The sequence below is a fragment of the Heterodontus francisci genome, chromosome 4 (genome assembly GCF_036365525.1).
Source record: "Heterodontus francisci isolate sHetFra1 chromosome 4, sHetFra1.hap1, whole genome shotgun sequence".
NCBI lineage: Eukaryota > Metazoa > Chordata > Chondrichthyes > Heterodontiformes > Heterodontidae > Heterodontus > Heterodontus francisci.
This window is the reverse complement of record NC_090374.1, coordinates 6274192-6346280: the sequence shown is the minus strand read 5'-3', so window position 1 is coordinate 6346280 and position 72089 is coordinate 6274192. Positions and strand designations below refer to the sequence as shown.

The following is a 72089-nucleotide window of genomic DNA, read 5'->3' as shown; positions in this document are numbered from 1 at the left end:
GCCCTTCAAAACACTCCCACAGGGGATGCTGAGACCAAGTGGGCCCACATCAGAGACGCCATCTATGAGTCAGCTTTGACCACCTACGGCAAAAGTGCGAAGAGAAATGCAGACTGGTTTCAATCTCATAATGAAGAGCTGGAACCTGTCATAGCCGCTAAGCGCATTGCACTATTGAACTACAAGAAAGCCCCCAGCGATTTAACATCCGCAGCACTTAAAGCAGCCAGAAGTACTGCACAAAGAACAGCTAGGCGTTGCGCAAACGACTACTGGCAACACCTATGCAGTCATATTCAGCTGGCCTCAGACACCGGAAACATCAGAGGAATGTATGATGGCATGAAGAGAGCTCTTGGGCCAACCATCAAGAAGATCGCCCCCCTCAAATCTAAATCGGGGGACATAATCACTGACCAACGCAAACAGATGGACCGCTGGGTTGAGCACTACCTCGAACTGTACTCCAGGGAGAATGCTGTCACTGAGACTGCCCTCAATGCAGCCCAGCCTCTACCAGTCATGGATGAGCTGGACATACCAAAGCCTTTGACCTCGTCAGCAGACGTGGTCTCTTCAGACTACTAGAAAAGATCGGATGTCCACCAAAGCTACTAAGTATCATCACCTCATTCCATGACAATATGAAAGGCACAATTCAACATGGTGGCTCCTCATCAGAGCCCTTTCCTATCCTGAGTGTTGTTCTCGCACCCACACTTTTTGGGATTTTCTTCTCCCTGCTGCTTTCACATGCGTTCAAATCCTCTGAAGAAGGAATTTTCCTCCACACAAGATCAGGGGGCAGGTTGTTCAACCTTGCCCGTCTAAGAGCGAAGTCCAAAGTACGGAAAGTCCTCATCAGAGAACTCCTCTTTGCTGACGATGCTGCTTTAACATCTCACACTGAAGAGTGTCTGCAGAGTCTCATCGACAGGTTTGCGTCTGCCTGCAATGAATTTGGCCTAACCATCAGCCTCAAGAAAACGAACATCATGGGGCAGGACGTCAGAAATGCTCCATCCATCAATATTGGCGACCACGCTCTGGAAGTGGTTCAAGAGTTCACCTACCTAGGCTCAACTATCACCAGTAACCTGTCTCTAGATGCAGAAATCAACAAGCGCATGGGTAAGGCTTCCACTGCTATGTCCAGACTGGCCAAGAGAGTGTGGGAAAATGGCACACTGACACGGAACACAAAAGTCCGAGTGTATCAGGCCTGTGTCCTCAGTACTTTGCTCTACGGCAGCGAGGCCTGGACAACGTATGCCAGCCAAGAGCAACGTCTCAATTCATTCCATCTTCGCTGCCTTCGGAGAATACTTGGCATCAGGTGGCAGGACTATATCTCCAACACAGAAGTCCTTGAAGCGGCCAACACCCCCAGCTTATACACACTACTGAGTCAGCGGCGCTTGAGATGGCTTGGCCATGTGAGCCGCATGGAAGATGGCAGGATCCCCAAAGACACATTGTACAGCGAGCTCGCCACTGGTCTCAGACCCACCGGCCGTCCATGTCTCCGCTATAAAGACGTCTGCAAACGCGACATGAAATCGTGTGACATTGATCACAAGTCGTGGGAGTCAGTTGCCAGCATTCGCCAGAGCTGGCGGGCAGCCATAAAGACAGGGCTAAATTGTGGCGAGTCGAAGAGACTTAGTAGTTGGCAGGAAAAAAGACAGAGGCGCAAGGGGAGAGCCAACTGTGCAACAGCCCCGACAAACAAATTTCTCTGCAGCACCTGTGGAAGAGCCTGTCACTCCAGAATTGGCCTTTATAGCCACTCCAGGCGCTGCTTCACAAACCACAGACCACCTCCAGGCGCGTATCCATTGTCTCTCGAGATAAGGAGGCCCAAAAGAATACAGTTCCAGCATAACCTCCCTGCTCTTGTATTCTATACCTCAGTTAATAAAGGAAAGGATTCCATATGCCTCCTTAACCACCTGATCGACCTGTTCTGCTACCATCAGGAATATCCATGTTCCCTCACTTCCTCTACACTTCTCACTATTTTCCCATTAATTGTGTATTCCTTTGACTTGTTTGACCTCCCCAAAGGCACAGTGGTGCAGTGATTAGCACCGCAGCCTCACGGCTCCAGGGACCCGGGTTCGATTCTGGGTACTGCCTGTGTGGAGTTTGCAAGTTCTCCCTGTGTCTGCGTGGGTTTTCTCCGGGTGCTCCGGTTTCCTCCCACAAGCCAAAAGACTTGCAGGTTGGTAGGTAAATTGGCCATTATAAATTGTCACTAGTATAGGTAGGTGGTAGGGAAATATAGGGACAGGTGGGGATGTTTGGTAGGAATATGGGATTAGTGTAGGATTAGTATAAAGATGGGTGGTTGATGGTCGGCACAGACTCGGTGGGCCGAAGGGCCTGTTTCAGTGCTGTATCTCTAATCTAATCTAAACTTCTGGGGACCCAGTACTGAGCCCTGCAGAAGAGACGCATGCAATAAGGGTGCAACTGTAATTATGGGTGATTTTAATCTACATATAGATTAGGCAAACCAAATTAGCAATAATACTGTAGAGGAGGAATTCCTGGAGTGCGTACGTGATGGTTATTTGGACCAATACGTTGAGGAACCAACTAGAGAATAGGCCATCCTCGACTGAGTATTGTGAAATGACAAAGGATTAGTTAACAATGTTGTTGTGTGGGATCCCTTGGGGAGGAGTGACCATCACATGATAGAATTCTTCATTAAGATGGAGAGTGAGAGAGTTGATTCTGAGACTAGGGTCCTGAATCTAAATAAAGGAAACTATGAAGATATGAGGCGCGCGTTGGCTATGATAGACCGGGGAACGTTACTTAAAAGGTTGACAGTGGATAGGCAATGGTTAGCATTTAAACAGCACATGGATGAATTACAAAAATTGTTCATTCCTGTTGCTTCCGGTTGCTTGCCATTTCAATACTCCCCCCTGCTCTCATGCTCACATCTCTGTCCTGGGCTTGCTGCAGTGTTCCACTGAACATCAACGCAAGCTCGGGGAACAGCATCTCATTTTCCGATTAGGCACACTACAGCCTGCCGGACTGAACATTGAGTTCAATAATTTCAGAGCATTACGGGCCCCCCATTTCACTTTTATTTTTAGTTATTGTTTCTTTTTTCTTTTTTACATTTTTAACAATTTTTTTCTTTTGTTTATTTCATTTCATCTTAGTTTGTTCAGTTTGCTTACCCACTGTTTTTTTCATGTTTGTACTTGCTGCTGTTCAATCTTCAGTCCGTTAACACCCTACCTGTACTAATGCTTTGTCTTTCAACACACCATGAACATATTGTCTGCCTTTGCTCCATGACCTCTTGGTCAGCTATGTGGCCTTGTCCAATCTACACCTTCTCCTTTGTTATCTCTTGCCCCACCCCCGGCTCACTTGCTTATAACCTTTGACATTTCTAATATTTGCTCGTTCAGAAGGGTCACTGACCCGAAACGGTAACTCTGCTCCTCTTTCCACAGATGCTGCCAGACCTGCTGAGTGGTTCCAGCATTTCTTGTTTTTATTTCAGATTTCCAGCATCCGCAGTATTTTGCTTTAATTTAATTGTTCATTCCTGTCTGGTGCAAAAATAAAACACGAAGGGTGGCTCAACCGTAGTTTATAAAAGAAATTAGGGATAGTATTAGATCCAAGGAGGAGAAATATAAAATGGCCAGAACAAGCAGCAAACCTGAGGATTGGGAGCTGTTTAGAATTCAGCAAAGAGGACAAAGGGATTGATTAAGAAGGGGAAAATAGAGTATGAGAGTAAGCTTGCAGAGAACATAAAAACTGACTGTAAAAGCTTCTATAGATATGTGAAGGGAAAAAGATTAGTGAAGACAAATGTAGGTCCCTTACAGTCAGAAACGGGGGAATTTATAATGGGGAACAAAGAAATGGAAGACCAATTAAATACATACTTTGGTTCTGTTATCACAAAGGAGGACACAAATTACTTCCCAGAAATGTTGGGGAACATAGGGTCTAGTGAGAAGGAGGAACTGTACGAAATGTGTATTAGTAGAGAAATGGTGTTAGGGAAATTGATGGGATTGAAGGCCGATAAATCCCCAGGGCCTGATAATCGACATCCCAGAGTACGTAAGGAAGGGGCCCCAGAAATAGCAGATGCCTTGCTGGTCATTTTTCAAAACTTCTACAGACTGTGGAACAGTTCCAATGGATTGGAGGGTTGCTAATTTTTTTTTATTTATAGCTGCAGCACTGAAATAGGCCCTTCGGCCCACCGAGTCTGTGGCGACTAACAACCACCCATATTATACTAACCCTACAGTAATCGCATATTCCCTACCACCTACCTACACTAGGGGCAATTTACAACGGCCAATTTACCTTTGGCTGTGGGAGGAAACCGGAGCACCCGGTGGAAACCCATGTGGTCACAGGGAGAACTTGCAAACAGGCAGTACCCAGAACCGAACCCGGGTCGCTGGAGCTGTGAGGCTGCAGTGTTAACCACTGCGCCGCCCCTGTGTAACATCACTGCGTAACCCCACTATTTAAAAAAGGAGGTAGAGAGAAAACAGGGAATTATAGACCAGTTAGCCTGACATCAGTAGTGGGGAAAATGTCAGAGTCCATTAGAAAAGATGTAATAGCAGAGCACTTGGAAGCCAATGACAGGATCGGACAAAGTCAACATGGATTTACGAAAGGGAAATCATGCTTGACTAATCTACTGGAATTTTTTGAGAATGCAACTAGTTGAATAGATAAGGGAGAACCAGTGGATGTGGTGTATTTGGATTTTCAGAAGGCTTTCGATAAGGTCCCACATTAGAGATTAGCGTGCAAAATTAAAGCACATGGGATTGGGGTAAGGTACTGACATGGTTATAGAACTGGTTGGCAGACAGGAAACAAAGAGTAGGAATAAATGGGTCTTTTTCCAAGTGGCAGGCAGTGACAAGTGGGGTACCGAAGGGATAAGTGCTCGGACCCCAGCTATTCACAACATATATTAATGATATAGATGAGGGAATTAAATGTAATATATCCAAGTTTGCAGATGACACAAAGCTGGGTGGGAGTGTGAGCTGTCAGGAGGATACAGAGAAGCTCCAGTGTGATTTGTTCAGGTTGAGTGAGTGGGCAAATACATGGCAGATGCAGTATAATGTGGATAAATGTGAGGTTATCCACTTTGGTGGCAAAAACAGAAAGGCAGATTATCTGAACGGTGATAGACTGGGAAAGGGGGAGGTGCTGCAAGACCTGGGTGTCCTTGTGCACCAGTTGCTGAAAGTAAGCATGCAGGTGCAGCAGGCAGTTAAGGCGGCAAATGGTAGGTTGGCCTTCCTAGCAAGAGGATTCGAGTACAGGAGCAAGGATGTCTTGCTGCAATTATACAAGGCCTTGGTGAGACCACATCTGGAGTATTGTGTGCAGTTTTAGTCTCCTTACCTGAGGAAGGATGTTCTTGCTATGGAGGGAGTGCAGCAAAGGTTCACCAGACTGATTCCTGGGATGGCAGGACTGAAGTATGAAGAGAGATTGTGTCGGTTAGGTTTATATTCACTAGAGTTCAGAAAAATGAGAGGGGATCTCATACAAACCTACCAAATTCTAACAGGACTGGACAGACTAGATGCAGGAAAGATGTTCCCAATGGCAGGGGAGCCCAGGACTCCAGGTTACAGTCTAAGGATAAGGGGTAAGCCATTTAGGACTAGGATGAGGAGAGATTTCTTCACCCAGAGAGTGGTGAACCTGTGGAATTCTCTTTCACGGAAAGTAGTTGAGGCCAAATCATTAAATATATTCAAGAAAGAGTTAGGTACAGTTCTTAGAGCTGACGGGTTCAAGGGATAATCCCAAGGCTTTTTCTACGTATATAAAGAGCAAGAGGGTAACCAGGGAAAGGGTTGGCCCACTCAAGGACAGAGGAGGGAATCTATGTGTGGAGCCAGAGGAAATGGGTGAGGTACTAAATGAATACTTTGCATCAGTATTCACCAAAGAGAAGGACTTGGTGGATGATGAGTCTAGGGAAGGGAGTGTAGATAGTCTTGGTCATGTTGTTATCAAAAAGGAGGAGGTGCTGGGCGTCTTGCAAAGCATTAAGGTAGATAAGTCCCCAGGGCCTGATGGGATCTACCCCAGAATACTGAGGGAGGCAAGGGAAGAAATTACTGGGGCCTTGACAGAAATCTTTGCATCCTCATTGGCTACAGGTGAGGTCCCAGAGAATAGCCAATGTTGTTCCTTTGTTTAAGAAGGGTAGCAAGGATAATCCAGGAAATTATCGGCCGGTGAGCCTTACGTCAGTGCTAGGGAAATTATTCCAGAGGATTCTTCGGGACAGGATTTACTCCCATTTGGAAACAAATGAACGTATTAGCGAGAGGCAGCATGGTTTTGTGAAGGGGAGGTCGTGTCTCACTAACTTGATTGAGTTTTTTGAGGAAGTGACGAAGAAGATTGATGAAGGAAGGGCAGTGGATGATGTCTATATGGACTTCCGTAAGGCCTTTGACAAGGTCCCTCATGGCAGACTGGTACAAAAGGTGAAGTCACACCGGATCAGAGGTGAGCTGGCAAGATGGATACAGAACTAGCTCGGTCATAGAAGACAGAGAGTAGCAGTGGAAGGGTGCTTTTCTGAATGGAGGGCTGTGACTAGTGGTGTTCCGCAGGGATCAGTGCTGGGACCTTTGCTGTTTGTAGTATATATAAATGATTTGGAGGAAAATGTAGCTGGTCTGATTAGTAAGTTTGCGGACGACACAAAGGTTGGTGGAGTTGCGGATTGTGATGAGGATTGTCAGAGGATACAGCAGGATATAGATCAGTTGGAGACTTGGGCGGAGAAATGGCAGATGGAGTTTAATCTGGACAAATGTGAGGTAATGCATTTCGGAAGGTCGAATGCAGGTGCGAAGTATACAGTAAAAAGCAGAACCCTTCGGAGTATTGACAGGCAGAGAGATCTGGGTGTACAGGTCCACAGGTCACTGAAAGTGGCAATGTAGGTGGATAAGGTAGTCAAGAAGGCATATGGCATGCTTGCCTTCATCGGTTGGGGCATAGAGTATAAAAATTGGCAAGTCATACTGCAGTTGTACAGAACTTTTAGTCAGGCTACACTTAGAATATTGCGTGCAATTCTGGTCGCCACACTACCAGAAGGAGGTGGAGGCTTTGGAGAAGGTACAAAAGAGGTTTACCAGGATGTTGCCTGGTCTGGAGGGCATTAGCTATGAGGAGAGGTTGGATAAACTTGGATTGTTTTCACTGGAACGACAGAGGTGGAGGGTTGACATGATAGAGGTTTACAAAGTTATGAGCGGCATGGACAGAGTGGATAGTCAGAAGCTTTTTCCCAGGGTGGAAGAGTCAGTTACTAGGGGACATAGGTTTAAGGTGCGAGGGGCAAAGTTTAGAGGGGATGTGCGAGGCAAGTTCATTACACAGAGGGTGGTGAGTGCCTGGAACTTTCTGCCGGGGGAGGTGGTGGAAGCAGGTACGATAGCGACGTTTAAGAGGCATCTTGAGAAATACATGAATAGGATGGGAATAGAGGGATATGGTCCCCGGAAGTGCAGAAGGTTTTAGTTTAGGCAGGCAGAAAGATCGGTGTCGGCTTGGAGGGCCGAATGGCCAGTTCCTGTGCTGTACTGTTCTTTGTTCTTTGATACGGGGAGAAAGGGGGAACGGGTTACTGGGTTTGGATGATCAGCCATGATCATATTGAATGGTGGAGCAGGCTCGAACGGCCGAATGGCCTACTCCTGTTCCTATTCTATGCTTCTAAAACGCCACTGGAAACAGCCCTCCAGTCACAAAAACGTCATCAACCATTACCCTTTGTTTCCTGCCACTGAGCCGATTTTGTATCCAGCTTGCTACATTCCCCTGGATTGCTTGGACCTTTTTTTTTAACCATTCTGCCATGTGGGACCTTGTCAAAAGCCTTGCGAAAATCCATCAACTGCATTACCCTCATCAATCCTTCTCGTTTCTTCTTCAAAAAATTCGATCAAGTTGGTCAAACAAGATCTTCCCTTAACAAATCCATGCTGACTATCCTTGATTAACCTGTGCCTTTCTAAGTGACAGTTTATCCTGTCTTTCAGAATAGATTCCAATAATTTGCCCACAACCGAGGTTAGACTGACTGGTCTGTAATTATTCGGTCTATCTCTCGCTCCCTTTTTAAACAAGGGTACAACGTTAGCAATTCTCCAATCCTCTGGCACCACATCTGTATCCAGTGAGGACTGGAAAATGATGGTCAGACCGTCTGCTATTACCTCCCTGGCCTCTTTTAACAGCCTGTGGTACATTACATCCAGCCCTGGTGATTTATCAACTTTCAAGGATGCTAATTCCATGAATACCTCTTCTCTCCCTATGTTTATCACATCCAATACTTCACACTCTTCCTCCTTAACTACAATATCTGCATCGTCCCCCTCTTTTGTGAAGACAGACGCAAAGTATTCATTAAGAACCAAACCAACCTCTTCCGTCCCTTCAGATAGGTTACCTTTTTGGTCTTTTAATGGGCCCTACTCTCTCCTTAGTTATCCTCTTACTGTTAATATATTGATAAAACATCTTTGGGTTAACCTTGCTTTTGCTTGCCAATATTCCTTCATGCCCTCTCTTAGCTTTTCTAATTTCCTTGTTGATTTCACCCCTCCACTTTCTATACTCGTCCGGCTTTCATTGAGTTCTCGGTATCGGACATAAGCTTTCCTTTTTTGCCTTATCTTACCCTGTAAGCTCCTTGGCATCCATGGGGCTCCAGATTTAGCCATCTCACCCTTTTTCTTTGTGGGATCATGTTTACTCTGAACCCCTTGAATCTCCCCTTTGAATGCCTCCCACTGTTTCCAGTCCACTTTCACCAAATCAGTCCTCAGTTTAGTAAAATTGGCCTTGCCCAATTGAGAATTCTAACTCCTGCTCTATCTTTGTCCTTTTCCATAATCATGTTAAAACTAACTGAATTATGATCACTACCACCAAAATGCACTCCTGCTGCCACTCCTTCCATCTTCATTTCTTAAAACTAATTCCAGAACTGTGCCCTCTCTTGTCGGACTTGCTAAATACTGGCCAAAAAAGTTCTCCTGAATGCACCTCAAGAATTCTGTTCCCTCCATTCCTTTTACACTGAAGTTAATAAAAACAGAAAGTGCTGGAAATACTCAGCAGATCTGGCAGCATCTGTGGAGAGAGAAGCAGAGTTAATGTTTCAGGTCAGTGACCTTCTGATGAAAGTTCTGATGAAATGTCTTAAATCGGAGACCCCTTAATGTGAAAGTGTGTCCCCGAGTTTTAGATTCCCCCGTGAGGGGAAACATTCTCTCAGCATCTACCCGTCAGTTCACTTCAGAATCTTATATATTCTCAATCTTCTCAACTCCAATGAGTATCAGACCAACCTTTCCTCATCAGACAAACCCTTCATCAGGCTAGTGAACCTTCTCTGAACTGCATCCAATACAAGTATATCCCTCCTTAAATAAGGTGACCAAAACTGTACGCAGTACTTTAGGTGTGGTCTCACCAATGCCCTGTACAGCTGTAGCAACACCTCCCTACTTTTATACTCCATCCCCCTTGCAATAATTGCCAACATTCCATTTGCCTTCCTTAATTACATACTGTACCTGCATGCTAACTTTTTGTGAGACAGGTACAAGGACACCTCGGTCCCTCTGTACTGCAGCATTCTGCAGTCTCTCTCCATTTAAATAATATTCTGCTTTTCTATTCTACCGACCAAAGTGGAAAACCTTATATTTTCCCACATTATACTCCTTCTGCCAAATTTGTGGCCATTCACTTAACCTATCTATAGCCCTTTGCAGACTCTTTGCATCTTCCTCACGACTTGCTTTCCTACCTATCTTTGTATCATCCGCAAATCTGGCTACAATACACTCGGTCCCTTCAACAAATCATGAATATAGATTGTAAATAGTTGAGGGCTCAGCGCTGATCCCTGTGGCACTCCACTAGTTACAGTTTGCCATCCTGAAAATGACCATTTATCCTGACTCTCTGGTTCCTGTTAATTCGCCAATCCTCTATCCATGCTAATATGTCACTCCCAACACCATGAGCTCTTATCTTGTGTAGTAACCTTTTATGTGGCACCTTGTTGAATGCCTTTTGGAAATCCAAATACACTACATTAGAATTAGAATTAGAACATTACAGCGCAGTACAGGCCCTTTGGCCCTCGATGTTGCGCCGACCTGTGAAACCATCTGACCTACACTATTCCATTTTCATCCATATGTCTATCCAATGACCACTTAAATGCCCTTAAAGTTGGCGAATCTACTACTGCTGCAGGCAGGGCGTTCCACGCCCCTACTACTCTCTGAGTAAAGAAACTACCTCTGACATCTGTCCTATATCTATCACCCCTCAACTTAAAGCTATGTCCCCTCGTGTTTGCCATCACCATCCGAGGAAAAAGACTCTCACTATCCACCCTATCTAACCCTCTGATTATCTTATATGTCTCTATTAAGTCACCTCTCCTCCTCCTTCTCTCCAACGAAAACAACCTCAAGTCCCTCAGCCTTTCCTCGTAAGACCTTCCCTCCATACCAGGCAACATCCTAGTAAATCTCCTCTGCACCCTTTCCATAGCTTCCACATCCTTCCTATAATGCGGTGACCAGAACTGCACGCAATACTCCAGGTGCGGTCTCACCACAGTTTTGTACAGCTGCAGCATGACATCGTGGCTCCAAAACTCGATCCCCCTACTAATAAAAGCTAACACACCATATGCCTTCTTAACAGCCCTATTAACCTGGGTAGCAACCTTCAGGGATTTATGTACCTGGGCACCAAGATCTCTCTGTTCATCTACACTACCAAGAATCTTCCCATTAGCCCAGTACTCTGCATTCCTGTTACTCCTTCCAAAGTGAATCACCTCGCACTTTTCCGCATTAAACTCCATTTGCCATCTCTCAGCCCAGCTCTGCAGCCTATCTATGTCCCTCTGTACCCTACAACATCCTTCGGCACTATCCACAACTCCACCGACCTGAGTGTCATCCGCAAATTTACTAACCCATCCTTCTACACCCTCTTCCAGGTCATTTATAAAAATGACAAACAGCAGTGGCCCCAAAACAGATCCTTGTGGTACACCACTAGTAACTAAACTCCAGGATGAACATTTGCCATCAACCACCACCCTCTGTCTTCTTTCAGCTAGCCAATTTCTGATCCAAAGCTCTAAATCACCTTCAACCCCATACTTCCGTATTTTCTGCAATAGCCTACCATGGGGAACCTTATCAAACGCCTTACTGAAATCCATATACACCACATCCACTGCTTTACCCTCATCCACCTGTTTGGTCACCTTCTCGAAAAACTCAATAAGGTTTGTGAGGCACGACCTACCCTTCACAAAACCGTGCTGACTATCTCGAATGAACTTATTCCTTTCAAGATGATTATAAATCCTATCTCTTATAACCTTTTCCAACATTTTACCCACAACCGAAGTAAGGCTCACAGGTCTATAATTACCAGGGCTGTCTCTACTCCCCTTCTTGAACAAGGGGACAACATTTGCTATCCTCCAGGAGGATGCAAGGAGGCTTCAAGAGGACCTGGACAGGCTAAGTGAATGGGCAAGAAGATGCTAGATGGAATACAAGTTTGAATTGTCCACTTTGGTAGAAAAAACAGAAATGCAGAGTATTTCTTAAATGGTGGGAGGTTGGGAAGTGTTGATATCCAAAGGGACATGGGTTTCCTTGTTCATGAGCCACTAAAAGCTAGCATGCGGGTGCAGCAAGCAATTAGGAAGGTAAATGGTATGTTGGCCTTCATCACAAGGGGTTTTAAGTACAGGAGTAAAGGAGTCTTTCTGCAGTTGTCTAGAGCCTTGGTGAGATCGCACCTGGAGTATTGTGTCCAGTTTTGGTCTCCTCATCTAAGGAAGGATCTACTTGCCAGAGAGGCAAAGGTTGTTCACCAGTCTAATTCCTGGGATGGCAGGATTGTCTTATGAGGAGAGATTTCAGAAACTGGGCCTGTATTCTCTAGAGTTTTGAAGAATGAGAGGTGATCTCATTGAAATTTACAAAATTCTTGCAGTGCGTGACAGGGTAGATGTGGATAGGATGTTTTCCTGGCTGGTGGGTCTATAACAAGGGGACAAAGTCTCAGAATAAGGGGTAGGCCATTTAAGACTGAGATGAGGAGGAATTTCTTCACTCGGAGGGTGGTGAATCTTCGGAACTCTCTACCTTAGAGGGCTGTGGAAGCTCAATCATTTAAGACAGAAATCAATGGATGTCTGGCTACCAATGACGTCAAGGGATATTGGGATAGTGCGGGAAAGTGTTTTTGAGGTAGATCAGCCATGATCTAATTGAATGGCGAAGCAAGCTTGACGGGCTGAATGGCCTACTCCTGCTATGTTCCTAATCTGAAATTCTGGTTCCTTCTGACACGCCCAAACCTGCTGAGCATTTCCAGCATTTTCTGCTCTTATTTCTAATTTTAAAGTTATGACTCCTTGTTCTGGACTTCCCCCCCACAAGAGAGAAATTGTTGCTCTATATTACTCTCTGCTGCCCCTTGCTCAAATTCCTCTGCCCTACCTTCTCTCCACTCGCCCTCAATTGCCTTGCCCTCCATTGTCCACTTCACCCTCAGGCCCTCCTAGCTCCCTCATTCCCCCATCGCCCTCAGTCCCTCTGCCCTCAACCAACACCCCTCTGCTCTCCCATGCCCCCTCGCCCTCACACACCTCAATTCCCCCCGCTCTCCCTTCTTGTCCCCACCTTGGGCTTCCCTCATGCCCCCTCTGCCCTACCGTGCCACCACCAGTTGCCCTCATTCTGGGTGACTGAGGATGAGGAGTTTAGGTGAAAAGTGGATCCAGAATAGAGAAGTTGCTCTTTCAGCTGGTGAAAGCACTGGGGGTAACACAGCCTCCAGCAATGCTGTGCTTCAAACTGTTTAAAATCAGTGAAGAGAAGTTCTTGAACCTCACCCACTCTTTCCACTGGACTTCCTCCTCCTCCCTCCGCCGCTCCGTTTCCAAGGTAACACTCGGCGACAGCCTTGCCGCATGAGGCGGGGCTAAACTATGATTGATGTACCGACCAGCCACTCAGCAGCGGGATGTGTCTGAGTGATGTGGCGTCCTGGCCAATGGGCGCGGAGCTATGGGCGGGACAGATCCTGGTCAGCGGCGCGAGGAACGGAGGGTGAGTGAAGTCCGACGTTGAGTGATGGCTGAGGGTGAGGGGAGGCGGGGGACAGAGGGGAGGCGGGGGTCAGAGTGAGGGCTGCGGGAGGAGGGGATGAGGGGAGGCGGGGGACAGAGTGAGGGCTGAGGGGAGGTGTGGGTGAGGGGAGGCGGGATGAGGGTGAGGGGAGGTTCAGTGAGGGCTGAGGGGAGGCAGGGGTCAGAGTGAGGCCTGAGGGTGAGGGGAGGCAGGGGACAGAGTGAGGACTGAGGGGAGGTGTGGGTGAGGGGAGGCGGGGCTCAGAGTGAGGGGTGAGGGGAGGCAGGGGTCAGAGTGAGGGGTGAGGGGAGGTGGGGGTCAGGGTGAGGGCTGAGGGGAGGCGGGGGTGAGGGCTGAGGGGAGGCGGGGGTCAGGCTGAGGGCTGAGGGGAGGCGGGGATCAGGCTGAGGGGAGGCGGGCGTCAGAGTGAGGGCTGAGGGGAGGCGGGTGTCAGAGTGAGGGCTGAGGGGAGGCGGCGGTCAGAGTGAGGGCTGAGGGGAGGCGGCGGTCAGAGTGAGGGCTGAGGGGAGGCGGCGGTCAGAGTGAGGGCTGAGGGGAGGCGGGGGTCAGGGTGAGGGCTGAGGGGAGGCGGGGGTCGGGCTGAGGGGAGGCGGGGGTCGGGCTGAGGGGAGGCGGGGATCAGGCTGAGGGGAGGCGGGCGTCAGAGTGAGGGCTGAGGGGAGGCGGGGGTCAGAGTGAGGGCTGAGGGGAGGCGGGGGTCAGAGTGAGGGCTGAGGGGAGGCGGGGGTCAGAGTGAGGGCTGAGGGGAGTTAGGGGTGAGGATGAGGGGAGGGGAGGCGGGGTTCAGAGTGAAGGCTGAGGTGAGGGTGAGGGGAGGCGGGGGTCAGAGTGAGGGTGAGGGGCGGCAGGGGTCAGGGTGAGGGTGAGGGGAGGCGGGGGTCAGAGTGAGGGCTGAGGGGAGGCGGGGGTCAGAGTGAGGGCTGAGGGGAGGCGGGGGTCAGAGTGAGGGCTGAGGGGAGTTAGGGGTGAGGATGAGGGGAGGGGAGGCGGGGTTCAGAGTGAGGGCTGAGGTGAGGGTGAGGGGAGGCGGGGTCAGAGTGAGGGTGAGGGACGGCAGGGGTCAGAGTGAGGGGAGGTGAGGGTGAGGGGAGGCGGGGGTCAGAGTGAGGGCTGAGGGGAGGCGGGGGTCAAAGTGAGGGCTGAGGGGAGGCGGGGGTCAGAGTGAGGGCTGAGGGGAGTTGGGGGTAAATTGGAGAAGTAACGTCCTATGGATGAAGGGGAACCAGTGGATGTACTGTACTTAGATTTCCAGAAGGCATTTGATAAGGTGCCACATCAAAGGTTATTGTGGAAAATAAAAGCTCATAGTGGAGGGGGTAACATATTGGCATGGATAGAAGATTGGTTATCTAACTGTAAACAGATAGTAGGCATAAATAGGTCATGTTCTGGTTGTAACGAATGGTGTGCCACAGGGATCAATGCTGGGGCCTCAATTTATATAAATGACTTAGATGAAGGGACCAAAGGTATGGTTGCTAAATTTACTGATGACAGAACGTTAGTTGGTAGGAAAGTAAGTTGTGACGAGGACATAAAGAGGCTGCAGAGGGATATACTTAGGTTAAGTGAGTGGGCAAAGACCTGGCAAATGGAGTATAGTGTGGGAAAATGTGAAATTGTCAATTTTGGCAGGAAGAATAAAAAGAAGCCTATTATCTAAATAGTGAGAGATTGCAGAGCTCTAATGCGGGGGAATCTGGGTGCCCTTGTGCATGAATCACAAAAGATATGCAGGTACAGCACGTAATTAGGAAAGCTAATAGAATGTTATCATTTATCGTGAGGGGAATTGAATACAAAAGTAGGGAGGTTATTCCTCAGCTATACAGGGCATTGGTGAGACCACATCTGGAGTACTGTGTACAGTACTGGTCTCCTTATTTAAGAAAGGATGTAAATGCACTGGAGGCAGTACAGAGAAGGTTTACGAGACTAATACCTGGAATGGGTGGGCTGTCTTTTGAGGAAAGATTGGACAGGCTAGTCTTGTATCCGCTGGAGTTTAGAAGAGTAAGAGGCAACTTGATTGAAACATTAGATGCTGGGGGTTCTTGACAGGGTGGATGTGGAAAGGATGTTTCCTCTTGTGGGAGAATGTAGAACTAGGGGTCACTGTTTAAAAATAACTGGCCGCCGATTTAAGACAGAGATGAGGAGAAATTTTTTCTCTGAGGGTCGTGAGTCTTTGGAACTCTCTCAAAAGGTGGTGGAAGCAGAGCCTTTAAATATTTTTAATGTAGAAGTAGATAGATTCTTGATAAGCAAGGGGATGAAAGGTTATTTGGGGATGGGCTGGAATGTGGTGTTGAGGTTACAATCAGATCAGCCATGATCATATTGAATGGGGGAACAGGCTCGAGGGGCCGAGTGGCCTATTCCAGCTCCTAATTCATATGTTCGTATGACCACAACCAGAATCACAGAATAATACAGCACAGAAGAGGCCCATCGAGTCTGCACCAATGCATTAAAGACACCTGACCTGTCTACCTAATCTCATTTGCCAGCACTTGGCCCAAATCCTTGTGCTCCAGAACTAGCTGCGCCCCTAGCCAAGCTGTTCCAGTACAGCTATCTTTCTTTGTGCTAGGTATGACTCCAAGCAGCGGAGAGTTTACCCCTGATTCCCTCAAGATCACATTCCAGCCCATCCCCAAATAACCTTTCATCCCCTTGCTTATCAAGAAGCTATCTACCAAAAATGGAGTCAGCCAGGGCTCCTTGATGCCATACTCGATCAAATGTGGCCCTGATGTCAAGGACAGTCAATCTCGACTCGCCTCTGAGTTCAGCTCTTTTGTCCTTGTTTGGACCAAGGCTGTAATGAGGTCTGGAACTGAGTAGCCCTGGCGGAACTCAAACTGAGCATCAGTGAACAAGCTATTGCTGAGTGCTACTTGTTGGCACTGTCGACGACCCTTTCCATCACTTTGCTGATGATTAGACTGATGGGGCAGTAATTGGTCAGACTGGATTTGTCCTCTTTTTGTGTATAGGACATACTTGGACAATTTTCCACATTGCCGGGTAGATGTCGGTGTTGTAGCTGTACTGGAACAGCATGGCTAGGGGCGCAACTAGTTCTGGAGCACAAGTCTTCAGTACTATTGCTGGAATGTTGTCAGGGCCCATAGCCTTTGCAGTGTCGATTGTTGTAAAAACCCATCTGGTTCACTGATGTCCTTTAGGGAAGGAAAGCTGCTGTCCTTACCTGGTCTGGCCTACATGTGACTCCAGACCCACAGCAATGTGGTTGACCCTTACATGCCCTCTGAAATGGCCTAGCAAGCCACTCAGTTGTATCTAACCACTACGAAGTCAATAAAAACAGCATTGTGGCTGTATCTACCCCACATGGACTGCAGCGGTTCAAGAAGGCAGCTCACCACCGCCTTCTCAAGGGCAATTAGGGATGGGCAATAAATGCAGGCCTGGCCAGCGACGCCCGCGTCCCATGAATGAATAAAAAAAAAATCCAGTGCCTTCAGCTGTTTCTTGATATCACTTGGAGTGAATCGGATTGGCTGAAGACCGGCATCTGTGTTGCTGGGGTCCTTAGGAGGAGGCCGAAATGGATCATCCACTCGGCACTTCTGGCTGAAGATGGATGCAAATGCTTCAGCCTTGTCTTTTGCACTGACGTGCTGAGATCCCCCATCATGAGGATGGGGATGTTTGTAGAGCCTCCTCCTCTTGTTAGTTGCTTAATTGCCACCAGAATTCACAACTGAATGTGGCAGGACTACAGCACTTAGTTCTGATCTGTTGGTTGTGGGATCGCTTAGCCCTATCGCATGCTGCTTCCACTATTTGACACCCATGTAGTCCTGTGTTGTAGCTTCTGCTATTGAGCATGCATGTTGTTCTGTGTTGTAGTTTCACCAGGTTAGCACCTCATTTTTAGGTATGCCTGGTGGTGCTCCTGGCATGCCCGCCTGCACTCCTCATTGAGCCGAGGTTGATCCCTTGACGTGATGGCAATGGCAGAGTGAGTGATATGTCGAACCATGAGATTACGGAATGTGATTTAATACAATTCTGCTGGTGCTGATGATGGCCCACAGCACCTCATCGATGCCCAGTTCTCAGCTGCTAGATCTGCTCTTAATCTGTCCCATTTAGTACGGTGGTAGTGCCACACAACATGACGGATGGTATCCTCAGTGTGAAGACAGGGCTTCGTCTCCACAAGGACTGTCCGATGGTCACTCCTAGCAATACTGTCATGGACAGATGCATCTGCAACAGATAGATTGGTGAGGACAGGATGATGTAGGTTTTTCTCCCTTGTTGGTTCTCTCACCACCTACTGCCTCTATGTATGAAGCCCATGAGTCCTTCAGGACTCAGCCAGCTCAGTCAGTAGTGGTGCTACTGAACCACACCTGGTGTTGGACATTGTAATTTCCCCACCCAGAGTACATCCTGTGTCCTTGCTACCCTCAGTGCTTCTTCCAAGTGGTGTTCAACATGGAGGAATATTGATTCATCAGCTGAGGAAGGGCACTTTAGGTGTATCTACACCCCAAGGACTGCAGTGGTTCACGAAGGCCGCTCACCACCACCTTCTCAAGGGCAATTAGGGATGGGCAATAAATACTAGCCTAACCAGCGATGCCCACATCCCATGAATGAATAAAAAAAAATCAGCAGGAGGTTTCCTTGTCCATGTTTGATCTGATGCCATGAGACTTCATAGGATCCGGAGTCAATAAGGAGGACTCATGGGCTTCATATGTAGAGGCATTGAGTACAAAAGCAGGGAAGTTATGCTGAACCTTTATAAAATTCTGGTTCGGCCCCAACTGGAGTATTGTATCCAGTTCTGGTCACCACACTTCAGGAAGGGTGTGAGGGTCCTTGAGAGCGTGCAGAGATTTACCAGATGGTTCCAGGGATGGGAGATTTTATTTCCCAGGTTAGGTGGGAAAAGCTAGGTTTTCTCTCCTTATAATAAAGGAGATTGAGGGGAGATTTAATAGAAGTGTACAAGATTATGACAGGCTTAGGTAAGTTAGACAAGAAAAAAACTGTTCCCATTAACAATTGGCACAAGGACTAGGGGACACAGATTGAAAGTTTTGGGCAAAAGATGCAGGGGAATATGAGGAAGCACTTTTTTTAATTACCTTTGGCAATGACCTGGAACTTGCTGCCCACAGGGTGGTGGAAGCAGAGATGATCAATGACTTCAAGAGGAAGTTGGATGGCCACCTGAGAGAAATAGATTTTCAGGGCTATGGGGATCGAGCGGGGGAGTGAGACTGACTGCATAGCTCTCTCAAGAGCTGGCATGGACTCAATGGGCCGAATGGCCTCCCTCTGTGTCGTAAATGACTCTATGACTCAAGGATGTTGATGGAGGATTCTAGGGCATTGGCTGTAAGGTATGACTTGGTGAGTATAACTATGTCAGGCTGTTGCTTGACCAGTCTGTGCACAGCTCTCACTATCTTGGCATAAGTCCCAGTTAGTGAGGAGGACTTTGCAGGGTCAACAGGGCAGGGTGTGCCTTTGTCATCTCCAGTGCCTGGATCGATGATGGGTTGTCTGTCTGGTTTTGCTCTTTGACTTTTCTGTAGTGGTTTGATACAACTGAGTGGCTTGCTAGGCCATTTCAAAGGGTGGTTAAGAGTCAACCACATTACTATGGGTCGGGAGTCACATGTAGGCCAGACCAGGTAAAGCTGGCAGATTTCCTTCCCTAAAGAACATTAGTGAACCCATTGGTCTCTGCACTTGAGAGGTGCAAAGAAAGTTCACTGGATTGATTCCTGGACTGACTGAGGAGAGATTGTGTAGAAATGGGCCTATATTTTTTGGAGTTTAGAAGATTGTATTGAAACATACAAGATTCTGAAGGGGTTTAACAGTGGAGGTGTTGAGAGGCTGTATTCCCTGGAGATTCTAGAACTAAGGGGCATAGTTTCAAGAAAAGGATCGCTCATATTGGACTGAGATGGGGCGAACTTTCTTCGCTCAGAGTTGTGAATCTTTGGATTTCCTTACCCTAGAGGGATGTCAAAGCTCAATTGTTGATTCTATTCAAAGATGGGATCAGTAGATTTTTTGATCTCGCAAGAATCAAGTAATATGGGGATTTGGTGGGAAAGTGGAGTTGAGGTTCAGGATCAGTCATGATCTTATTGAACGGCGAAGAAGGCTCGAGGGACGTATGGCCTAGTTCTTATGTCGGTGCTGCACAGATTAGATACAGACCCCACTGTCCTGTCAGTGTGCCATAATTCCATCCTCTGTGCATCCTGGCAGCAGAAAGAGCTTATTCTATTTGCTACATCAGAAGTACGGTGTCGACAGTGTTGATAGCTTTCTCTGTGAGAGGTTCCATTCTCTTGCGGCATTACCTTACAGGGCCTCTCTAATTGCTCTCCAGCTTGTGACTCTGCATTTGTTTTGTTGAACTTTTATCTGCTCGCTCCTTCAGGGATTTATGAATCTTTGTTTGCTTTGTCTTGCCCTAATAAGAGCAGGGGCAGGGGCAGAAACCTGATTGGAAGGATTCAAACCACGAGTTCCCGGAAAGGTGGGCACGGATTTGGGAGATGACAACACGTTCAGGACTTTGGAGAGGAAAGGGAGGTTGGAGATAAGTGGTCGTTTGCAAGGATGTAGGGATTGAGGGTTTTCTTCTGAGGGCAAGGGGTGATGACAGCAAATTTAAAAGGGGAGGGGAACACTAACTGAGGAAAGAGAACAGTTTCAGAGTAAAGGGGTAATATGGCTGCTGACTGTACTGGTGAAGGTTAATGTAGTTCTGTGTGTATGGTGTTTCACCCTCTGTTGCACCCAGCCTGTGTTCCTCGCTGTCAAGGTGGGGTGAGCCAGTCTACAGCTTCAGTCTTTGATGTTGCTCCTGGTTTGATTCAAAGCAACTGTACATCTGTCGTGGGTATTTGTGGCTCTGCTCTATGTAGAAAACACAAGGCTAAATTACTGAGACTTGATTTCAGCTCATCCGAGAGGAGATGGCGGGGACAGCGCGACACGACCGGGAAATGGCGATGAATGCAAAGAAGCAGCTTCAACAGTGCTCGGACCCAGTTGAGAAGCTGCGACTACAGTGCCTGTCTCGGGGATCTGCAGGGATCAAAGGTCTTGGCAGGTACAGACAGCTCAGTTTCTGCAGCTACACATCATAATGCGGTGGCGGCTGTGCCTCTCTCATTGTCTCCCACTGCGGTACAAGTTACAGACACCTCACCCTGATGAGTCTGGACATTTTGTGCTGGCTAGCTATTTGACAGCAGAAAGCCTCACAACTGTCACCATTTTCCTCCTCAGTGTGGAGCATGGGACCTGGGGCAGGGATGGTGGCTTCCTCTTTTGGCTCTGGGTGCTGTAGCTCACCCTTTAGCTTTCTCCCTGCCCTGTGAGCTGGAATACTCAGGGTCTACTGTGCGGTTGAAACCCTGCAGACTGTCAGAGACACGCTAGGTAAAACCCACAGACTAGCAGCATAGCATTTCCCAATAGCTGTGTGTTTTAACCTGTCTTCTGTCCCTCCGAGCTGGCCCTCAGGGTCATGCTGTGCAAACTGGTGGTGTGTGTACGCTGTGGTTCAGCAAATAAGGTTGTCATAGTGACGAACAAAAGCTGTAATGTTTGACTTTCCTAAGGCACTCGGTTGATATGGAATTGCTCAGATTGCAGGCACCTTCCCCATGCTGCTCAGTGTCTCACACAGTGTAGACGTTAGAACTAAGCCCCTGTTGATTGATTTCCAATACTCAGATAGTAACCTCAATGCACGGGACTGACACTTAACACCCATTATCCTTACTCTCTCACACTCACATCATTGCACAGCATCAATAGGCTAAGCTTTACACTGTCACAAACAGGCTTCTCACTCTAAGTGAACCTGGGTGAATTTGCAGTTCCTGTATATACGGAACCAAAGGAAGTTGAGATAAAAGAAACTGACAGTAAAATGAAAGCAAAGTACTGCAGATGCTGTAAATCTGAAATAAAAGCAGAAAGTGCTGGAAATACCCAGCAGGTTAGGTAGCATCTGTGGAGGGAAAATCATTTCTGTAGCACCTGTTTTTCTTTCAATGGATGCTGCCAGATATGCTAGTATTTCCAGCACCTTCTGTTTATATTTCAGATTTCCAGCATCTGTAGTATTTTGCCTTTGCTTTTTTAACAGCTGCCTTAACTTGTCCTGCCCAATGGATTTTTCTGTGTGATGTAGGGTGTTCCGTATCATGGATGATGACAACAATCGGTCACTCGACTTTAAAGAGTTTGCAAAGGGTCTGAATGATTACGGTGTGCTGATGGAGAAGGAGGATGTGGAAGCATGTTTCAAATGTTTTGACAAGGATGCAAGTGGAACCATTGACTTTGATGAGTTCCTCATGGCACTGCGGGTGAGTGACGAGTATTGGCAGTGGTATTCCTTGAGCGGCCTGTAATGTTTGTGACTCTTGCAGGCAACTGAGTCCCTTTGACTTGTTGCACTGAGACAGTGGGTGGAATTTTATGCGCTCCCTCGCGGCGGGTTTGGAGGCGGTGAGAACATAAAATCGGGTGGGATGGTGGTGGGGGGGGGAATCCCGCCACCATCCAGCCTCCATCAAAATTTAGTCTCCACCCTGCAAGACCCCTCCTGCTTTGACCTACCTTAAGCCCTGTTCCAGCGCCAATCCTCGGTGTCTGGTCGCTACAGCTACAGAAGCAGCCACTGCCTGTAAATGGCCGACAGCTCTGCAAGGCCAGGGCTTCCGGCAGCAGGGTCCTAAATTGTACTGAAGCCACTGCTGTCCAGTTAAGTGACGGATTGGCACTAAATTTGGCGGACCTTCTGTAGAAGAGGGTCGCGGGGATCTCGGAATTGGTTTCCCTCAACGTTGAGACCCCCGCAGCTAGCACAAAATTCCACCAGTGTCTCAACTTGCATTTCTGTAGCACCTTTGATGTTGTAAAACAGCAACAACTTGTACAAAAACACAAGAAATAGGAGCAGAAGTAGACCATATAGCCCATCGAGCCTGCTCCGCCATTCAGTACGATCATGGCTGATCTTGGGTATCAATTCCACTTTCCTGCCTGCTCCCCATATCCCTTGATTCCCTGCAAGACCAAAAATCTATCTATCCCAGCCTTAAATGTATTCAGTGATGGAGGATCCACAACCCTCTGGGATAGAGAATTCCAAAGATTCACAACCCTTTGAGTGTAGTAATTTCTCCTCATCTCAGTCCTGAATGATCGGCCCCTTATCCTGAGACTGTGTCCCCATGTTCTAGATCCCCTGACCAGTGGGAACAATCTCTCAGCTTCTAAGCCCTGTCAGAATCTTGTATGTCTCAATTAGATCACCTCTGATTCTTCTAAACTCCAGAGAATATAGGCCCAATTTACTCAGCCTCTCATCATAGGACAACCCCCTCACCACAGGGACCAATTTAGTAAATCTTTGCTGCACTGCCTCCAGTGCAAGTATATCCTTTCGTAAATGTGGAGACCAAAACTGCACACAGTATTCCAGGTGCGGTCTCACCAAAGCCCTGTATATAATTTTAGTAAGACTTCTTTATCCCTGTCCTCCAATCTCCTTGCAATAAAGGCCAACATGCCATTTGCCTTCCGAATAGCCTGCTGCACCTGCATGTTAACTTTGTGCGTTCCTTGTACGAGTACTCCCAACACTTAGCAGTTTCACACCTTTTAAAAAATATTTTGCTTTTCTATTTTTGCAACCAAAGTGAACAACCTCACACTTCCCTAAATTATACTCCATTTACCATCTTGTTGCCCACTCACTTAACCTGTCTATATCTCTTTGCAGCCTCTCTACATCCTCCCCGCAGCTTACCTTTCCACCGAACTTTGTATCATCAGCAAACTTAGATACATCACTCTGTCCCTTCATCCAAGTCATTAATATAGAGTGTAAATAGCTGAGCCCCCAGCACTGATCCTTGTGGCACCCCAGTATTCACTGCCTGCCAACTTGAAAATGCCCCATTTATGCCCACTCACTGCTTCCTGTCTGTTAACCAATCCTCTATCCATGCTAATATATTACCCCTAGCACCATGAGCCCTTATCTTGCCTATTAATCTTTTATGTGGCACCTTATCGAATGCCTTTTGAAAATCAAGGTATGCTACATCAACTGATTTCCCTTTATCTACCCCACTCGCTACATCCTCAAAAAACTCTAATAAATTTGTCAAACAGGATCTCCCTTTAGTAAAACCATGCTGACTTGTTCTAAACATACTATGCTTTTCCAAGTGCAATGTTAAAACTTCTTTCATAATGGTTTCCAGCATCTTTCCAATGACTGATGATAGGCTAACTGGCCTGCAGTTCCCTGTTTTCTCTATACCTCCTTTCTTGAAAAGTATTTATATAAGCACTTTTAATGCAGTAAGATGTCCCAAAGCACTTAACTGGTGTGTTATCAAATAAAATTCAACGCCGAGCCACAAAAGGAGCTATTAGGGCAGATGACTGAAAGCTTAGTCAAAGAGGTAGCTTTTAACAGGTGTCTTAAAGGAGGGGAGAAGTGTACAGAGGGAATTCGAGAGCTGAGGACTCGGGCAGCTGAAGGCACGGCCACCAGTCATAGAGTCGTACAGCATAGAAACAGGCCCTTCGGCCCACCGCGTCCATGCCCACCATAATGCTATCTATACTAATCCCACCTGCCTGCATTAATTCCATATCCCTCTATGTCTTGCTCATTCAAGTACCTCTTAAATGTTGCTACTGTTCCTGCCTCCACCACCTCCTCAGGCAGCTCATTCCAGATACCCACTATTCTTTGTGTGAAAAATGTACCCCTTTGATCCCCTTTAAACCTCCTCCCTCTCACCTTAAATCTATGCCCTCTAGTTTTAGTCACCCCGACCATGGGAAACAGACTCTGGCTATCTACCCTATCTATGCCTGTCATAATTCTATATACCTCTATCATGTCCCCTCTCAGCCTCCTTCGCTCCAGGGAAAACAGACCCAGCCGATCCAATCTCTCTTTATAACTCAAGCCCTCCAAACCAGGCAACATCCTTGTGAATCTTTTCTGCACCCTCTCTAGCTTAATCACATCTTTCCTGTAGTGCGGCGACCAGAACTGCACACAGTATCTTTAGCAAACAGGGTTAAAGAAAATCCCAAAGCCTTTTATTCATATATAAGGAGAAAGAGGGTAACTAGAGAAAGGATTGGCCCACTAAAGGACAAAGGAGGAATGTTATGCTTGGAGTCAGAGAAAATGGGTGAGATTCTAAACGAGTACTTTGCATCGGTATTCACCGAGGAGAGGGACATGACGGATGTTGAGGTTAGGAACAGATGTTTGATTACTCTAGGTCAAGTCGGCATAAGGAGGGAGGAAGTGTTGGGTATTCTAAAGGGCATTAAGGTGGACAAGTCCCCAGGTCCCGATGGGATCTATCCCAGGTTACTGAGGGAAGCGAGAGAGGAAATAGCTGGGGCCTTAACAGATATCTTTGCAGCATCTTTAAACACGGGTGAGGTCGCGGAGGACTGGAGAATTGCTAATGTTGTCCCCTTGTTTAAGAAGGGTAGCAGGGATAATCCAGGTAATTATAGACCGGTGAGCCTGACGTCAGTGGTAGGGAAGCTGCTGGAGAAGATACTGAGGGATAGGATCTATTCCCATTTGGAAGAAAATGGGCTTATCAGTGATAGGCAACATGGTTTTGTGCAGGGAAGGTCATGTCTTACCAACTTAATAGAATTCTTTGAGGAAGTGACAAAGTTGATTGATGAGGGAAGGGCTGTAGATGTCATATACATGGACTTCAGTAAGGCGTTTGATAAGGTTCCCCATGGCAGGCTGATGGAGAAAGTGAAGGCGCATGGGGTCCAAGGTGTACTAGCTAGATGGATAAAGAACTGGCTGGGCAACAGGAGACAGAGAGTAGCAGTAGAAGGGAGTTTCTCAAAATGGAGACGTGTGACCAGTGGTGTTCCACAGGGATGCGTGCTGGGACCACTGTTGTTTGTGATATACATTAATGATTTGGAGGAAAGTATAGGTGGTCTGATTAGCAAGTTTGCAGACGACACTAAGATTGGTGGAGTAGCAGATAGTGAAGGGGACTGTCGGGGAATACAGCAGAATATAGATAGATTGGAGAGTTGGGCAGAGAAATGGCAGATGGAGTTCAATCAGGGCAAATGCGAGGTCTTGCATTTTGGAAGATCCAATTCAAGAGTGAACTATACAGTAAATGGAAAAGTCCTGGGGAAAATTGATGTCCAGAGAGATTTGGGTGTTCAGGTCCATTGTTCCCTGAAGGTGGCAACGCAGGTAAATAGAGTGGTCAAGAAGGCATACGGCATGCTTTCCTTCATCGGACGGGGTGTTGAGTACAAGAGTTGGCAGGTCATGTTACAGTTGTATAGGACTTTGGTTCGGCCACATTTGGAATACTGCGTGCAGTTCTGGTCGCCACATTACCAAAAGGATGTGGATGCTTTGGAGAGGGTGCAGAGGAGGTTCGCCAGGATGTTGCCTGGTATGGAGGGCGCTAGCTATGAAGAGAGGTTGAGTAGATTAGGATTATTTTCATTAGAAAGACGGAGGTTGAGGGGGGACCTGATTGAGGTGTACAAAATCATGAGAGGTATAGACAGGGTGGATAGCAAGAGGCTTTTTCCCAGAGTGGGGGATTCAATTACTCGAGGACACGAGTTCAAAGTGAAAGGGGCAAAGTTTAGGGGGGATATGCGTGGAAAGTTCTTTACGCAGAGGGTGGTGGGTGCCTGGAACGCGTTGCCAGCGGAGGTGGTAGATGCGGGCACGATGGCGTCTTTTAAGATGTATCTAGACAAATACATGAATGGGCAGGAAGAAAAGAGATACTGACCCTTAGAAAATAGGCGACATGTTTAGATAGAGGATCTGGATCGGCGCAGGCTTGGAGGGCCGAAGGGCCTGTTCCTGTGCTGTAATTTTCTTTGTTCTTTGTTCGTACTCCAAATGCGGTCTAACCAACGTTATCTACAACTGTAACATGATGTCCCAACTCTTGTACTCAGTGCCTTGGCCAATGAAGGCAAGCATGCCATACGCCTTCTTCACCACCCTGTCTACCTGTGTTGCCACCTGCAGGGAACTATGTACTTGCACCCCAAGGTCTCTCTGCTCAACAACACTCCCCAGGGTCCTGCCATTCACTGTATATGTCCTGCCCTGGTTTAACTTCCCAAAATGTATCACTTCGCACTTGTCTGCGCTAAATTCCATTTTCCAATCCCTTGCCCACTTTTCCAGTTGATCTATATCCAGGGGGATATCCAGGGGAGGCGGTGGCGTAGTGGTATTGTCACTGGACTAGTAACCCAGAGACCCAGGGTATTGCTCCGGGGACATGGGTTCAAATCCCACCACAGCAGAAGGTGGAATTTGAATTCGATCAATAAATCTGGAATTAAAAGCCTGTCTAATGATGGCCATGAAACCATCGTCGATCGTTGCAAAAACCCATCTGGCTCACCAATGTCCCCCAGGGAAGGAAATCCGCTGTCCCTACCCGGCAGTGGTGGAGCAATTAAATTGGGGAAACTCAAAATGCCAGAATTAAATGAGCACAGGTATAGAATCATAGAATGATTGCAGCACAGAAGGAGGCCATTTGGCCTGTCAAGTCTGTGCTACCTCTGTTAGAGAAACTCAGCTCGTCCCTTTCCCTGTATCCCTGCAATTTTTTCTGTTCAGGTGCTTATCCAACTCGCTGTTGAAAGGCTTGATTGAATCTGTCTCCAGCACCCTCTGAGGCAGTGCATTCCAGATCCTAACCACTTGCTGCCATTGGTTCTTTTACCAAACACTTTAAATCGGTGTCCTCTGGTTCTCTTCAACTACCCTGGCTAGGCCACTCACAATTTTGAACACATTTATCAAATCTCCTCGCAACCTTTTTAAAGAGAGTAACCCAATTCTCCAATCTACCCATGACTGAAGTCCATCATCCCTGGATCCATTCTCATAAATCTTTTCTGCAACCTCTCTAAGGCCTTCACATCCTTCTTAAAGCATGGTGGCCAGAATTGGACAGACTATTCCAGTTGAGGCCAAACTAGTGTTTTGTAAAGGTTCATCATAACTTTCTTGCTTTTGTACTCTTATGCCTCTGTTTATAAAGCCCAGGATCCCATATGCCTTTTTAACCACATTCTCAACCTGCTCTACCACCATCAATGATTTGTGCACATATACCCCCAGGTCGCTCTGCTCCTGCACCCCCTTTAGAATTGTACCCTTTATTTTATATTGCCTCCCCTCGTGCTTCCTACCCAAATAAATCGCTTCACACTTCTCTGCATTAAATTTCATCTGCTACATCTCCATTCATTCCACCACCTGTCTATGTCCTCTTGAGGTTTATCACTATCAAGAACGAACAAAGAACAGTACAGCACAGGAACAGGCCATCCGGCCCTCCAAGCCTGCGCTGATCTTGATGCCTGCCTAAACTAACACCTTCTGCACTTCCGGGGCCCATATCCCTCTATTCCCTATCCTCCTCATGGTTCACAATACTTCCAAGTTTTCTCTCATCTGCAAATTTTGAAAATGTGCCCTGCACACCCAAGTCTAGGTTATTAATATATATTAAGAAAAGCAGTGGTTCTAATACTGACCTCTTGGGAACCCCACAATATGGCCTTCAGTCCGAAAAACAACCATTCATCACTAATATAAAAACAAAGAGTGCTGGAAATATTCAGATCTGGCAACATCTGTGGAGAGAGAAGCAAAGTTAAGGTTTCAGGTCTGTGACTTTTCATCAGTACTAGGTGAAACAGATTAAATGGAGAGAGATTGCAGAACCTGGTGGTACAGAGGGACTAAGGTGTCCTCGTATATGAATCACAAAAAAGTTAGCATGCAAGTACAGCAAGTACTTAGGATGGCAAATGGAATATTGGCATTAATTGCAAGGGAGATGGCGTATAAAAGTGGAGAAGTCTTGCTAGAACTGTCCAGGGCACTGGTGAGACCACCTCTACAGTCTTGTGTACAGTTTTGGTCTCCTCACTTGCATTGGAAGCAGTTCAGAGAACATATGAACATACTAATTAGGAGAAGTAGTAAGCCACTTGGCTCCGCCATTCAATAAGCTCCTGGCTGAACTGATTACTCCACATTTCCACCTACCCCCTTGCTTATCAAGAATATATCTAACTCTGCCTTAATATTCAAAGACTCTGCTTCCACTGCCTTTTGAGGAAGAGAATTCCAAAGACTCACGACCCTCTGAGAGAAAACAATTTCTCCTCATCTCTGTCTTAAATGGGCAACCCCTTATTTTTAAACAGTGACCCCTAGATTCTCCCACAAGGGGAAACATCCTTTCCACATCCACCCTGTTAAGACTCCTCAGGATCTTACATGTTTCAATCAAGTCCCCTTACTCTTCTAAACTCCAGCGGATACAAGCCTAGCCTGTCCAATCTTTCCTCATAAGACAGTCCGCCCGTTCCAGGTATTAGTCTCGTAAACCTTCTCTGTACTGCCTCCAACACACTTACATCATTCCTTAAATAAGGAGACCAGTACACAGTACTCCAGATGTGGTCTCACCAATGCCCTGTATAGCTGAAGCATAACCTCCCTACTTTTGTATTCAATTCCCCTCGCGATAAACAATAACATTCTGTTAGCTTTCCTAATTACTTGCTGCACCTGCATACTAACCTTTTGTGATTCATGCACTGGGACACCCAGATCCCTCTGCATCTCAGAGCTCTGCAATCTCTCACCATTTAGATAATATGCTTTTTTATTCTTCCTGCCAAAGTGGACAATTTCACATTTTCCCACATTATTCTCCATTTGCCAGATCTTTGCCCACTCACTTAACCTATCTATATCCCTTTGTAGTCCCCTTATGTCCTCTTCACAAGTTACTTTCCTACCTATCTTTATGTCATCAGCAAATTTAGCAACGATACCTTTGGTCCCTTCATCTAAGTCATTTATATAAATTGTAAAAAGTTGAGGCCCCAGCACGCATCCCTGCGGCACACCACTCGTTACATCTTGCCAACCAGAAAATAACCCATTTATGCCGACTCTCTGTTTCCTGTTAGCTAACCAATCTTTTATCCATTTCAATATGTTACCCCCTCCACCATGAGCTTTTATTTTCCACAATAATTTTTGACACCTTATCAGATGTCTTCTGGAAATCCAAGTACAATACATCCACCAGTTCGCCTTTATCCACAGCACATGTAACTCCCACAAAGAACTCCAATAAATTGGTTAAAAGTTATTTCCCTTTCACAAATCCATGTTGACTGCCTGATTACCTTGAATTGTTCTAAATGCCCTGCTATAATTTCTTTAATAATAGCTTCTCGCATTTTCTCTAAGACAGATGTTAAGCTAACTAGCCTGTAGTTTCCTGCTTTCTGTCTCCCTCCCTTTTTGAATAAAGGAATTGGATTCGCAACTTTCCAATCTAACGGAACCTTCCCTGAATCTAGGGAATTTTGAAAAATTAAATCTAACGCATCAACTATCTCACTAGCCACTTCTTTTAACATCCTGGGATGAACTCGATCAGGACCCGGGGACCTGGCAGCCCGCGGCTCCAACAATTTGTTCAGTACCACTTCCCTGGTGATTGTAATTTTCTTGAGTTCCTCCCTCCCTTCCATTTCCTGATTTATAGCTAATACTGGGATGTTACTTGTATCCTCAATAGTGAAGATCGGTGCAAAATATCTGTTCAATTCATCTGCCATCTCCTTATTATCCATTATTAATTTGCCGACTCACTTTCTATAGGACCAGCGCTCACTTTGTTAACTAGTGAAGATTCACTAGTTTGATTCCTGGGATGAAGGGGTTGTCTTATGAGGAAAGGTTCAGCAGGTTGGGCCTATACTCATTGCAGTTTAGAAGAATGAGAGGTGATCTTATTGAAACATATAAGATTCTGAAGGGGCTTGACAGAGTAGATGCTGAGAGGATGTTTCCCCCATGGGGGAGTTTAGAACTGGGAGCACAGTTTCAAAATAAGGGGTCACCCTTTTAAGATGGAGATGAGGAGGAATTTCTTCTCTCAGGGTCATTAATCTTTGGACTTCTCTTCCCCAGAGAGCAGTGGAGGCTGGGTCATTAAATATATTCAAGACTGAGTTAGACAGATTTTTGATCTACGAGGGAGTCAAGGGTTGTGGGGGCGGTGGGGGGAGGTGTGGTGCAGACAGGAAAGTGGAGATAAGGCCATAATCAGATAAGCCATAATATTAAATGATGGAGCAGGCTCGAGGGCCCGAATGGCCGACTCCTGCTCCTGTTTCTACATATCCTGCAAAAAGGCAGGCATAGTTAAGACCCATGGGGACCCGTAGCAACCCAAATACACCTTTTATTTGGATTTAAAGGAGAAGTTGTTCAATGTGAGAACAGTTGAGCCAGGTAGAGGGGGGTGGTGGTGGATGGAGGCTGATTGGGTTTTCATTCAAGGACGAAGTGGAGAGCCCTCAGTCCGTCCTGGTGAAGGATAAAGGTGTAGAAAGATTAGGCATCCATGTTGGATAGGAGACAGTTAGGCCAGAGAACTGGAAATTATTAAAGTGACAGAGGGCATCGGAAGAGTCACAGATGTAGGGCGGAAGAGACTGGACAGGGAGAAAAAATCAGTTCAGTGGGGCAGGGACTGGCTGAAATGTTAGATCTACCATCGAAATTCTATTTGTGGATCTTGGGAAGGAGTAGAAGCAAGGTGTTCGGGGTTGGGGGAGCTATGAGGTTGAAGGCTGTGGAGGGAAAATCCCCAGAGGAGATGAGGTCAGTCTTGGAAACAATGGCTTGATGTTCGCTGGTGAGGTCCTGGTCTAGGGGGAGGTAGGAGGAAGTGTTGGAGAGTTAGCATTTGACCTCTACAAGGTAGAGGTAATTTTGCCAGACAACAGCAGCACCACCGTTGTCAGAGGTTTGATGATGATAGGATTGGACCTGAGAGAGCGGAGTGCAGCAAGTTCAAAGGGAGACAGGTTAGAACGAGTGAGTGAGGGGGGCAGATGGCCAATGAAAAGATCGAGAGAGTAAGAGGCCAGAGGGAGGGGTCCAGGTGGAGGGAGAATACTGGAGACGAGTAAAAGGGTTTGCTGTATGGGGGAAGACTTCTGGCCAAAGAAGTTGGTGTGGAGGGGGAGGCGACAGAAGGAGAACTTGAAATTCATTGGGGTGGGGGTGTAAGGGGATGAAGCTGAAGCTTTGGCTAAGGGCAGATTGTTCAGTGTCAGAAGGGGGAAAACCCCTTTTACCCATCTCCGGTGAGTCCCACAGCTACCTCGACTACAGATCCTCACACCTTGCTTTCTGTAAGGACTCCATTCCATTCTCCCAGTTTCTCTGTCTCTGTCGCATCTGTTCTGATGATGCAGTGCTCCATACCGGTGCTTCTGATTTGTCTTCCATTTTCCTTAACTGAGGACTTCCCCACCATGGTTGACAGGGCCCTAGACTGTGTCCGTCCCATTTTCCGCACTTCTGCTCTCATCCCTTCCCCTCCCTCTCAGAACCACAATAAGGTTCACCTTGACCTCACCTTCCACCCAACCAGCATCGGTGTTCAACAAATCCTCTGCTGCCATTTCTGCCACCTCCAGTGTGATGCCACCACCAAACACATCTTCCCCTCCTCTTTCAGTATTCCAAAGGGATCATTCCATTCCTCAGTAGCACCCAACACCCCCTCTCCTTCCCATGGCACCTTTACATGCAAGCACAGGAGAAGCAACACTTGCCCTTTTACTTCTCTGACTGTCCAAGGCTTCAAACACACTTTCCAGGTGAAACAGTGATTTATGTGTACTTCTCTCAAGTTAGTATATTGTATTCACTGCTGACAATATGATCCATTTTACACTGGTCCAAATGCTGGTTGGGTGACTGCTTTGTGGAACACCTCCGTTCAGTCTGCAAGCATGACCCCAAGCATCCGGTTTTCTGTCATTTTAATTCTTCACCCTGCTCTAACACTGACCTCTTTGTCCTCGGTTTCCTGCAGTGTTCTAAAGAAGCTCAACATAAGCTCGAGGAACAGCACCTCGTCTTTCAATTAGGCACGTTACAGCCTTCCAGACTCAACATTGAGTTCAACAATGTGGGTTTGTTTTTCTGTATCTTCAAACTCTTTCCCTTGGAGAATAGTGTGGAGCATTGGAAGGATTCACACACTGATTAACAACCTGATAGGCTGTGTTGTGAACTCTCCTTCTGTGGCCATCAGGTCCTAGAGTTGGACTCGTGCCTGGAGCCTTCTGGCTCAGAGGCAGAGCTGGTACCAAGTAAGCCACAAAACACAGAGCTCAAGCTGCTCCACCTGATGGCACTTCCTGCGCATGTAGCTGTCCAGGGCATGAAAAGCAGCCTGGAGTTCAGATGTGCATCTGAAGGAACTGAGGTGCCCTGCCATGCCTTTATTTATTGGTCTACTAATTAAATTTATTTGAAATAAAACTTAAGACTTTAAAAACAAACAAGATTTAAGACCCCTAATAAATTATTCTAGTTCCTTATCTTAGATCCTTACCTCAATACTTACCCTCAATAGTGATCTTTGTTCCCTTAGGTTTTGCCGCACCTTCCTCTCTGCACTGGCTCTGACTTCACTCTTTACCTCACTCTTCCAATTTTTACCTGTGCTCCTTCTGGCCACAAGCCTGCTCTGCTGCTGTGCCTTTTATCCTGCTCTGCTCTTGCTGAGCTCCAACTCCTTCTGGTCTCCTTATGGGGTTGTAGGGCTAGAGGAGATTACAGAGATAGGGAGGCCATGGAGGGATTTGAAAACAAGGATAAGATTTTCAAAATCGAGGCAAAACTTAACTGGGAGTCAGTGTAGGTCATTTAGCACAGGGGTGACGGGTGAATGGGTCTTGTTGTGAGTTCTGGATAAGATCAAGTTTACACAGTCGAGTGAGGAGGTTACAAAGATTTATGTAAAAGCAAAATACTGCGGATGCTGGAAGTCTGAAACAAAAACAAGAAATGCTGGAATCACTCAGCAGGTCTGGCAGCATCTGTGGAAAGAGAAGCAGAGTTAACGTTTCGGGTCAGTGACCCTTCTTCAGAACTCGAAGAAGGGTCAGTGACCCGAAACGTTAACTCTGCTTCTCTTTCCACAGATGCTGCCAGACCTGCTGAGTGATTCCAGCATTTCTTGTTTTTGTGACAAAGATTTAGGTGATGGTTTCAGCAGCATGTAGCTGAGGTGGGGTATATTACAGGTGGAAGTAGGTGATTTTGGTAATGGTGCAGATATGTAGTCATTCACAACAACCGTGAGTATGCTGTCCCAAGGATTTGGGGATTGGGTACACATGTGTCCTGAAAGAGGCATAGAGTAATTTACAGCATAGGAGGAGGCCATTTGGCCCATTAAGTCCACGTGGGCTCTCCACATCTACGCAGTCAGTCCAACTCCCCGGCTCGATCCCCTGTAGCCTTGCAAGTCTGTGTTACTTGGTATTACACAGAGTGCAGGAGTCACACTGTTCCAGAACAAGTGATGCGGATTCATCTATCTTCCTTGTGTCCCTCTCTGTCTCTTTGCCTGCTCAGCCTCCAATGTCCAACGCAAGGAAAGAGATCATTGCACAGGCCTTCCGTAAACTGGACAAGACAGGGGATGGTGTGATAACCATTGAGGATCTACGAGGAGTGTACAATGTCCAGCACCACCCCAAATATCAAAATGGGGAGTGGACGGAGGAGCAGGTCTTCAGGATCTTCCTGGATAACTTTGACTCGCCCAATGATAAGGATGGAATTGTGAGTGAGTGAGGGAGAGAGGGAGCTGGTCGCTCAATAGCTGGAGCCCGTTTTGTCAGGGGATTACAGGCTGTGCGATCTTACTGTGGTGTGTTGGTAGTTGCTGTGCATAGTCTAGGAAATTGGTCCTGCTCCCACCACCCAGCCCCCCATGCCTGTGACGACGTGTATTTCCACCCATTGCTGGGAGACAGCGACCGAAGCCCAATGATGGCGGCACACTCATCCCCCAGCCCCGGTCTCCATCTATCCCTCCCCCACCCTCTCACTAATGGTAGGCTGGAGGTCAGATACCCAACCCAGTGGTGGTGACTGTTGCTTCAACAGTCTAGCATTAATATTTACATTAACGGTATTAATGTATAAATTGATGTGAGCTGACAAATACTTCTTTAACAGAGACGTTAACCCGTTTAACTGTTAACCTTTTCTTACAAATTTAGCTGTGCAATATTATCAAAGCTTCAGCTAACACTGCAAAGTTATAAAACTGGGTGCCTCTAATGGAGGAGAGTGTGTGAACATGCAAGGGTGTGTAGATCTGTCATAGCATTGTTCACAGTGAAATGTGACAAAGCACCGGCTGTACACACGACCTTAAGCATCTTACTAGACGGTGACTGCTGCTGGTGTTATTGGGGCCAAGTGTTGTCATCAGCTGAAGCGGGGGATAATTGGCAGTCGCGATATGCAATGCCACCACTGGTGGGAAAGTGTAATTACAACATGACACATTTACATGGGAAGTTACCATTATAAATCAACACAGGAATATTAATGTAAGAACATAAATAGGAGCAGGAGACAACCATTTGAGCCCTGGAGTCTGCTCCACCATTTGATAAGATCATGGCTGATCTGATTGTGGCCTTAACTCCACTTTCCTGCTGCCCTCCAATAACCCTCGACTCTCTTGTTGATCAAAAATCAGTCTAACTAAGCCTTGAATATATTCAATAACCCAGCCTCTACTACTCTCTGGGAAGCGAATTCCAAAGATTAATGGCCCTCTGAGAGAAGAAATTACTCCTCATCTCCGTCTTGACTGTGCTCCCTAGTTCTCGATTTCACCAAGAGGCGGGGCAACATCCTCTCAGCATCTACCCTGTCATGTCCTCTCAGAATCTTAGAGTCATAGAGAGATACAGCACTGAAATAGGCCCTTCAGCTCACCGAGTCTGTGCTGACCAACAACCACCCATTTATACTAATTCTACATTAATCCCACATTCCCCACCATTCTCCTACCACCTACCTATACTAGGGGCAATTTACAATGGCCAATTTACCTATCAACCTGTAAGTCTTTGGCTGTGGGAGGAAACCAGAGCACCCAGTGGAAACCCACGCGGTCACAGGGAGAACTTGCAAACTCCGCACAGGCAGTACCCAGAACCGAACCCGGGTCGCTGGAGCCGTCAGGCTGCGGTGCTAACCACTGTGCCGCCCATATCTTATATGTTTCAAGATCACCTCTCATTCTTCTAAACTCCAATGAGTATAGGCCCAACCTGCTGAACCTTTCCTCATAAGGCAACCCCTTCATCCCAGGAATCAGTGTTGTGAACCTTCTCTGAACTGCAATGCAATTATGTCCCTCCTTAAATAACGAGACCAACACTGTACACAGTACTCTAGGTGCGGTCTCATCAATGCCCTGTCCAGTTCTAGCAAGACATCCCCACTTTTATACTCCAGAATGGAAATATTAAAACAGAGCAAAGTGTATGACTATAACACAGGGACCTGGGCATCCTGTTCAATCATTGCTTGGACCCTAACCTCACTTCAGCTGAATACCACACTTGGCTCTGATTCCCTGTGTCCAACATCACGTGTGGTCCCCTTGTGCAGAGAAAAGATCTGAATGGTAAGTAACTGTGGCTGTGGATACCACGCTGGATTGGTCGTTACTGGGTTCCATCTGCAGTGGATCGTTCTGAGTGTAATTGTTTGCACCAGATCCAGAGTTATTAGATGTGATTTGACCAGCCATTTTAAACCCATTGTATAAGCAGAGTGCCCTAGAAGGCGCAGTGGGTAGGCATTCATCCAACTCGCAGTCACCATGTTAGAGGTTGGGGATTATATCCCACTCACTCTGGTTTGAGTCTAGATCTATGAGGATTCTAACCCTGGAACTGCCGTTATAAGGGGCGTGGGTTGTACCTCAAGCCCTGCAGCAGTTACATTATACAGGGGAGGTAAATTTCCATACTTGTGAGCAGTTGTATGTTCAATTTCTAATGATGGTGGGTAGATGGATTTGGGGAATATGGGGAGAAGGTGGGTAGGTGGGATTGAGGGATATGGGGTGATGGTGGGTAGGTAGGTGATTAAGTCCCTCATAAGAGACTTTTGGTTAAAGTTAAAGCTCATGGAACTGAAGACAAATTATTAACCTGGTTTGGAAATTGGCTGAGCAGCTGGGGACAGAGAGTAGGGATAATTGGCAGGATGTGACTAGTGGTGTCCCACATGGATCTGTGTTGGGGGCTCAACTACTCTCCATATTTATTAACAACTTAGATTATGGGATGGAAAGCAATACATCCAAAATTTGCTGATGATGCAAAGATAGGCTGCATTGTAAGCAGTGTAGATGGAAACATAAAATTAAATAACGATATTGATAGAATAAAAGAATGGGCAAAGCTGTGGCAAATGGATTTCAATGTAGCCAAATATGAAGTTATCCACTTGGAAGCTAAAAAGAATAGAACAGGGTACTTTCTAAATGATGAAAAGCTAGAACCAGTGGAGGTCCCAAGAGACTTAGGATCCAGGTACACAGAACATTGAAATGTCATGAACAGGTACAGAAAACAATCAAAAAGACTAATGGAATGCTGGCCTTTATATATCGAGGACGAGAATTCAAGGGGGTAGAAGTCATGCTTCAGTTTTACAAAACCCTGGTTAGACCACACCTGGAGTTACTGTGAGCAGTTCTGGGCACCACACCTTAGGAAGGAGATATTGGCCTTGTAGAGAGTGCAGCGTAGATTTACCAGAATGATACCTGGGCTCTAAGTGTTGAATTGTAAGGAGGAATTACACAAACTAGGGTTGTATTTCCTGGAATTTAGAAGGCTAAGGGGTGATTTGATCCAAGTTTTCAAGATATGGGCGGCGCAGTGGTTTGCACCGCAGCCTCACAGCTCCAGCGACCTGGGTTCGGTTCTGGGTACTGCCTGTGTGGAGTTTGCAAGTTCTCCCTGTGACTGCATGGGTTTCCGCCGGGTGCTCCAGTTTCCTCCTACAGCCACAAAGACTTGCAGGTTGATAGGTAAATTGGCCATTGTAAATTGCCCCTAGTGTAGGTGGGTGGTAGGAGAATGGTGGGGAATATGGGATTAATGTAGGATTAGTATAAATGGGTGGTTGATGGTCAGCACAGACTCAGTGGGCCGAAGGGCCTGTTTCAGTGCTGTATCTCTCTATGACTCTATATTAAGGGAACAGATAGGGTAGATCGAGAGAAACTATTTCCACTGGTTGGGAGGGTCTGGGACTCGGAGGCAGAGTCTAAAAATTAGAGCCAAATCTTTCAGGAGTGAAATTAGGAAACACTTCCATACACAAAGGGTTGTCGAAGTTTGGAACTCTTCCACAAACAGCAATTGATGCTGGATCAAGTGTTCATTTTAAATCTGAGATTGATGAGTTTTTGTTATACAAAGTTATTAAGGGATATTGGCAAAGACGGGTATATGTAGCTAGGTTGCAGATCAACCATGATTTCATTGAATGGCGGAACAGTCTCAAGGGGCTGAATGGCCGCCTCCTGTACCTATGGGTGGGATTGAGGGATATAGGAAGTAGGTGGGTCGTTTGGGATTGAGGGATATGGGGAGAAGGTGGCATCCAGGACAAAGCAGCCCACTTGATTGGCACCCATCCACCACCGACTCTCAGTGGCAGCAGTGCGTACCATCTACAAGATGCTCTGCAGTAACTCACCAAGGCTCCTTTGACAGCCAAACCCGTGAACTCTACCAACTAGAAGGACAAAGGCAGCAGGTGCATGGGAACACCATCATGTGCAAGTTTCCCTCCAAGCCACACACTATCCTGATTTGGAACTATATCACAGTTCCTTCACTGTCGCTGGGTCAAAATCCTGGAACTCCCTTCCTAACAGCACTGTGGGTGTACCTACCCCACATGGACTGCAGTGATTCAAGAAGGCAGCTCACCACCACCTTCTCTAGGGCAATTAGGGATGGGCAATAAATGCTGGCCTGTCCAGCGACACCCACATCCCATGAAAGAATAAAAAAAATACAAAGTGCTGGAAATATTCAGCAGGTCTGACAGCATCTGGAGGGAGAAACAGAGTTTACATTTCAGGTCAATGACCTTTCATCAGAACTGAGTTCTCTAAAAAGAGAACGAATAGCTTGTTCGGGGTTTGATTGAGGCTTTAGTCTTTGGCACTTCCAGTTCAGTATGTGGGACTGGGTGTGATGTTCGGTCTTAATCAGTATGAGGAACCTCATACTGATTATCAGCTGAAGTCACCACTAAGCCACAGACCTGAAGATGTGGTTCATTCTGTGCTCAGATACTTGCTGTGGGCTGAATCATGGTGGGATCTACCTCAGTGGTGATGCTCCCCATGGGTGCATAGTGTGTTGCTCCTCGCTGCCTGGTCAGTGCATGCAAATGGTCCCTTGGCCGAGATACTGGAGGAACCTAATGTCTGGGCAGCCTTTCCCAGCACAAGTTAGCCCCTTCAAGAAAGGGAGCAATATAAGCAGAAGACATGTTCCAGTGGCCTTTGATCCAGCTATGTCTATCACTCCAGCAACAGCGGCACACCTACTCCAGAGCAACTGGAATTAACGTGTGATTCCCTCCGTGGGTGGGGCGGTGGGGAGCACCAGGGTTGGTTCAGACTCCACTCTCCGGACTTGTAATGCTTTGCACTGTAGTTGTCAGTTTTGGGTTTGTGCAATGTGGACAGCTGTGATAAATCATGTTTGGTGTGACTATAGGTGACGATGGAGGAGTTTATAAATTACTACGCGGGTGTCAGTGCCTCCATAGACACGGACGTCTACTTCATCATCATGATGAAAAATGCCTGGAAACTGTGATGGGCGCTCGTGTGCTTGGTGGTAAACTGTTGCTGCTCTCACTCGCATAGGAGAGATGTGTTAACACGGATCATATTGCACTCTGGTGAGAATAATCTGGCACCAAATATAATATCTCCCCACAGACAGCTTCAGCTAGACAGTGAGACTGAGAATCAGAGTGTCCCAGACGGTGAGAATCATTGAGTCCCAGACAGACGGTGCGATGGGGAGGGGGGAATCAGTCCCAGACAGGCAGAGTGAGACGGAGGTGGGAGAATTACTCCCAGGCAGACAGTGAGATGGAGGAGGGGGAATTAGTCCCAGACAGATAGTGAGATGGAGGTGGGAAAATCAGTCACAGACAGACAGACGGAGGAGGGAGAATCAGTCCCAGACAGTGAGACGGAGGAGGGAGAATCAGTCCCAGACAGATAGTGAGACGGAGGAGGGAGAATCAGTCCCAGACAGATAGTGAGACGGAGGAGGGAGAATCAGTCCCAGACAGACAGTGAGATGGAGGAGGGAGAATCAGTCCCAGACAGACAGAGTGAGATGGAGGAGGGAGAATCAGTCCCAGACAGATAGTGAGACGGAGGTGGGAAAATCAGTCCCAGACAGACAGAGACGGAGGGAGAATCAGTCCCAGACAGACAGAGTGAGATGGAGGAGGGAGAATCAGTCCCAGACGGACAGTGAAACGGAGGAGGAGGAATCAGTCCCAGACAGGCAGTGAGACGGAGGAGGGAGGACCAGTCCCAAACGGACAGAGGGAGGAGGGAGGATTAGTCCCAGACGGGTAGAGGGAGATGGGAGAATCAGTCCCAGACAGACAGTGAAACAGAGGAGGGGGAGTCAGTCCCAGACGGGTAGAGGGAGATGGGAGAATCAGTCCCAGACAGACAGTGAGACGGAGGAGGGGGAATCAGTCCCAGACAGAAAATCTGCAAGCCTTCCAATCATCTGATCTCCCTCAGCCTCTGGAAACAGCTGTACTGAATTGGGTCAGTGGGTGTAAACTGTTGGATTATTTTCACCAGAATGCTGCCTCCGCTGCAGCTCCTTTAAATCTGCTCCTGTGTCTGCTGCTCTGTGTTTTGTGCATTTATGTCTGTGTTTCGGCAGTCTCTGCATTTGTATCTATGTCTATGTTGAACAGGTAAGTTTCTGCAAAGTAAATCCTCTGTAATTGGGTTCTCAGCTCATGGTGTCTCTGTCATAGATTGCTCAGTGCCGTCCCCAAGATACAGTGCAGACTGTACAAAGCCAGTCAGGAGGAGGGACAATCAGCGAGTGTTAATTTGCCAAGAGCAACCAGGAGCACACCGCTTCATTATTCTCGTGGTCCCTCCCTTGTGGCCCCCATTGCAGCTCTCCCTTCTCCTGGCCTCCTCCCTCATAGCTTCCGCCTTGTGACCTACCCCCCTTGTGGTCCTTTGCCCTCGCAGCCCCCCACTTTGCGGAGGGCCACCTTTGCTGTCATACCTTTCGCAGCCCCCTCACTGCCAGCACCCTCCCTCTTCCCCCTCACCGTGCTCCCCTCCACTCTGCGATTGTCCTTCCCCAGTCACTGGTGGTGTTGAATGAGAATTGTGTGTCTTTCTGAGCCTCTCTCCCTCTGCTCTGTAATTTCCACTAACCCATGTGTTTACAGAACCTCACAGCAAAAAAATTACTTGCACGGTATGTGATTTGTTAAAGGTGCTTTGCCATCCCAGCACGCTGACCCACCCTGCACTGAGGCCAATTCTGATCTGGAGTTGATCTCTGTGAGCCTCTCACTGGAATTATACATATAGTTTATGTAAAATGATGCATCATTAAACCAAGCTGACATCCTGTGCCCATGTCCAGCACTCAAAGCAGCCACACCCTGTAGATTCCTAATTGTTGTGTAATCGTTTCCTGATCTTTGTACCTGTCGTTCATGAAATAACCCCATGCTAGGTCGCCTTATAGGGTTCAAGGGGCATCGACCACCCATGATGCTGATCAACCCCAGGAGCTCTTTCCAAGTGATAGCTCAGCACCTTTAACATTGTAACGGAAGAGTGAATGATGCCAATGATGGATTGCAGGGACCTCACACTGATTCATGGGGTGATGTGTTGAACTTGACTGAATCCATCATTGTGATTCACTGATACCTCAGCATGTCTCCTTTCAATTCTCAGCCAATCAGGGTGCATCCCCTTATGAGGTATCATTGAATGTTTTGTTTCAATGCCAATGATTGGCGTTTGAAATTATTCCTAACCCAGGATTAACTGTCATAGTTCTGTCTGATTCTTCCTAACTGCACTGTTACACATGCATGTACCAGCACCAGACAGATACTCAACACCAGCACTGAGAGATACTAATGCACATATTCCCTCAGAAACACTATACCATTGAGACCAACGCACTCACACACTCTCGCACACAGGCATTCACACGTACAAATACTCAATACCGGCATCAAGGGACACACGTTCTCTCTCACTCTCACTCTCACTCGCTCTCATGCTCTTGCTCTCTCTCTCTCTTTCTCTTGTTCTCTCTCTTTCTCTTGCTTTCTCTCTTTCTCTTGCTCTCTCTCATTCTCTCTTTCGCTCTCACTTTCTCTGTCTCTCTCACTTTTTCTCTCACTCACTGTTTCTTTTGCACTTGCCCGCGTGCGCTCTCTTGCTCTCTCTCCCTCTTTTGCGCACTCTCTCACATGCTCTTGCTCTCTCTCACTCACTGAGTGTGTGTTCTCTAATGGTGTTGATGAGTGTGTGTGTGTTTTCCAATTGATGCCAGCTCCTTTTGTCTCTCTTGTCTGCAGGTCACCAAAGTTGAATTTTTAAATTACTACTCAGGAGTAAGTGCCTCTATTGACAATGATGCCTATTTCATCCTAATGATGAAGAGCTCTTGGCGATTATGATGAACCCTAATTTTTAGATTTTACTATTCGGAGAAGTGCTGACTGTGAACAAAGCAGATAAAGATTGGATAACCTCATCCAGTTTCCGAGATTCTGACTGGGAATGACTTGTATTTACTGTCATTAATTTGAGGCTAATTTTTTTCCCTCTTTTTGTAATCACTGATGTGTAATGTTTGTGTGTTCCTGCATTCAGTGACTCTATTGCTTATGCGACTGCAGATTCTAGTCCCGGAAACAATCTGGTGCTGGTGGTTTGCAGACCTCAGGATGGATGGAATCTTAATTAATCTGTTCTGAATAACTTCTCCTGCCCCAGTGTTCCGTGGCTGAAAGGTGAAGTGAGCGTTTTGCATTACCACGTCTGTAGGAGACTGAGGGGAAAAGCTCAGCTCCCTCCCTTTGATAAGTGTCCTGTGGCAGAGAGTCCCAGTTCAGCCGAGAGACTGTGTCCTATCACTCTGACAGTGCCAATTCCTGGAGTTGCAGCTGAAGTAACCAACCTGTGCTGGTGTCTCCAGTCCAAGCGTCAGAGCTGAAGCCTGGCTTCACTGCGTATCAGCACATCAAGTCCCTCAGTGGACAATGATGCAGATTAGCTTACTGGCAAGAGAGTAAATGGAATCTACAAGATCAGCCAGTACAGTGCATTGCAACAATGGCCTGTCCCTCAATGTGCCCCACAGGAGTTATGCTAAAGTCTCACTAATCACTGGTTGGGTCTCAGTGGGAGTATTCTGTCCAATTCCGGGCATAACATTTTAGGAATGCTGCCAAAACTTCAGAGAGAGTGCAGAAGAGATTTAGGAGAATGTACTAGGGATGAGGGACCAATTTTGTGGAGAGACTGGAGAAGTTGGGATTGTTCTCCTTGGAGCAGAGAAGGTTAAGGGGAGATTTAATTGACGTTCAAAATTATGAGGGGTTTTGATTGCACAAATAATGAGAAACTGCTTCCACTAGTAAGAAGGTCGGTAATCCGGTGGACACAGATTTAAGGTAGAGAGATTTACTCTGTATCTAACTTGTGCTGTACCTGCCCTGGGAGTGTTTGATGGGACACCTTTTTGAGCATCTTCCTGGTTTTTTTGGTCAGAAGGCACTCAAAGTCCCAGGTTTAACTTTTTAATACATTAGATACTGATCCTGTTTTCACTCTGGGTTCACTGCTGAACTTGTATCTTTCTTTAGTTTCTCTCCTCTCTCCCCTCATGCGCTCTCCCAGCTCATCTTACCCATGAGACCCATATCCTATTCCCTCGACCCTATTTCCACCAAACCTCTGACCACCCAATTCCTTTCCTGCTCACCATGTTAGCTGATATTGGTAATGGTTCTCTCTCCTCAGGTGCTGTCCCCCTCCTTCAAATCTGCCATCTTCACCCCTCTCTTCAAAAAAACAATCCTTGTACCCTCTGTCCTTGCAAACTACAGCCCCATCTCCAACCTCCCTTTCCTTTCCAAAGAAATTGAACGTGTTGTTGCCTCCCAAATCTGCGCCCACCTTTCCTGGAACTTCATGTTTGAATCCCTCCAATCAGGTTTCCACCCTTGCCACTGTACCAAAACGGCTCTTATCAAAGTCACAAATGATGTCCTATGTGACTGTGACAATGGTAAACTATCCCTCCTCATCCTTCTCAACCTGTCTGTAGCCTTTGACACGGTTGACCACACCATCCTCCTCCAGCACCTCTCTATTGTCATCCATCTGGGTGGGCAGATGTCATCTGGTTCCATTCTTCCTTATCCAGTCATAGCCAGAGAATCACTTCCAGTGTCTTCTCTTCCTGCTCCTGCATGCTTACCTCTGGTGTCCCTAAGGATCATTCCTTGGCTGTGTCCGATTTCTCATCCTTGTTTTCACATCCCTGTATGCCTTCGACCCTCCCTATCTCTGTCATATCCTCCAGCCCTACAACCTTGCAAGAACTCTTTGCTCTCCTAACCTCTTGAGCATCCCCAATTTTAATCTCTCCACCATTGGCGACCATGCATTCAGCTGTCTGGGCCCTAAGCTCTGGGATTCCCTCCCTAAATCTCTTGACCTCTCTCTCCTCCTTTAAGACACTCCTTAAAACCTACCTCTTTGATCAAGCTTTTAGTCACCTGCCCTAATATCATCTTATGTGGCTTGGTGTCAAATTTGTTTTAAGAAATATTCCAAAATTTTCAATGTTCACCATTGTTCATTTACTGTCATCCTTCTAATGTCCCAATCTACTATGTACGCCACTCCCAAATTCAGTGAAATTCTATCATATTATGATGATCATTCTTTCCCAGAGGATCACTTACTCTGACGTTACACATTTGCCCTGTCTCATTACTCAAAACATGATCTAAAATAGCCCCTTCCCTGGTTGGATCACGACATATTGTTCTAAGAAACTCCCAAATGCATTCCTTGAACTCTTCCTCCAAACTACTTTTGTCAATTTGATTTGTCCCGTCTGTAATGAAAATTACATCCCTCCACGAATATTGCATAGCCATTGTTACAAGCTCCTCTTTCTTGATTAGCTATACTCTTGGACGGAGTTTTATTAAGAGAGGCTATGAACTACTTCCACCAGTATTTTCTGACCTTTGTTATTTCTTTTCTCCATCCATACAGGTTCTACTTTCTGCTATTCCGAGGCAAAATCTTTTCTCACTACTATCCTTATGTCAACGTTTATTATCAGGGCTATTTGATAAAATAGGAAGATAGGGAATAGGAGCAGGAGTAGGCCATTCGACCCCTTGAGCCTGCTCTGCCTTTTAACTGCATCATGGCTGATCTACCTCAACATCATTTTCCTGCACTATCCCCATATCCCTTTAATATCTAAAAATCTATCAATCTTTGTCTTGAACATACTCAATGACTAAGGGTCAACAGCTGTCTGGGGTAGAGAATTTCAAAGATTCACCATCCTCTGAGTGAAAAAATTCCTCCTTATCTCAGTCCTAAATGGCCAACCCTTTATTCTGAGACTGTGTCCCCTGGTTCTACACACCCCAGCCAGGGGAAACATCCTTTCTGTATCAACCCTGTCGAGCCCTATAAGAATTTTGTATGCTTCAATGAGATCACCTCTCATTCTTCTAAACTGCAAAGAAAACAGGCCCAGCCTCCTGAATCTCTCGGAATCAGAATTGTTACAGCGCAGAAGGCGGTCATTCGGCCCATCGTGTTGTCACCGGCTCTCCGAAAGAGCAATTCATCTAATGCCATTCCCCTCCGTTCACCCCGTAACTCTGCACATTCTTCCTTTTCAGATAACATTCTAATGTCCTTTTGAATACTTCAATTGAATCTGCCTCCACCACACTCTCAGGCAGTGCATTTCAGATCCTAACCACTCGCAGTCTGAAAATGTTTTTCCTCATGTCGCTTTTGCTTCTTTTGCCAATCACTTTAAATCTGTGCCCTCTCGTTCTCGATCTTTCACAAGTGGGAACTCTCTGTCTACTCCTGTCCAGACCCCCTCATGATTTTGAATTCCTCTATCGAATCTTCTCTCAGCTTTCTCTTTTCCAAGGAAAACAGTCCGAACATCTTCAAATATCTTCATAACTGAAGTTCCCTATCACAGAATCACAGAATAATATAGCGCAGGAGAGGCCCTTCGGCCCTTATTGCTGGAACCATTCTCGTGAATCTTTTCTGTACTCTCTCCAATGCCATCACATCTTTGCTAAAGTGCGGCGCCCAGAACTGGACGCAATACACCAGCTGAGACCAAACTAGTGTCTTATGCAAATTCAACATAATCTCCTTGCTCTTGTACGCTATGCCCATATTAATAAAGCCTAGGATACTGTATGCTTTATTAACTGCTCTCTCAAGCTGTCCTGCCACCTTCAATGACTTATGCACATATACCCCCATCCGCGATGCTGAGAAGTCGTGGATAGCACATTTAGCGAGGTGGTCACACTGCAGGTAATGGCTGCACAGGCAGAAAAGGGATGGGTGACCACCAGGCGGAGTAGTAGCCGCAGGCAGGTAGTGCAGGAGTCTCCTGTGGCCATCCCCCTCTCAAACAGATATACCGCTTTGGGTACTGTTGCGAGGAGATGGCCTCCCAGGGGAAGCAGCAACAGCCAAGTTTGTGACACCACGGATGGCTCTGCTGCACAGCAGGGAAGGGAAAGGAGTGGAAGAGCTATAGTGATAGGGGATTCTATTGTAAAGCTTACAGATAGGCGTTTCTGTGGCCGCAAATGTGACTCCAGGATGGTACGTTGCCTCCCTGGTGCTAGGGTCAAGGATGTCATGGAGCAATGAAGAGTGCAGGAGGGCATGCCAGGAGCAGCACCAGACATACCTCAAAATGAGGTGTCACCCTGGTGAAGCTACAACACAGGACTATCTGCGTGCCAAACTGCGTAAGCAGCATGTGATAGAGCTAAGCAATCCCATAACCAACGGATCAGATCTAAGCTCCGCAGTCCTGCCACATCCAGCCGTGAATGATGGTGGGCAATTAAACAACTAACTGGAGAAGGTGGCTCCACAGATATCCCCATCCTCAATGATGGGGGAGCCCAGCACGTCAGTGCAAAAGATAAGGCTGAAGCATTTGCAACAATCTTCAGCCAGAAGTTGATGATCTTTCTCGGCCTCCTCTTGAAGTCCCCAGCATCACAGATGCCAGACTTCAGCCAATTCGATTCACTCCGCGTGATATCAAGAAACGACTGAAGGCACTGGATACTGCAAAAACTATGGGCCCTGACAATATTCCAGCAACAGTACTGAAGACCTGTTCTCCAGAACTTGCCTCGCCCCTAGCCAAGCTGTTCCAGTACAGCGACAACACTGGCATCCACCCTGCAATGTGGAAAATTGCCCAGGTATGTCCTGTACACAAAAAGCAGGACAAGTCCAGCCCGGCCAATTACCGTCCCATCAGCCTACTCTCAATCATCAGTAAAGTGATGGAAGGTATCATCAACAGTGCCATCAAGCGGCACTTGCTTAGCAACAACCTGCTCAGTGATGCTCAGTTTGGGTTCCGCCAGGGCCACTCAGCTCCAGACCTCATTACAGTCTTGGTTCAAACATGGACAAAAGAGCTGAACTCAGAGGTGAGGTGAGAGTGACTGCCCTTGACATCAAGGCAGCATTGACTGAGTATGGCATCAAGGAGCCCTAGCAAAACTGAGGTCAATGGGAATCAGGGGGAAAACACTCCGCTGGCTGGAGTCATACCGAGCGCAAAGGAAGATGGTTGTGGTTGTTGGAGGTCAATCATCTGAGCTCCAGGACATCACTGCAGGAGTTCCTCAGGGTAGTGTCCTAGGCCCAACCATCTTCAGCTGCTTCATCAACGACCTTCCTTCAATCATAAGGTCAGAAGTGGGGATGTTCGCTGATGATTGCACAATGTTCAGCACCATTCGTGACTCCTCAGATACTGAAGCAGTCCAAATTGAATTGCAGCAAGACCTGGACAATATCCAGGCTTGGGCTGAGAAGTGGCAAGTAACATTCACGCCACACAAGTGCCAGGCAATGACCATCTCCAACAAGAGAGAATCTAACCATCTCCCCTGACATTCAACGACATTACCATCGCTGAATCCCCCACTATCAACATGCTAAGGGCTACTATTGACCAGAAACTGAACTGGAATAGCCATATAAATACCGTGGCTACAAGAGCAGGTCAGAGGCTAGGAATCCTGCAGCGAGTAACTCACCTCCTGACTTCCCAAAGCCTGTCCACCATCTACAAGGCACAAGTCAGGAGTGTGATAGAATACTCTCCACTTTCCTGGATGTGTGCAGCTCCAACAGCACTCAAGAAGCTCGACACCATCCAGGACAAAGTAGCCCGCTTGATTGGCACCCCATCTACAAACATTCACTCCCTCCATCACCGACGCACAGTGGCAGCAGTGTGTACCATCTGCAAGATGCAATGCACCAAGGTTCCTTAGACAGCACCTTCCAAATCCACGACCTCTACCAACAAGAAGGACAAGGGCAGCAAATACATGGGAACACCACCACCTGCAAGTTCTCCTCCAAGTCACACACCATCCTGATTTCGAACTATATCGCCATTCCTTCACTGTCGCTGGGTCAAAATCCTGGAACTCTCTTCCTAATAGCACTGTGGGTATACCTACCCCAAATGGACTGCAGCGGTTCAAGAAGGCATCTCACCACCTTCTCAAGGGCAATTAGGGATGGGCAATAAATGTTGGCCTGGCCAGTGACGCCCACATCCCATGAATGAATAAAAAAAAGAGGATTGGATCAGGAAAAAAACGAGGCTTATGGCAGATCCGGAGTGCTGAAAACAGCGGAGGCACTGGAGGGGTGTAGAAAGTGTCGGGGGTACTTAAAACTGTAATTAGGAGAGCGAAGAGGGGACACGAAAAAACATTGGAGGGCAAGATAAAGGAAAATCTTAAGGCGTTTTATAAGTATGTTACGGGCAAGAGCAAAACCAGGGAAAGAGTGGGGCCCATTTGGGACCAAAGTGGCAATCTGTGTCTGGAGCCGGAGGACATAGGTGAGGTTTTAAATGATTACTTTGCATCTGTGTTCACTATGGAGAAGGACGATGCAGGTGTAGAGATCAGGGAGGGGGTTTGTGATATGTTTGAACATATTAGCATTGAAAGGGAGGAAGTATTAGCTCTTTTAGCGGGCTTAAAAGTGGATAAATCCCCAGGCCCAGATGAGATGTATCCCAGGCTGTTATGTGAGGCAAGGGAGGAGATAGCAGGGGCTCTGACACAAATTTTCAAATCCTCTCTGGCCACAGGAGAGGACTGGAGGACAGCAAATGTGGTACTATTATTCAAGAAGGGTAGCGGGGATAAGCCAGGTAATTACAGGCTGGTGAGTCTAACATCAGTGGTTGGGAAAATATTGGAAAAAGTTCTGAGGGACGGGATTAATCTCCACTTGGAGAGGCAGGGATTAATCAAGGATAATCAGCATGGCTTTGTCAGGGAGAGATCATGTCTAACTAACTTGATTGAATTTTTTGAGGAGGTGACTAGATGTGTAGATGAGGGTAAAGCAGTTGATGTAGTCTACATGGGATTCAGTAAGACTTTTGATAAGGTCCTGCATGGGAGATTGGTTAAGAACATAAGAGCTCATGGGATCCAGGCCAATTTGGCAAAGTGGATCCAAAATTGGCTTAGTGGCAGGAGGCAGAGGGTGATGGTCGAGGGGTGTTTTTGCAAGTGGAAGCCTGTGACCAGTGGTGTACCGCAGGGATCGGTGCTGGGATCCTTGCTGTTTGTAGTGTACATTAATGATTTAGATTTGAATATAGAAGGTATGATAAGTAAGTTTGCAGATGACACGAAAATTGGTAGTGTTGTAAATAGTGAAGAGGAAAGCCTTAGATTACAGGATGATATAGATGTGTGAGGTGATGCATTTTGGGAGGACTAACAAGGCAAGGCAATATACAATGGATGGTAGGACCTGAGGAAGTACAGAAGGTCAGAGAGATCTTGGTGTACTTGTCCATAGATCACTGAAGGCAGCAACACAGGCAGATAAGGTGTTTAGGAAGGCATGTGGGATACTTGCCTTTATCAGCCGAGGCATAGAATATAGGAGCAGGGAGGTTATGATGGAGCTGTATAAAACGCTAGTTAGGCCACAGCTGGAGTACTGTGTACAGTTCTGGGCACCACACTATAGGAAGGATGTGATTGCACTGGAGAGGGTGCAGAGGAGATTCACCAGGATGTTGCCTGGGCTGCAGCATTTCAGCTATGAAGAGAGTCTGGATAGGCTAGGGTTGTTCTCCTTAGAGCAGAGAAGGCTGAGGGGGGACATGATTGAGGTATACAAAATTATGAGGGGCATTGATAGGTTAGATAGGAAGAAACTTTTTCCCTGAGGAAATAACCAGGGGGCATAGATTTAAGGTAAGGGGCAGGAGGTTTAGAGGGGTTTTGAGGAAAATTATTTTCACCCAGCGGCTGGTTGTAATCTGGAACGCACTGCCTGAAGAGGTGGTAGAGGCAGGAACCCTCACAACATTTAAGAAGCATTTAGATGAGCACTTGAACCGCCATAGCATACAAGGCTATGGGCCAAGTGCTGGAAAATGGCATCAGAATAGTTAGGTGCTTGATGGCTGGCACGGACACAATGGGCCGAAGGGCCTGTTTCTATGCTGTATAACTCTGACTCTATGACCCTCTGCTCCTGCACCCCCTTTAGAATTGTACTCTTTATTTTATATTCTCTCTCCATTTTCTTCCTACCAAAATGAATCACTTCACATTTCTCCGTATTGAACTTCATCTGCTCCTTGTCCATCCATTCCATCAACTTGTCTATGTCCTTTTGAAGTTCTACACTATCCTCCTCAGAGTTCACATTGCTTCCAGGTTTTGTTCGCAGATTTTGAAATTGTGCCCTGTACACCAAGGTCTAGGTTATTAAGATATATCAGGCAGAGCAAGGGTCCCAACACTGATCCTGGGGAACTCCACTATAAACCTTCCTCCAGCCTGAAAACATCCATTAACCACTACTCTCTGTTTCCTGTCACTCAGCTAATTCCGTATCCATGTTGCTACTGTCCCTTTTATTCCATGAGCTATAATTTTGCTTACAAATCTGTTGTGTGGCAATTTATCAAATGCCTTTTGGAAGTCCCTCCTCATAGGACAATCACGCCCTATCAGGAATTAGTCTGGTGAACCTTTGTCGCACTCCCTCTATGGCAAGTATATCCTTCCTTTGGTAAGGAGACCAAAACTGTACACAACACTCCAGGTGCAGTCTAACTAAGGTTCTATACATTTGCAGCAAGACATCTTTACTCCTGTGTTCAATCCTCTTGCAATAAAGTCCAATATACCAATTACTTGCTGCACCTGCATGTTAGCTTACAGTAACTCATGAACAAGGACACCCAGGTCCCTTTGGATATCAACACTTCCCAATCTCTCACCATTTAAGAAATTCCATCTGCCATGTTCTTGCTTACTCACTTAGTCTGTCTAAATCCCCTTGAAGTCTCTTTGCATCATCCTCACAATTCACGTTCCCACCTAGTTTTGTGTCATCAGCGACTTGAGTGAAGTGTCTTGGGATGTTTTATTACATTAAAGTGCTATATAAATGCAGGTTGTTTTTGTAACCTGGGGTCCTGCTACAGAGTGACACGTTCCCCAGTAGAGAATGAGTCTGTCGTGTAGGCTATGAATGGGAGCTAGGTAATTCTGGCAGTACAGTACGTGACCTGGACATGTGGATATCATCATGCAGAAACCCCTACAGCTCTCATTCTCTGGAGTGCAGACAGTGAAAGAGAGAGCCTGTGCGGGGAGGGAGCAGCTGCATAAATAACAAAGTTCACTCAGCAACTCAGTCTCAGGCTCACTGAGTGTTTGTAGCCTTTGCCCCAGTTATCTGCCTCAGTGAGCCTGGACTGTCCCATTTAACAGAAATCCCTGGTTCCTGAAATTTCTTGGTGTTTCCTTCCCATTGTTGGATGTGAGGCTGGAGCAGGGAGATCGGCCACACACACACACATTGCCCTGTACAGAAAGCAAAACACTGTGGATGCTGAAAGTCTGAAATAAAAACAGAAAATGTTAAAAATACTCAGCAGATCTGGGATCATCTGTGGAGAAAGAAACAGTTAATGTTTCAGATCTGTGACCTTTCATCAGAACTGAAAATATTTAGAGATGTAACAAGTTTTAAGCAAGTGCAGAGGTGGGTGAAGGGGGAAAGAACAAAAGGGAAGGTCTGTGATGAGGTGGGAGGCAAGAGAGGTGAAATGATGAAATGCGAAGCAAAAGGAGACAGTAATGGGACAAGTGAAGAAACAAACATAGGTGTGAAGAGATGCAAATAACATCAGCCGAAGCATTAGCAGCACATGTCAGAGTACTGAGTTTAACTATTACCATCTCTTTACGTCTTGTGTCATTATCCTTTTTGTCATTTATCTCTCCTGCCTCCCACCTTATCTGGACCTTCCCTTATGTTCTTCCCCTCCCCCTTTCCCTGCCTCCATAAGAGCATCAAACCTATTACTTCTAACTTTTCCAGTTGTGATGAAAGGCCATCGAACTGAAAGTTAATTCAGTTTCTTCCTGCATAACTGCTGCCTGACCTGCTGAGTATTTCTAGAATTCTCTACTCACCCCTGTACTGGTACATGTGCCTCACATTACAAGTTCAAATTGATGGATTTAAGGCAGTCTGAGAAATGGTATGGTATGCAGCACCAAACTGACTCAGGAAACAGCGATATCAGACCTCTGGTCAAAATGTCATTGGATGCCAGAATTAATGTTATGTGTAACACACTGGGTGTTGTGACTCAGCTTTCTTCCAGCACTTTCTACCAGGGAGAGGCAGTGTCAGAGTGGTAATGTCACTGAATTAGTAATCCAGAGGCCCAGGCTACTGTTCTGGCCGCTGGTGGAATTTTAATTTAATCGACTAATAAAAATCTGCAATTGAAAGCTAGTCTCAGTGATGGTGTCATGAAACTATCATCGATTGTTGTAAAAACCCATCTAGTTCACTTATGTCCTTTAGGGAAGGAAATCTGCTGTCCTTACCTGGTTTGGTCAACTTGTGACTCCAGATCCAGAGCAATGTTGTTGACTCTTAACTGCCCTCTGAAATGGCCACTCAGTTTTCAAGGGCAATTAGGGATGAGCAACAAGTGCTGGCCTTGCCAGAAACACCCACATCCTATGAAAAAAATTAAAAATAAATTTCTAGAGGCACCAAAACACAGGGGGGCTAAGCCAGGACTAATTTCATCATTCAGCCTTTGCTACAGACTCAGCCACTGTGGAGATTCAGAATTCGTGTCATCCTTTGCTTTGCACAAATCTTCTCTTCCTTCAATTGTTATAGGCTATGGTAAAATGAACATTAAAGTGCCTTTTGATTACATGCTATGCCAACTGTGTTCTGTCACTATCAAATTTTATTTGGTAATGACCTTATGTGGGGTGATAATGGGATTTGACTCTTAATGAGATTTAGAGATCATGAAATGATACAGCACGGAAGGAAGCAATTCAGTCCATTGTGTCTGTGCTGGCTCTTTGAAGAAGCTAACCAATTAATCCCATTTCCTTACTCTTTCTCCATAGCCCTGTGAATTTTTCCACTTCAAGGAACTTAAGTAACAGAAAGGGCAGATGAGGCTAATTTAGTGGACGTAATATATTTGGATTTCTGAAAAACCCTTCGGTAAGGTGCTGCGTGGTAGACTCATGATTGAGATCAGAACATGTGGAGTTCGAGAGCAAGGAGCACAATGGATAGCAAGCTGTCTACAAATAGAAGACAAAGTATGAGGTTGAATGTAGTTACTCAGATTGGAAAAAGGTAGGAAGTGGTTTTCTTCAGGACTCAGTGCAAGGATAACTTGTTCACCATTCACATAAACAATTTGGAATCGGAAATACAATTTCAAAATTTCTGGAGAATGCCAAATTGCGGATATAGTTAATACAGAGGAGGACTGCAACAAAACACAGGAATACATTAATAAACTTACAGAAAGGGAGTGTAATCGGCAAATAAACTTCAATATAGAAAAATGTGAACAAGTCCAGGTGGGAAAAATAAGGAGACCACATGCTGCTTGGAAAATACGAGTCTTAAGGGTGGCACAGTGGTTAGCACCGCAGCCTCACAGCTCCAATGACCTGGGTTCAGTTCTGGGTACTGCCTGTGTGGAGTTTGCAAGTTCTCCCTGTGTCTGTGTGGGTTTCCGCTGGGTGCTCCGGTTTCCTCCCACAGCCAAAGACTTGCAGGTTGATAGGTAAATTGGCCATTATGAATTGTCCCTAGTGTAGGTAGGTGGTAGGAGAATGGTGGGGATGTGGTAGAGAATATGGGGTTCATGTAGGATTAGTATAAATGGGTGGTTGTTGTTCGGCACAGACTCAGTAGGCCGAAGGGACTGTTTCAGTGCTGTATCTCTAAATAAATAAATAATTTAAGTGGGATAGAGGAGCAAAGGGATCTGCACAAATCACTAAATGTAGCAACACAGGTTAATAACATAAAAAAGCAAACAGGTGTTCATTTTAGAAAGGTAGAATTGAAAAGTAGCGAAGTTGTGGATTAAAGATAGGCAGCAAAGGCAACTCAACATTCCTGGTTGCAGGGTTTTCAGACAGGATAGAGAGGAGGATAATAAAAGGAGTGGGGGGAGGTGTTGCAATATTGATTAAACAATCACAGTCGTGAGGAGGATCTTGGATATGTCGGAAGGAGCATTAAATAAGGCCATATGGGTTGAACTGAGGCACCAAAAAGGGGCAATCATACTGCCGGGAGTATACTTTAGACCCCCAAACAATCAGAGGGAGATCGAAAAGCAAATACGTAGGCAATTGCAGAGGCAGAAACAATAAGGCAGTAATAGTAGGAGATTTCAAATACTCTGCTGGGATAAAATCAGTGTAAAGTGTATAGAAGACGCAGAATTCTTAAAATACATTCAGGAGAACGTTCTTAGCCAGTACGTAGCAAGCCTGGAATGCAGAGATTAAAACCCATCGCCTTCTGTTCTCTAACCATCTTCAAACCATCTTCTTAAACCCCTCTCCCTTGTCTCCTCACCTCCAACAAGTGCGAGGAGCTCATGGACTTGTCACTTAGCTTCAAACATCCTCCAAGGGTCCCCCTGCTCTTGCTTTGAACTAGCATGTTTCTCTAGTTTCTCTCCTATCTCCCCTCATGCCGTCTCCAAGCTCAGATTGCTCATGACACAAACCTCCTGCTCTCTTGACACTAATCCAGCTAAACCGCTGATCACCCAACTTCTGTTCCTGGCTCTCATGTTAGCTGATATTGGTAATGGGTCTATTTCCTCAGGTACTTTCCCCCTCTCCAAATCTGCTGTCGTCACCCCCACTTCTCAAACAAATAACAAATCATGACCCCTCCGTCCTCGTAAACTATTACCCAACGAGACAGGTGGCAGGGATAAGAAAGCAGTGGCAGAGAGCGAGAGCACAGTGAGACCAGCAGCAGGGATAAGAAAGCAGCGACAGAGAGTGAGAGCACAGTGAGACCAGCAGCAGGGATAAGAAAGCAGCGACAGACAGCATAGCGGGACAAGCGGCAGGGATAAAAGAGCTCGGGGGTTCAGAGCAAACTGGCTTGCTGAAAAAAAATCAAAGTGTGATATCACAGAAAAGCAGGTAAGTGATTTAGTTGATGAGTATTCCTCTTTTCCTCGCAAAACAAGGGCATTCGTTCAAATTTTGAGCTGGGAAATTAAAAATTTTAATCTAGATAAGTATAACAGTAATTATTAACACAGAACAGGTCTAGATGCATTAATTAAATTAATGGTTACAACAAGCCACTAGCTAGATTATAAAAGAGGGAATAGAGATTATTTTTTAGATCAGGATGGGCACTGTGACCTGTTGCTTGCAATTCCTGTGCATTTGGGAACTCCAGGACACTTCACGTGTCTTGGGTGACCATGTGTGCAGGAAGTGTCTCCAGCTGCTTCAGCTTGAGCTCAGGATTTCTGAGTTTGAGGGGCAGCTGGAGTCACTGCAGAGCATCAGGGAGCAGGAGACTTTCCTTGACCATACTTTCCAGGAGGTGGTCAATCCACAGGCAGTGAGAGTTCAGGATAGTAGATGGGTAGCCATCTAGAAGAGTAGGAAGAGGCAGGAGGTACAGGGGTCTACGGGGTGTGTGCCACTCTCAACAGTTACTCAGCTTTGGAAAATGCTGGGAGTGACAACACCTTGAAGGAGTGCAATCCAGACCATGGCATCAATGAGCAAGGGACTGTACAGGAGGGAGCAGCAAAAAATAGAATTCTTTTGGGCCTCCTTATCTCGAGAGACAATGGATACGCGCCTGGAGGTGGTCAGTGGTTTGTGAAGCAGCGCCTGGAGTGGCTATAAAGGCCAATTCTGGAGTGACAGGCTCTTCCACAGGTGCTGCAGAGAAATTTGTTTGTTGGGGCTGTTGCACAGTTGGCTCTCCCCTTGCGCCTCTGTCTTTTTTCCTGCCAACTACTAAGTCTCTTCGACTCGCCACAATTTAGCCCTGTCTTTATGGCTGCCCGCCAGCTCTGGCGAATGCTGGCAACTGACTCCCACGACTTGTGATCAATGTCACACGATTTCATGTCGCGTTTGCAGACGTCTTTATAACGGAGACATGGACGGCCGGTGGGTCTGATACCAGTGGCGAGCTCGCTGTACAATGTGTCTTTGGGGATCCTGCCATCTTCCATGCGGCTCACATGGCCAAGCCATCTCAAGCGCCGCTGACTCAGTAGTGTGTATAAGCTGGGGATGTTGGCCGCTTCAAGGACTTCTGTGTTGGAGATATAGTCCTGCCACCTGATGCCAAGTATTCTCCGAAGGCAGCGAAGATGGAATGAATTGAGACGTCGCTCTTGGCTGGCATACGTTGTCCAGGCCTCGCTGCCGTAGAGCAAGGTACTGAGGACACAGGCCTGATACACTCGGACTTTTGTGTTCCGTGTCAGTGCGCCATTTTCCCACACTCTCTTGGCCAGTCTGAACATAGCAGTGGAAGCCTTACCCATGCGCTTGTTGATTTCTGCATCTAGAGACAGGTTACTGGTGATAGTTGAGCCTAGGTAGGTGAACTCTTGAACCACTTCCAGAGCGTGGTCGCCAATATTGATGGATGGAGCATTTCTGACATCCTGCCCCATGATGTTCGTTTTCTTGAGGCTGATGGTTAGGCCAAATTATAGAATACAGTTATCCATAGTCAGTGGGTCAGACAGGCATTTCTGTAACCGTCATTGTGAGTCCCGCATGGTGTGTTGCCTCCCTGGTGCCACGGTAAAGGACATCACAGAGAGGGTGCAGAATATTCTGCAGGGGGAAGGGAGTGAGCCAGAAGTTGTGATACACATTGGTACCAACACATAGCAAGGGCAGGTATTGAAGTCCTACTGTTAGATTTTCAGGAGCTAGGGAAGAAGTTAAAAAGTAGGACCTCAAAGGTTGTAATCTCTGGATTAATCCCAATGCCACACGCTAACAAGAGTAGAAATAAGAATATAGGAAGGATCAATGCATGGCTTGAAGCATGGTGCAGGAGGGAGAGCTTCAGATTCTTGGGGCATTGGGACAAGTTCTGGGGCAGAAGGTACCTATTCAAAAGGGACAGGACGCACCTCAACAGGACTGGGACTAATATCCTCACGGGGAGGTTCACTAGTGTGGTTGGGTAGGATTTAAACCAAATTGGCAAGGGAATGGGCACCAGCATACAGAAGTAGAAAAGAGGAATAAATTGCATAATGTGAGAGTGTTGGATAGTACCAGAGAAGGGTTTAGTACCATAATGGAGAGGAACAGGTTAAGAAGGACTACATGGAAGACAAAGACAGGTTTACAATGCATATATGTATGATAGAATGGTTACACAACTGAAGGAGGCTATTCAGCCCATCATGTCTGTGCCGGCTCTCTACAAGAGCAACTCACCTCGTTCCATTCCCCAGCCTGTTTCCCATAGCCCTGCAAATTCTTTTGAAGGCCTCGATTGAATCTGCCTCCACCACAGTCTCAGGCAGAGCAATCCAGATCCTAACCACTCGCTGCGTAAAAAAGCTTTTCCTCATGTCACCTCTGGTTCTTTTGCCAATTACCTTAAATTGGTGTCCTCTGGTTCTGGATCCTTCAGCCAATGGGAACAGTTTCTCCCTATCTACTCTGTCCAGACCCCTCATGATTATGAATACCTCTATCAAATTCCCTCCGTAATATTACCTGTTTCTTTGATATGTGAACTATTGTAAGATTCACAGGACTACAAGCAATATTCAAAGAATATGTGGGTTTTTATTTTATATATATGTTTAACACTCTCTAAAACGTAGTGGGGGGTTTGCTTATTCATCCTGATCTGGTTATTGTAAACCTCTTCCCAGAGCTGAGCTCATCTTGATGACTCCTCTGAGACTCCAGTAACTCAGAACTCTGGTCAGCATGTTCTTCCTCTCTGCTCGTAGCCTTTGTACATTCATCTTCGCACTTTGTCTTTGAATGGGTCCACAATGCCACAGGGTGTTCACATGTAATGTTGTCGTACATCTCTCTAAGTTGACATCGGTTCTGTCTGAAAATCTGGATCCCGTGTGATCTGGGCTGTTCGCATATAGGAACACAGGAGCAGGAGTATCAAGCCCATCAAGCTTGCTCCGCATTCAATACGATGATGGCCGATCACCCACTTCAATGCCTTTTTCTCACACCATCCTCATATCCCTTTATGTCATTGGTATTTAGAAATCTGTCAATCTCTGCTTTAAACATACTCAATGACTGAGCTTCCACCACCCTCTGGGGTAGAGAATTCCAAAGATTCACAACCCTCTGAGTAAAGACATTTCTCCTCATCTCTGTCCTAAGTGGCTTCTCCCTTATTTTGAAACTGCATTCCCTGATTCTAGACTCCCAACCAGGGGAAACATCTTACCTGCATCTACCCTGTCTATCCCTTTAAGTATTTTGTAGGTTTCAATGAGATCACCTCTCATTCTTCGAAACGCTAGAGAAAATTGGCACAGTTACCCCAATCTCTCTTCATAGGATAGTCCAGCCATCCCGGGAACAAGTCTGGTGAACCTTCATTGCACTTCCTCTATGGCAAGGTAAGGAGACCAAAACTGCACACAGTACTCCAGGTGCTGTCTAAGCAAGGTTCTGTACAATTGAAACAAGACTTCACTACTCCTGTACTCAAATCCTCTTGCAATAAAGGTGAACATACCATTAGCCTTCTTAATTGCTTGCTGCACCTGCATGTCAGCTTTCAGTGACTTATTGACAAGGACACACAGGTCCCTTTGTACATTTACACTTTCTAAACTCTTAGCATTTAAGAAATACTCTGCACATCTATTCCTCCTACCAAAGTGGATAACCTCACATTTTTCCACATTATATTCCATCTGCCACGTTCTTGCCCACTCACTAAGTCTGTCCAAATCCCCTTGAAGCCACTTTGCAGTTTCCTCACAACATACTTTCCCACCTAGTTTTGTGTCATCTGCGAACTTGGAAATACTACATTTGGTCCCCACATCCAAATCATTGATACATATGTGAACATCTGGGGCCCAAGCACTGATCCGTGCAGTACCCCACTAGTCACAACCTGAAAACGCGAGAATGACACGTTTATTCCTACCCTCTGCTTTCTGTCTGTTAACCAATCCTTAATCCACGCCAGTATATTACCTCCTATCCCATGTGCTTTAATTTTGCTAACCAACCTCCTGTGGGGGACTTTATCAAAAGCCTTCTGAAAATCCAAGTATACCACATCCACCGACTCCCCTTTGTCAATTCTGTTAGTAACATCCTCAAAAAACTCCAACAGGTTCATCAAACATGATTTCCCATTCATAAATCCATGTTGACTATACCCAATCAGATCATTATTATCCAAGTGTCCACTTATCACATCCTTTAGAATAGATTCTAGCATTTTCAAAACGACTGATATAAGGCTAACAGGTCTGTAATTCCCTGTTTTCTCTCTCCCTCCCTTCATAAATGGTATGACATTTGTGACCTTCTAATCTGCAGGAACCATTCCAGAATCTATAGAATTTTGGAAGATGATCACCAATGCATCCACTATCTCTATAGCTACCTCTTTCAACGCTCTGGGATGTAGAATATCAGGTCCCGGGGACTTATCAACATTCAGCCCCATTAATTTCACCAATACTTCTTACTAATACTAATTTCCTTCAATTCCTCATGCTCTCTAATCCCTTAGATCTCTAATCCTGGAGATTTCTTGTATCTTCCTCAGTGAAGACAGCTGCAAAGTAATCATTCAGCTTTTCTACCATTTCTCTATTCCCCATTATAAATTCTCCTGACTTTTCCTGTAATGGACCCACATTTGTCTTAGTCAAACATTTTCTTTTTACATACCTATAGAAGCTTTTACAGGCCGTTTTTATATTTTTTGCTAGCTTATATTCATATTCTATTCTCCCTTTCTTTATCAGTTTCTTCATCCTCCTTTGCTGTATTCGAAAATCCTCCCAATCCTCAGGTTGTTTACTACTTCTGGCAACTTTGTAGGCCTTTTCTTTCAATCTTATACAATCTTTAACTTCTTTGTTATCCACGGTTGACTGCCTTTACTTTGGGGGGTTTTGTGCATTGAAGGATTGTATATTTGCTGTAAATTATGTAATACTTCTTTAAAGACTATCCATTGCCTATGTACTGTCATACTTTTAAATGTATTTTCCCAATCTACCTCAATGAATTTGGCGCTCATAATTTAGATTAGATTAGAGATACAGCACTGAAACAGGCCCTTCGGCCCACCGAGTCTGTGCCGAACATCAACCACCCATTTATACTAATCCTACATTAATCCCATATTCCTACCAAACATCCCCACCTGTCCCTATATTTCCCTACCACCTACCTATACTAGTGACAATTTATAATGGCCAATTTACCTATCAACCTGCAAGTCTTTTGGCTTGTGGGAGGAAACCGGAGCACCCGGAGAAAACCCACGCAGACACAGGGAGAACTTGCAAACTCCACACAGGCAGTACCCGGAATTGAACCCGGGTCCCTGGAGCTGTGAGGCTGCGGTGCTAACCACTGCGCCACTGTGCCGCCCTCCTTAGCTTCTCTGCCATTTCTCTATTCCCATTATAAATTCTCCTGACTCTGCCTGTAATAGCCAAATGCTAATTTCCTTTGTTCAAATTTAACACCCTGATTGAACTACCTCACTTTCAAACACAATGGAAAATTCTATCATATTTTGGCTACCCATCCCTAAAGGTTCTTTTACAACAAGATTATTAATTAGCCCTTTCTCATTACATAATATTAGATCTAAAATAGCCTGTTCTCTAGTCGGCTCCTCAACATACTGCTCTAGAAAACCATCCCTCACACATTCCAGAAACTCGTCCTCCACAACATTCGTGCTGATTAGGTTTACCCAGTCTATATGCAGATTGAATCACCCATAATTACTGTATTACCCAGGCTACATGCTTCTTTAATTGCCTGATTAATACCATGCCCCACACTACCACTACTGTTTGGTGGCCTATAAACAATTCCTACCAATGTTTGCTGCCCCTTGCTGTTTCTTAGCTCCACCCAAACAGATTCCACATTTTGTTCTTCCATTCTGAGATCCTCCCTTACTAATGTATTGATCCCATCCCTTATTATCAGCGCAACACCACCTCCTTTTCCTTTTTGCCTGTCCTTCCTAAATCTTGAATATCCTTGAATATTCAGTTCCCAGTCTTGGTCCCCCTGTAGCCACGTTTCTGTTATGGCAATTAGATCATACCCATTTACCTCTATTTGGGCCTTAAATCATCTACCTTGTTGCAAATGCTGCGTGCATTCAGGTAGGGTGCCCTTAACCTTGTCTTCTTGACATTCTGCATTCTAAGCCTAGTTGATGCTCACCTTTGTTTCGCCTGCCTTCTAATGTCACTTGCTACTTTTCTACCTCCTGTTATCAGTTTTACTTCCTTCCAAATTGAGCTACCCCTCAGGTTCCCATGCCCCTGACAAGCTAGTTTAAAACCTCCCCAACAGCATTAGCAAATCTCCTTGTGAGGTCCTGTTAAGGTGTAGCCCATCTATCTTGTACAGGTCTCACCTGCCCCAGAACCAGTATCAATGCCTCAGAAATCTGATGCCCTCCCTTCTGCACCAATTCTCCAGGCATGTGTTCAATCGATCAATCCTCCTATTCCTCTGCTCACTAGCACGTGGCATTGGGAGTAATCCTGAGATTACTGCTTTGGAGATCCTTTCTGCTTTTTAATATCCTTCCTAACTCCCTAAAATCTGCTTTCAGGACGTCATCCCTCTATGTCATTGGTACCAATGTGGGCCATGACCTCTGGCTGTTCACCCTCCCCCAGAAGGATGTCCTGCAGCCGCTCCATGACATCCTCGACCCTGGCACCAGGGAGGCAACATACCATGCGAGAGTCACGTTTACTGCCGCAGAAATGCCTGTCTGATTCACTGACTATCGAATCCCCTATCAATATTGCTGTTCCACTCTTCTTCCTCTCTTCCTTTGCAGCTGAGCCACCCGTGGTGCCATGGACTTTGCTCTGGCTGCACTCCCCCAAGGAACCATCGCTCTCACCAGTATCCAAAATGGAAAACCGATTAACAAGCAAGATAGACTCAAGGGTCTCCTGCACTGACTGGGATTCACTTAGTGTTAGAGGTCTAGATGGAGCTGAATTTGTAAGGAGCATTCAGGAGGGTTTTCCAGAGCAGTATGTAAATAGTCCAACTCGGGAAGGGGCCATACTGGACCTGGTGTTGGGGAATGAGCCCGGCCAGGTGCTTGAAGTTTCAGTAGGGGACTACTTTGGGAATAGTGATCACAATTCCGTAAGTTTTAGAATACTCATGGACAAAGACGAGAGTGGTCCCAAAGGAAGAGCGCTAAATTGGGGGAAGGCCAACTATACCAAAATTCGGCAGGAGCTGGGGAATGTAGATTGGGAGCAGCTGTTTGAAGATAAATCCACATTTGATATGTGGGAGGCTTTTAAAGAGAGGTTGATTAGCGTGCAGGAGAGACATGTTCCTGTGAAAATGAGGGATAGAAATGGCAAGATTAGGGAACCATGGATGACAGGTGAAATTGTGAAACTAGCTAAGAGGAAAAAGGAAGCATACATAAGGTCTAGGCAGCTGAAGAAAGACAAAGCTTTGGAAGAATATCGGGAATGTAGGACCAATCTGAAACGAGGAATTAAGAGGGCTAAAAGGGGTCATGAAATATCTTTAGCAAACAGGGTTAAGGAAAATCCCAAAGCCTTTTATTCATATATAAGGAGCAAGAGGGTAACTAGAGAAAGGATTGGCCCACTCAAGGACAAAGGAGGAAAATTATGCGTGGAGTCAGAGGAAATGGGTGAGATTCTAAACGAATACTTTGCATCGGTATTCACCGAGGAGAGGGACATGACGGATGTTGAGGTTAGGAACAGATGTTTGATTACTCTAGGTCAAGTCGGCATAAGGAGGGAGGAAGTGTTGGGTATTCTAAAAGGCATTAAGATGGACAAGTCCTCAGGTCCGGATGGGATCTGTCCCAGGTTACTGAGGGAAGCGAGAGAGGAAATAGCTGGGGCCTTAACAGATATCTTTGCAGCATCCTTAATCACGGGTGAGGTCGCGGAGGACTGGAGAATTGCTAATGTTGTCCCCTTGTTTAAGAAGGGTAGCAGGGATAATCCAGGTAATTATAGACCGGTGAGCCTGACGTCAGTGGTAGGGAAGCTGCTGGAGAAGATACTGAGGGATAGGATCTATTCCCATTTGGAAGAAAATGGGCTTATCAGTGATAGGCAACATGGTTTTGTGCAGGGAAGGTCATGTCTTACCAACTTAATAGAATTCTTTGAGGAAGTGACAAAGTTGATCGATGAGGGAAGGGCTATAGATGTCATATACATGGACTTCAGTAAGGCGTTTGATAAGGTTCCCCGTGGTAGGCTGATGGAGAAAGTGAAGTCGCCTGGGGTCCAGGGTGTACTAGCTAGATGGATAAAGAACTGGCTGAGCAACAGGAGACAGAGAGTAGTCGTAGAAGGGAGTTTCTCAAAATGGAGACGTGTGACCAGTGGTGTTCCACAGGGATCCGTGCTGGGACCACTGTTGTTTGTGATATACATAAATGATTTGGAGGAAAGTATAGGTGGTCTGATTAGCAAGTTTGCAGACAACACTAAGATTGGTGGAGTAGCAGATAGTGAAGGGGACTGTCAGAGAATACAGCAGAATATAGATAGATTGGAGAGTTGGGCAGAGAAATGGCAGATGGAGTTCAATCAGGGCAAATGCGAGGTGATGCATTTTGGAAGATCCAATTCAAGAGTGAACTATACAGTAAATGGAAAAGTCCTGGGGAAAATTGATGTACAGAGAGATTTGGGTGTTCAGGTCCATTGTTCCCTGATCATGGCAACGCAGGTCAATAGAGTGGTCAAGAAGGCATACGGCATGCTTTCCTTCATCGGACGGGGTATTGAGTACAAGAGTTGGCAGGTCATGTTACAGTTGTATAAGACTTTGGTTCGGCCACCTTTGGAATACTGCGTGCAGTTCTGGTCGCCACATTATCAAAAGGATGTAGATGCTTTGGAGAGGGTGCAGAGGAGGTTCACCAGGATGTTGCCTGGTATGGAGGGCGCTAGCTATGAAGAGAGGTTGAGTAGATTAGGATTATTTTCATTAGAAAGACGGAGGTTGAGGGGGGGACCTGATTGAGGTGTACAAAATCATGAGAGGTATAGACAGGGTGGATAGCAAGAAGCTTTTTCCCAGAGTGGGGGATTCAATTACTAGGGGTCACGAGTTCAACGTGAGAGGGGCAAAGTTTAGGGGGGATATGCATGGAAAGTTCTTTACGCAGAGGGTGGTGGGTGCCTGGAACGCGTTGCCAGCGGAGGTGGTAGACGCGGGCACGATAGCGTCTTTTAAGATGTATCTAGACAGATACATGAATGGGCAGGAAGCAAAGAGATACAGACCCTTAGAAAATAGGCTACAGGTTTAGATAGAGGATCTGGATCGGCGCAGGTTTGGAGGGCCGAAGGGCCTGTTCCTGTGCTGTAATGTTCTTTGTTCTTTGTTCTTCTTTGTTCTTGTTCTTGAGTTTTATCTTGGCACCTCGCAACAAAATGGTCAATGGACTCATCTTGCCTTTGCTGGTAGGTCATAAGCTCAAGTCTATGTACTCGGAAATTGACCTTTACCTTGAGTTGCAGCTCCAGGAATATCCATTGCTTTCCCGGGTCCTTCTGATCCTCAGCTAATAATCCTGATGCGTTGGTCTGTTGCAGGCCCTTGATTATTATAGCTTGTTTCGCTGGTTCACTCACTTCTTAGAGTCATTTACAGCACAGAAGGCATCCATTCGGCCCATTGAGACCATGCTGGCTCTCTACAGAGCTATTCAATCAGTCCCACTCCTTCGCTCGATCCTCATAGCCCTGCAAGTCTATTTCTCTCAAGTAACTATCCAAATTCCTCTTGAAGTCATGATTGTCTCGGCTTTTACCACCCTTTGTGGACAGCGAGTTCCAGGTCATTACCACCCACTGTGTAAAAAAGTTGTTCCTCATATTCCCCCTGCATCTCTCACCCAAAGCATTCAATCTGAGTCCCCTAGCCTTTGTACCATTAGTTAACGGAAACAGTTTTTCCTTGACTAATTTATCTAAGCCTGTCATATCTTGTACACCTCTATCAAATCTCCCCTCAACCTGCTTTATTCTAAGGACAACAACTCCAGCTTTTCCAACTTAACCTTGTAACTAAAATCCTCCATCCCTGGAACCATTCTGGTAAATCTCCTGTGCACCCTCACTTCCTTCCTAAAGTGTGGTGAACAGAACTGGACGCAATACTCCAGTTGGGGCCTAACGAGAACTTAAGAAAGGTTCAGCATAACTTCCCTGCTTTTGTACTCAATGCCTCTATTTATGAATCCCAAGATCCCATATGCTTTACTGATCACTCTCCCAACATGTCCTGCCACCTTCAAAGATCAATGCACATGCGCTCTGTCACAGTCACAAGAAGTGCAGCGATGAAAATACAAAAAATAAACTGAACAGTTAAAAAATTTAAACTATTTTAAACGGCTGGTACATTTGCTTTCAATAAGATGGAGGACATAGTCACATGACAAATACCAGCTCCTGCACTAAAATACACATCCATGTCTACCAGCAAGAAAACCAATTAATCCTGTCTACATGGAAATAAAACAGCTTATTACACATGGATGTGAGCTGTATACAAAACAAGCTAAAACAAAGACACTCCCAGACTCTACATCTCCTCTTTCACTTTACCACCAGAGAGTGTGAACAGCCCTCATATTATCAACATGGGGCCATCAAAAGCTATTGTAATAAAAGCAAAATACGGCAGATGCTGGAATAAAAACAAGAAACGCTGGAAATACACAACAGGTCTGGCAGCATCTGTGGAGAGAGAAGCAAAGTTAATGTTTCAGGTCAGTGACCCTTCATCAGAACAGTCCATTAGGAACTGAAGCCTAAAGTCACATGACAAAACTAACATTTAATGAGTCTACCATTAAAGTTAATCATTTTGAACTGTTATGAACAGGTAGTTAATTTTTTTTTCTGAACAAATTTCCCTGTTTTCCAACCATCTGTCCGTAAAGAGCTTAGTGATTGAATTTCTTTCCCTCCCTTAAACCCTGATAATAATTGATTGCAATAACAAAACGGTTGTTAGATTTAAAACAAAGAATTAGGGTTTATGTACACACTCTTAAACTCAGGAAATGGTTTAACTTTGACACGCATGCTTACAAACATACAAGGAAAGGTTGAAAGGCATAAAAAGGCAAAGGCATTTACTGAATAGAACAGTGGTGCAGTGGTTGGCACTGCAGCCTCACAGCTCCAGGGACCCGGGTTTGATTCTGGGTACTGCCACTGCGGAGTTTGCAAGTTCTCCCTGTGTCTACGTGGGTTTTCGTCGGGTGCTCCGGTTTCCTCCCACATCCAAAAGCCTTGCAGATGATAGGTAAGTTGGCTGTTGTAAATTGCCCCTAGTATAGGTAGGTGATAGGGAATATGGGATTACTGTAGGATTAGTATAAATGGGTGATTGTTGATCGGCACAGACTCGGTGGGCCGAAGGGCCTGTTTCAGTGCTGTATCTCTAAATAAAATAAAATAAACTAATACGAATTTCAGTTAAAACTAATGTCCGTTTCAATAGTCAAAAATTGTAAATCACTGACCGTAAATGCTGAATTGGTGGAGGAGCTGTTGGAAATATCTCCCTTTACAAATTTCTTCTTCTTTTCACTCTCAAAGGTAAATGGAGGTAGCTTGATTTGGCTGAAGTCACCTTTTTCTTAGATGGAGAGGAAGTGAGCAGAAAGCAGGTTTTCTTGCTGTTTTTGCAGATTGTGTCTTTAATTTTGTTTGCTGTTTGCAGTCTGTATCTTTCTTAACTGTCTGGCTTCTTGCAGGCTGTGCCTTATAGAGAGGTGTGTAGCTTCAGGCAGCTGTGGCTAATCTGACCCAAAGGCAACTGTGGAAATGAAGGCAGGCTTACTCTCAAACTGTTACAGTTACAAGTCCAGGCAGGTTCAATAGGGGTTTCATGGGTTCTAAAACTAGACCCTTTTCAAGTTGCTGTTCCACCTGACCTCTCACCTCCATTTTGACAATCAGAACATAGAAGTAAAAACTTAAATATGATGTGCAAAAAATGGCGGTTGACATTAATACTCAAAACACAATTTACAGGGGGTTCTCATCTATTCGTGACAGAACAACAAAGGAGTCTTTCCAGCTCAGCCATCAAATCATTAATATTCAGTCTCTCTCTAAGCACATGATCAACATCGAAGGCTATCTTGAATTTCAGCACACTGTGAGAGATATAGAGAGACCAGTTCCAGCTAACATTTGAACCCTGCTGAGACAAGTTGAAAGTCAACTACAGCAGAAAACAGAGTGCCTTTGGAACAACACCTCAACCTATGAAAACTGAACTAAGAACATCAGCACCATCTTCACACTGAAATGAACCACTAGAAGTCTTCAGCAACTCAACAAATACAAGACAACCAGCAAACAGGCCTGAAACTTTAAAACTCACCTTCCGAGAGGATCCCACAAGTTTTTCTGAAACAACAGATTTTTACGCCTTGAGCTCTTAACACCTCTTACCCTTTACCTTTTATCTGCTCTTGTGTGTGCCTGAGAGAGTGAATGTGTGTGTGGGTGGTGTTGCAAACATTTCAAGTGATGAATATTGTTTAGTAAATATTTAATCTTCTGTTTCAATCTTCAAGAAAACCTTTTGCTGTCTGTTTATTTGGCATACAAAACACAGGGGTGAAACATTAATTTAAACAAAAACACTGTGTTCAGTTGGGAGGTGAACAGTGGAAACCAACCACGCCATCATTCACCTGGCCATAACAATTTCCAGGTCCCTCTGTTCCTGCACACTCTTTAGAACTGTGTCATAAGTTGTCCCTATTCCTTCTGCCAAAATGCATCATCTCACACTCGTTAGTATTAAATCCCATCTGCCGCTGTCTGCCCATTCTGCTAGCCTATCTACGTCCTGTTGCCGGTAACTCATATCATCCTCACTGTTTGCCACAACTCTACGTTTGGTGTCACTGGCAAATTGTACTCCATTCCAAGATCCAAGTCATTTACATAGTTATTTAGAGTCATAGAATTATTTGCGGCACAGAAGGAGGCCATTCAGCCCATTGAGTCCATGCATACATAGCCAAAACAAAAGTGGTCCCAGCACTGCCACTTTGGGAAAAACCATGATCAGCCATCCTCCAGTCTGAAAAACAACCAGTTATTACGACTTGCTGTTTTCTGACCTTAAGACAGTTCTTTATCCAATTGGACACTGGCCCTACTCCATGAGCCTCAATTTTATTTACCACCTTTTGTGTGGCACTTTATCAAATGCTTTATTGAAATCCATAAAAACAACATCCACTGCATTCCCTTCATCAACCTTCTCTGTTACTTCATCAAAAAATTCAATTAGATTAGTCAAGCATGATCTGCCTTTTACAAATCTGTGCTGGCGATCCTTAATTAACTCAAAGCACTCAAAGGGTCTGTTGATTTTTCCCTGATTATCATTTCTAAAACCTTACCCATCATAGAAGCATCGAAAAGTTACGGCACAGAAAGAGGCCATTCAGCCCATCGTGTCTGTGCCGGCTGAAAAAACTAGCTGCCCAATCTAATCCCACCTTCCAGCATCTGGTCCATAGCCTTGCAGGTTCCAGCACTTCAGGTGCATGTCCAGGTACCTTTTAAAAGAATTGAGGGTTTCTGCCTCCACCATTGATCCGGGCAGTGAATGCCAGGCACCCACACCCTCTGAGTGAAAACGTTTTTCCTCATGACCCCTCTCATCTTTCTACCAATCACCTTAAATCTGTGCCCCTTGATAATTGACCACTCCACTAGAGGAAACAGGTCCTTCCTGCCTACTCTATCTAGGCCCTCCATAATTTTGTCCATCTCAATTAACTCACCCCTCATCCTCCTCTGTTCTGTAAGAAAAACAACCTCAGCCAATCCAATCTCTCCTCGTAGCTGCAACTTTCAAGCCCTGGCAACATTCTTGTAAATCTCCTCTGTCCTCTCTCCAGAGCAATTATGTCCTTCCTGTAATGTGGTGACCAGAACTGTACACAATACTCCAGCTGTGGCCTAACCAGCATTTTATACAGTTCCAGCATTACACCCCTACTTTTGTATTCTATACCTTGGCAATAAAGGAAAGCATTCCATATGCCTTCTTCACCACTCTACCTACCTGTCCTGCCACCTACAGGGACCTGTGGACATGCACTCCAAGGTCTCTCACTACTTCTACCCCTCTCAATGTCCTCCCATTTATTGTGTATTCCTTTGCTTTATTTGCCGTCCCCAAATGCATTACCTCACACTTCTCTGGATTGAATTCCATTTGCCACTTTCCTGCCCACTCAACCAAACCATTGATATCATTCTGCAGTCTACAGCTATCCTCTTCACTATCAACTACACAGTCAATTTTTGTGTCATCAGCAGATTTCCCATTCATCCCTCCCACATTTAAGTCCAAATCATTTATATATACCACAAACAGAAAGGGACCCAATACTGAGCCCTGTGAAATGCCACTGGAAACTGCCTTTCATTCACAAAAACATCCCTTACCCTTTGTTTGCTGTCACTGAGCCAATTTTTGATCCAACTTGCCACATTCCCCTGTATCCCATCGGCTTTTATTTTTCTGACCAGTCTGCCATATGGGACCTTGTCAAATGCCTTACTAAAATCAATGTAGACCACATCCAATACGCTACCCTCATCAATCCTCTTTGTTACTTCCTCAAAAAATTCAATTAAGTTAGTAAGATACTACTTTCCCTTAACAAATCCATGCTGACTATCCCTGATTAATCTGTGCTTTCCTAAGTGGCAGTTTATCCTATCTCTCAGAATTGATTCTAACAATTTTCCCACCACCAAGGTCAGACTGACTGGCCTATAATTATTTGGCCTATCCCTCACACCCTTTTTAAACAATGGTACAACGTTCGCTGACCTCCAATCCTCTGATACCTCACCTGTATCTAGTGAGGAGTTGAAGATGATCCTCAGAGCATCTGATATTTCCTCCCTGGCTTCCTTTAACAACCTGGGATAGAATCCATCTGGCCCTGGTGACTTATCCACTTTCAAGGATGTCAGACCCTCTAATACTTCCTCTCTCATTATGCTAATCATATCTAATATTTCACTCTCCTCTTTAACTACAATGTCTACATCAACCCTCTCCTTTGTGCTGACAGAGACAAAAAACTCATTAAGAACCCTGCCCACATCTTCTGCATCCATGCATAAGTTGCCTGGTACATCTCTGATAGTTCCTGCCCTTTCCTTCATTATCCTCTTGCTTTTAATGTACTGATAAAACATCTTTGGGTTTTCCTTGATATTGTTTGCCAATAATTTTTCATGTCCTCTCTTTGCTTTTCTAATTCCCTTTTTTTCTTCGCCTCTGCATTTACTATACGCCTCTAGGCTTTCTAAAGTATTAAGTTTTTTTGTGACCATCATAGGCTTTCCTTTTCTGCTTTATCAAATTGATCCCAAGCAAAAAGAGAAAAGATTTCAATACAGGTTTTCTTATGTTTGTGTATACTAGAATACTAACATGACTGCGACCGAAACTAGTAAGTACCCACGCCAAGATGAACTAACTTGGGCTAAGTTAAAGGCACTGTCTGTGGAAGAGTTGAGAAATATGGCTAAGCAGTGTGGGATCACTTTCCGTGCCAAGGCTAGGAAATCCAAACTCATAAGACTAGGGGCCAGCCATCTTTCCCTTGAATCTGAAGAATCAGAGAGAGGGTTAGAAATAGACTCCGACAGGGTATTGCTAGCAAAGATACAATAGGAACAGAGGAAACTTGAATTAGAGGAGAGAGAGAGAAAGACAGGAGAGAGAAAAAGGCAGAAATTTCCAGAAGGAATGGGAGGAAAGAGAGCTGAGGCATCTTGAGTTAGCTAGCGGGCGACAGAGTAACCCCAGTGAAAGCATCGAAAATACAAGTAATGTGGGTCTGTGTCCTGAGTTTTAAAAATTTTCCCAACTGATTCCAAAATTCAATGAGGGAGACGTGGGAAGCATTTTTTATATCCTTTGAAAAACTTGCAATGCAGTTAAAATGGCCGGATAAGAGTTGGACTCTTCAGCTGCAAAGTAAACTCACAGGAAAAGCCCATGAGGTTATTCCCTGTTGCCAGATGAGAGTTCGTCAAATTATGAACTGGCAAAAAATACTATCCTCTGGGCATATGAGCGAGGACCGGAAGCATGTAGTCTACATGGATTTCAGTAAGGCTTTTGATAAGGTCCCGCATGGGAGATTGGTTAAGAAAGTAAAGGCCCATGGGATCCAGGGCAATTTGGCAAATTGGATCCAAAATTGGCTTAATGGAAGGAGGCAGAGGGTGATGGTCGAGGGTTGAATGGAAGCCTGTGACCAGTGGGGTACCGCAGGGATCAGTGCTGGGACCCTTGCTGTTTGTAGTGTACATTAATGATTTAGACGTGAATGTAGGAGGTATGATCAGTAAGTTCGCAGATGACACGAAAATTGGTGGTGTCGTAAATAGTGAGGAGGAAAGCCTTAGATTACAGGACGATATAGATGGGCTGGTAAGATGGGCGGAGCAGTGGCAAATGGAATTTAATCCTGAGAAGTGTGAGGTGATGCACCTTGGGAGCTATAACCAAGCAACGGAATCTACAATGGATGGTAGGACCCTAGGGAGTACAAGGGGTCAGAGGGACCTGGGAGTGCTTGTCCATAGATCACTGAAGGCAGCAGCACAGGTAGATAAGGTGGTTAGGAAGGCATATGGGACACTTGCCTTTAT

At 45.8% G+C, this 72089-nt stretch overlaps 1 protein-coding gene across 6 annotated transcripts; it reads left to right on the top strand.

Moving 5' to 3' along the window:
• Positions 1 to 13189: 13189 nt before the first annotated feature.
• LOC137368875 (calcyphosin-like protein) lies at positions 13190 to 67908 on the top strand. 6 transcript variants are annotated; one of them, XM_068029101.1, is made up of 6 exons: positions 13190 to 13238; positions 20255 to 20406; positions 21499 to 21676; positions 33874 to 34083; positions 39084 to 39206; positions 41974 to 42061. In XM_068029101.1, the coding sequence occupies exons 1-5, from the start codon at positions 13197 to 13199 to the stop codon at positions 39183 to 39185; spliced, it is 684 nt and encodes a 227-aa protein (XP_067885202.1). In that variant the 5' UTR covers positions 13190 to 13196; the 3' UTR covers positions 39186 to 39206; positions 41974 to 42061. The 6 variants fall into 6 exon arrangements, with proteins under 6 accessions (XP_067885202.1, XP_067885205.1, XP_067885206.1 ...); XM_068029099.1 differs by lacking the exon at positions 13190 to 13238 and adding an exon at positions 18624 to 18680; XM_068029103.1 differs by lacking the exon at positions 13190 to 13238 and adding an exon at positions 19807 to 19827.
• Positions 67909 to 72089: the final 4181 nt, after the last annotated feature.

Excerpts from the sequence above, each read along its gene's own strand:
- LOC137368875 (XM_068029100.1), top strand. The coding sequence starts at position 18,636 with ATGTTGATGGAGGATTCTAGGGCATTGGCTGTAAGGTATGACTTG. Across the intron at positions 21,677-33,873 it reads AGTTCCTCATGGCACTGCGG|CCTCCAATGTCCAACGCAAG; the intron begins GTGAGTGACGAG and ends TTGCCTGCTCAG. Across the intron at positions 34,084-41,973 it reads CCAATGATAAGGATGGAATT|GTCACCAAAGTTGAATTTTT; the intron begins GTGAGTGAGTGA and ends TCTTGTCTGCAG.